Source organism: Nymphaea colorata, chromosome 10 (genome assembly GCF_008831285.2).
Source record: "Nymphaea colorata isolate Beijing-Zhang1983 chromosome 10, ASM883128v2, whole genome shotgun sequence".
Classification (NCBI taxonomy): domain Eukaryota; kingdom Viridiplantae; phylum Streptophyta; class Magnoliopsida; order Nymphaeales; family Nymphaeaceae; genus Nymphaea; species Nymphaea colorata.
The window spans coordinates 116,061-188,149 of record NC_045147.1 but is presented as its reverse complement, the minus strand read 5'-3'; the positions used below and the strand labels follow the sequence as shown (position 1 = coordinate 188,149).

The 72,089-nt window shown below is 37.4% G+C and overlaps 3 protein-coding genes across 7 annotated transcripts in view; all 3 read right to left on the bottom strand.

The window, feature by feature from the left end:
* LOC116263285 (uncharacterized) overlaps positions 1 to 9,773 on the bottom strand; it is an 11,389-nt gene extending 1,616 nt beyond the window's left edge. For 4 of the 5 annotated variants that reach the window (XR_004174623.2, XM_031642969.2, XM_031642968.2 and 1 more), the window contains exons 1-7: positions 9,288 to 9,772; positions 8,671 to 8,776; positions 6,356 to 6,448; positions 6,056 to 6,251; positions 5,113 to 5,291; positions 3,596 to 3,837; positions 3,027 to 3,211 (exon numbers count right to left, since the gene is read on the bottom strand). Coding sequence is in view for 4 of the 5 variants with exons in the window: in XM_031642969.2 (XP_031498829.1) it covers positions 3,027 to 3,211; positions 3,596 to 3,837; positions 5,113 to 5,291; positions 6,056 to 6,251; positions 6,356 to 6,448; positions 8,671 to 8,776; positions 9,288 to 9,669 (1,383 nt within the window). In the remaining variant the exon portion in view is untranslated. Of the gene's footprint in view, positions 1 to 3,026; positions 3,212 to 3,595; positions 3,838 to 5,112; positions 5,292 to 6,055; positions 6,252 to 6,355; positions 6,449 to 8,670; positions 8,777 to 9,287 lie in introns of all 5 variants that reach the window. The other variant, XM_050080056.1, reaches the window with a different exon arrangement.
* Positions 9,774 to 18,524: 8,751 nt separating this feature from the next.
* Positions 18,525 to 21,894, bottom strand: LOC116261855 (uncharacterized). The gene is made up of 4 exons (XM_031640756.2): positions 21,340 to 21,894; positions 21,171 to 21,227; positions 20,003 to 20,178; positions 18,525 to 18,875 (listed from the first exon to the last, which is right to left on the bottom strand). The coding sequence occupies exons 1-4, from the start codon at positions 21,632 to 21,634 to the stop codon at positions 18,681 to 18,683; spliced, it is 723 nt and encodes a 240-aa protein (XP_031496616.1). The 5' UTR covers positions 21,635 to 21,894; the 3' UTR covers positions 18,525 to 18,680.
* Positions 21,895 to 25,499: 3,605 nt separating this feature from the next.
* Positions 25,500 to 55,013, bottom strand: LOC116262577 (E3 ubiquitin-protein ligase BRE1-like 2). Its single transcript, XM_031642056.1, has 19 exons — positions 54,662 to 55,013; positions 49,983 to 50,144; positions 49,781 to 49,868; positions 49,417 to 49,662; positions 49,096 to 49,263; positions 48,791 to 48,981; positions 48,599 to 48,682; positions 48,379 to 48,498; positions 48,097 to 48,283; positions 47,861 to 48,021; positions 46,691 to 46,762; positions 46,421 to 46,497; positions 32,803 to 32,997; positions 31,753 to 31,825; positions 31,582 to 31,668; positions 26,960 to 27,097; positions 26,680 to 26,882; positions 26,306 to 26,468; positions 25,500 to 25,756 (listed from the first exon to the last, which is right to left on the bottom strand). The coding sequence occupies exons 1-19, from the start codon at positions 54,797 to 54,799 to the stop codon at positions 25,625 to 25,627; spliced, it is 2,685 nt and encodes an 894-aa protein (XP_031497916.1). The 5' UTR covers positions 54,800 to 55,013; the 3' UTR covers positions 25,500 to 25,624.
* Positions 55,014 to 72,089: the final 17,076 nt, after the last annotated feature.

Genomic DNA, 72,089 nt, shown 5'->3' with positions numbered 1-72,089 from the left:
TAGTATCAATAATCAAAGTAAAATTATTGTTCCACACCAAGAATTTGCCTTTCTATATGTGCTTCCAAAGATTCAATATACTTAACTTCCTAAACTTATAAGACACTCAACTTTTGCCTGCAATATCGGATACAGTCATATACAAAAGAAAAAACGGAAGGCGTTAGGCTGGAGTTAGAAATCACAGGAGTTGAAGGGGATAAAGAGTTCAATATCTGGGTTTATCTCTTAGCAAAATCTGGACATAGCTTCCCAATTAAGGAAAATGAGAAAAAGAAAAGGTTTTCTGGAAAAGTGAGGAACCTATATCCATTGTTATTAAAAGTGTGCGCTTCACACCTTAAAAGTGTAGGCCTCAGGCATTTTTTGATGAAAACGACTCAAGGCACAAGGAAAAGGCATAGCCTGACTTGAGGCTTGCATTGTGCCTGAAACACATGATTTTGTTTTTTAATTAAAAAAACACTTCTTTACCCATCTGAGAAACATTATCCCATGAAACACCCTCTATTATCACTTGTCAATCCGCATTTTCTCTCTCTCTCTCTCTCTCTCTCTCTCTCTCTCTCTCTCTCTCTCTCAATGTTGTTAAATGGGATGAGGCAAAGAGGCATTAAGCCTACCATGCAGTGAAATGTAGGCCTCAAGGTGTTGAGGAGTATGACAAAAATTGTGAAATATATAATATCCATAAAAATAATGAAAGAATTTAAAAAAACTAAAATATCAATATATGAATAATAAACAATATGAAAAACCATTTTAGATGTATTGCCTTTTTGCATTTTTTTTTTAATTTTACGCTACAATCAATATACCACCCCTATCGTAAATAGGTGGTGTAGCGCATATGTATTGTATGAAACTATGAATTGTAGGGTACATCCTTATATCATACCTATGTGACACGTATATGCCAGTTTTGCCCAGGTACCCGTATCGGTACGTGGGTACGGTACAGCTGGAGTACGGCTGCATTTTAAAACTTTTAAAATTATATTTTCAAACTTAATTTTTTTCTCTAATTTTTTATTTTCCCTTTTATATTTTCCTTTCAATAAGATTCTATATTTTCCTCTCATTTTTCTTTAATTGTGATTTTTTTTTGTAGATTATAAGACTATTAATGTCTTTTTTCATTTTATCATTTTTGAAAATATAAAATTCGCATATCTGCGTACCCACAATTTTTAAAATTGTCATGTTTGAACCCGTACCACCGTAGCCACACCCGTACTGTACCCACACCCATGTGACATAGCATCATCCAATACGAAGAGGCCCCATAGTACAATATGGGTCAAAACCATGAAAACTCTATTTTGTTGCATCTTGCATAGTTGCATGGAATCATCATAGTTTTTTTCTTTTTCTTTTCTGTTTTCTTTTTCATTTAAAGAATATGACCTTGAGCTATTAAATTGATTTCTAAAAACATTTATGAGAAGATAACATGTATCACCTAATCTGCAGGATTGAGCAATGCATAATGGGTCTCATATTTCATGAGTTCTACTAGTCATATGTAATTTAAGAGCGTGTATGGAGTTACTAATAGCTAGTACACAGTTTTCGTGCCAAAACAAATCCAAGCACCTAAGAAATATTGCAACATGCTTTCAACTAGATATAAACATTATTGCCTATGTTGGTTTGAATAAATTCTATAATGAACCTTTACTATGAATTTCTTTTTGCCATTATATGAATGACTATTTGCATCCTTTAAAAGATAGCCAAATGGGTATCAAAATAAATAAATTTTTGTTATGCATGTCTAATACTCCTTGAATCCTCAAATAACTTTACGGTCATAAAACATGTTTTCTTATTTGGAAGACAAACATAGGTTCTTCCACAGAAAAACGGAAGCTCTAATTTTGTTGCATGGAATCATCCACAAATTTTTTCTTGATTTTTCCATATTTTATCTGATGTTCTTCTCTATTTTTGTTTTTTTAATTAAGAAAATAACTTCAGGATACATTTATGATACAATGTATCTATTAGCCTGACTGATACAGGTCACAATACTCTTTTTACAATATTGCTTCATACACACACATATGTAAGCCATAATCTAGTTACATTCACAATGCAAGATAAAACACATCAAATCTACAATCACTAAATCAATTCAAACAAATGTAAGGCCATCCCTAAATCGACCTGTTTTACTAATAACTTCTACTTTTAGTTCATTGCACGATCAAGTTGTATTCATAATGCGAAATAAAACAAATTTTATCCACAATTACAAAATCATATCAAAAACAACTGACATAGATATTGGATCATCCTTGAATTGACCTATTCTAACAATACCTTCCATCTGCAAAAAAAGCTCTTGACAAATCGACCTGTCCTAACAATACCATCTACACATAGTTCCATTGCACAATCAATATAAAGCAATGTCACAAATATCATTACCAGGTTTTTAACGATGAAGTTTTCTCAGGTATTTTACGGCAAAGTTGCTTTTCTCAGAAAATCTCGGTATTTTTTAATAAAATGAAAAATCTAAAATTAAATGAGAATATTGACCAAAAAATAAAAATATGTGTACACAAACAAAATTACAAAACAATCAATTATACATATATTTACTGCAGCCGCACCCAAAATTTTTTGAAAATTGTCACATCCGCACATGCATCTATGGAACTTAGGTTATTACCCAAAAGAGAGTTCAAGAGTACATTTTTCTTAGTGTGTGACAGTGTGAGTTGTCTGAATTCATAGGCTCAAGCAAAAATCATAGTAGATGAAGCTTGAGAAATGACAACAGAAATGGTAAGGATTTTTAAAATGATTGCGCAGTACATACAATGACTTATTTGCAATACCATACAATATACTACAAGTTACTGACATCAAGATTGAAAACTGAGGTGCTTTTCTTACTTTGATATGAAACGACTTTAGAAATTACAAAATCTAACAAATGACGATAGGAATGTATGGGTTCTCCATGTATGAACTCCAGTAAACTAACAACCAACCTAAATGAGCAGAATAGTTACCTGGACATGCATAACAAAGAATGCAACAGCAACCAAGAATGCCAAATGTAGAACAAAAGGAAGTACAAGGATGTGGTGATATCTCGGTGCCTCAGAAATGGGATTACATTCTTGCAGATAAGAACCACTAGTTCTTTCAACAGCATTACCATCCTTGTTGCACTTTCCGCTTCTATGCATTCTTTCTGTAAACAAATGGAAACAGAACATGGATGAGACATCAGATATTGGAAATAACACTTAGTAAAACATAGAAGAGACATTGCAGTTGGTTAAACAGGAGAAAACAAGTGATCAACAAGCTGATCTTAAGGCAAAAGAAATGGCCTTTAATTTTAACCATGCCATTCATGGCTGAGACAGAAAAAAGCAGGCTTGTTTCCTAATTTGCCAACTACAAAAGAAACAGAAATAGAGACAATATCAACTCTTGTGTGAAACAGTATTTAATTTGTTCAAAGAGCAAAACAAAGTGGCATATTAAGCAGAGACTATTAGATGAACTGTTTTGAGGTTCTCAACTGCTTCAGACATTCATTGCAACTATCATGCCATGTAATTCTGCATACCTTTGGGCATGTTGGGAAAGCTTGAGTCCTTAATGATCTCAGCTCTTTTCTCTATGCCAGTGGAGTAGAATACTAGAGCACTACTTTCAATACAGGTAGCGAGAAAGCCCAGAGAGAACGCAAATTTAGGATCTGACTTTGTGTACTCAACAATGGAGCTCACAGCCAGCAACAGAACTGGAGATGCAAGAAAAAAATTTGGGAGCTGTTTTAGTTGGAAGTAGCTCAAGAATCCGACACCCCTGCATCACAAAACCAACAAAGAAATAGATTAAAAAAATAAAGCAGAGAGAGGTCCAGTACCAGAAGGAACAACAAGTGTTGATGGATTTGGCTTGAATAAAACCAAGAAGTTGTCTATTTGTCAAGAATGGGTAAGCATTTTCAAGAGCATATCTTACAAAAGCTGGAAGATAAAATCTAAAAGGTTGATAAATTTGGATTCGGTTCTGTATTCCTTGACCACTTCTTCTTCTGGACACTAGCTTTATCGGTTTATCCTATTAAGCTACATAATTCCACCAAGATACAAGCATAATCGAACTCCTTTACATCCACACCTGGGAACACTGACATAGTCCAAGCATATAACTGGCTCAAGAGACTGACAGATGAGCAGGACATGTCCAAGTTTTCTGAATGGAGAAAGTATACATTACCGAGTCCAGTCAATGGTAGCTGCTTAGTACCAAACAGAGATTCAAAATTACAAAGTGAAATAGCAATACCTGTTTCTCTTGACAGTTAAAAATGTAAAGGTAAAGCCCACATGATGGTTCGTACAACCAAGACAATTGAGCAGAAAAAAACTGCGAACACACGCCACTGGAAGAAAAATATGTTCACTAACTAGAGCCAGTAAAAGAGATACTACATAAAGGCAATAGGAAAGAACAATGCCCTATAAACCATACCCATATAAAAGATTTAGAGAGACACATGCAACGATAAGAACAAAATGTCTGTTATAGAAAATTGTCATCCAAAATCAAAGAATCTGTGAAATAACTTAGCAATTTCCTTTTTCATAAACTAAAGTTAAATTTCCGCCCACAGCATTGTGACAAATATCATTCTGGGGAAATATCAGCGAGATTTTTTCTCGGGTACTTTTTCGGCAAACTTTTTCTCAGTAACCTTTCAGGAAAAATTTTGGCAAATTTAAAAAGCAAAAAATCATAAAAAATAAAGAAAAATAAAATAAATGAGAAACAAATAACTGCAAAAGAAAAAAGCAAAAAGATCACTAAAAGATTGCGAAAAGATCGGGAGACTTATTTTTGTGAGATTTTCAAAATCTCGATGAGATTTTTCCTCTTTTCATTTTACTTGTTTTTGTCATAAATATCACGAGATTTTCGACAATCTTGTGATAAATGTAACAGTAACCAAAAGTACGTGTGAATTATAAATCATTAAAACATCTTTGCAATAAACAAGATAAACAACTTATTGATCACGTGTTTCACGTTTCAAGTGAAAAGTCTATCATATTTTAAGTAAATTTGGAATCTTACCAGTAATGACCTTGAATAAAACCATACAAGTATGGCAATCTGGATTTGCACCAAGGCCTCAACTCATCTGAGGGACCTCTTTGACAAATGTTATAAAACCCATATGCTTGAAATGAAATGAATGGCAAGGAAATGATTACTGTCTGGAGAATTGTGGCAGAAACAATCTGCAATGCCAGCTGCAACAAAAGAACAAAGGTCATTTCCACAGCAAGGTTACTGAACCTAGGATCAGCATTCAACGCAGCATGAGAGCTAGGAGTACAGATTCTGAAATGTCATGGAAATTTTCTTCAAGAATGTGTAATATTTCTTTAGTGCCAAAATCTATGACAGAGAAACAGTTCTCTGGTAAATTTCACTGCCATTCAGATCTTACATATGAACTTCAGATCGTATTATGATCACATGAATTCTAAAAAATAAACAAACTAAATCCTGTTACAAAGCATGCTTTCTCATCAGTTAATAATCTAAATTTCGGCATTCTTTTTAAGCATATGTACTTCAAGGTTGTGCCCAGGCTCTCTAGACACAGTCTAAAACCTAGGACTTCCAAAGTGCCTACAGCACCACATGATGTGTCCCATCCATTTTCAATGTTCAACACAGCAGAACGTTAGAACATGTTGGCTGCTCCAGTTATATTCAATCATGTCGCTTTCTTCAAAAACTTTTTAGTTTTCTAAAGTTAAAGATACATAAACCCAAACACACCTGACTGGCCCTGAATAAACTTAAATTGTAATGAAGTATCATATTCACATGCTGAAGTTGAAGATCACGCACATACACACATGTTCTGCATATAGTATATTTGATTAGGAAAGAGCTTTAACAGCCTATGAGTTAAAACCATGAGTAGAAACAAGAGAAATAGGTCAGATAGTCATAGTAAACAAATGTAAATGATAATAAGACCAGAATAGGATCCAGATCTTACACCAATTTTCTTTTTCTGAAAAATGGCATCACAAGCCTGATGCATTGCTTGAAAGCAGAAATACCCAGCATTAAGTAGTCCATTTGACCTTGCAGAACCAGAAAAAGCAAGCAGAAGCACAGCTTTTGTTTTGCTTCCTTGGAGCAGATGGTATACCCCTCCCAAAGAAAGAAGGGCATACAAACTTTCTGAGTATCTGCTAGATTAGAGAAATAAAAAGTTACCACCTCATGGTAATCATTAAGTGTATTATGTATTACAAAGAAACTACAGAATCATCTGGCGTTGATTTAGCTTTACACTGATGAATAGAATATGGAGGCTGGATTGAAGCAGAAAAATATGGAAGCTTGAAAAGCATGATTTGGATCCTTCAAAATGATAAACGAAAGCCTGCAGGTAGAAGTTTTTCTCAGATCTTTCAGTTTACGGAAAGGAAACAACAAAAGTTACATGTAAAGAACAATAATAAAAAATAACCTACAGCTATTACTGACTTGGATTGAAGAAGATGAAGTTAAATAATCAGGTTGCTTGGACTTCAAGCACAGAAAATGAAATATAGGAGTATTATCAATTTAGATTCCTAAAGATGGATTAGAAGTTAGAAGTAGAACCAATAGCCTTTCTCACTGCCTACATGAAGATAGACTTCAACTATAAAAGCATCTTCAATTGAAGGGTTTCAAATTCCACTCAATAAAAACATGCAAATCAAATTTGAAAACTCCAAAGTTTTTCAACATAAATAAATACTTCATAGGTAAGGGCTAAATGAGTATCTTAAAAGTTAAAACTCACTGAAGCAACTTGTTGACAGCTTGACTTGATCCCTACCAGGTCAACAAACATGGCAAAGTAAACAAAATAACTCAGCTTAACTCGGTTTGACTGTCAAAATTCAGTTCCACTAGGTTGAAGTTCACCTGACTCAATCTGAAAGTCGTTTGACTTGGCACCATCTGGTTATAGGCTTTGCAGTTTGTAATCAACAGTGATTGTACATTAACTACTTAATTACTTAAGTTCTAAGTCACCCGGACTCTTCTATTTTACTGTCGCACCCGAATCGCATTGAGTCGGGTGCGCACCGGACATGGGTGCGGCTCCGAGTCACACCCGAGCCCAGTTAGAATGTCATATTACTAAATTACTTATACAATATATGTTGTTCTGATATTTTCCTATACAATACAATTATTCAAGTATGTTATATACATTAATAACTAAATTGTAATAATAATATATACATGCTTATTCTGTTATATATATAATAAATTAAAAATAATAATAATAATAAAATGCCGCACCTAAAATTTTTGGGATGTGCCGCTCACTCACCCGCACCCACACCCCGCACTCATGTGACAAAGCTTAAGTTTTGACATGAATCTTTTAATTTATTGGAATATAAACATTTAAAATTATTTTTTATTTGTTAAATTTGCAGTTTGTAAAACATAAGTTAAAAGTTGATTAGGCTTAATTTTCAGTCGGGTTATCCATTAATTTCAATTTTTATACTGTTCAGCCATTTACATTGGAATTTTAATTTCAGATAATATATACATACATGTTGAGTTTTATTAACTAGTGGATAGTTATATATACATAGTGAATCCATTGACTTTAATGCTTTGTTTTTTGTTAAGCTGCTTTTCATTAATATGTTGATACTTGATACTTGCTACTCAGTTATGTTGAATTGTGCAACTATAGAGTAGCAGCAGTAGCTGAATTGTCCGGTTTCTTGTTATCACAAGTAAATAACTAAATATAACTTAGTTATTACTTTACTTGATGTTTGGTTGACTTATTTCTGAGTTATACATGAGATCGAGTAATTTTACAATATGTTCAAATGACAAATTATATTATGTTTTTCCTTTCAAAAACAATAGTTAACAAGATCTCACCGAGTTTACCCACTGTCATAAAGTCAAAAATGGACGAGTCAAGTTCCAAGTCACTAGATTTTAAAACATTGGGCTAAAGAGTAAAAAGAAAAAAATACAGAGGTCAAAAATAAGGGTTATATATGTCCCTTGAAATCCCCAATTAAAATGTTAAAAATTAGTTTGCCTTGTAGACCAATATCGGACTAGTTTACCCTAAAGACAAATATTAGACTATTCCTTTTTATGAGCAGAAGCTGCAGTTGGCACAACCAAGATTGTACGGAGAGATGCATCCCTAGTTAACCCATTCTGGCTCCTTAACTTTAAAAACCTTAAACTAACCTAGCTAGGTGTGATGAGCTCTAATCGGCTTGGAATTGTGGTTTTAGTGGAGAATTTTAGAACTCTAGCTCCTATAAGATCCATAAAGGAATTCATTCTACCTTGCTCTAGCATTTCAGCAGATCTACAAGACAGATCTTGTTTTGCTGTATCTTATAAGGGGACGATAATTAGTCTATTTCTAGTATCAGCCAAATGAATACATCTGTTAAATCCCTTGAAAGCCAGGTCATGTACTGACATGTATATCAGAAATTACATGTGGTCATCAATTTTCTAGGTTAGTGACACCATTCAGCATTGTCCGACATGTGCAGGTGTTGAAACGGAATCAGATTCAGATAACATACAAGAAGTGAAAGGTACGTACCTTACCAATAAAAATAAACTGATGCAAGGCAAAAGGCCAGATTATTCAGAAGGTACGCAGACAAGCCCAACACTGCCCTATAGCCCAAGAGTGGAACAAAAGGTGCAAAAACTGCAAAGCCACCATGCAACCACAATCAAGCTCGTATAACAAGTACTCAACAAACATCAATATCTTTCTACTAAAAGTATATAAAAGGAAAGCCCATTTAAGATCCATGATCAAGCAAAGACTGGGCATAGCTATTTGAGCGAACTTACACAGCTAATTAATCAAAGAAGGCTAGCTAAGATGAATGTTAAAACTTAAAAGCAACAATACGGGACAATAGTATAACCAGTTTCTCTCGGAAAGAAGAGATATTTTGGGGATTGTTTCACTAAAACACTTAACAAAGCAGAACTTAGGGTATAGATTCCGAGCAAGTAACCAAGCTGAGCACGTCTGTGAGACCAAACTTTTCGAGGATACATTTAGATTGTCGTCAACAAAATTTCCCAGAATAAGCATTGACCGCTTTCCCTTTTAAATATATGACGAACAATATAAGGCGCATAACTCGACAGAAAAAACCACCGAAGAAAGCGCGACTCGGAACGTCCAAGCTAAGAAATTCACGAACCGGATCGCGCCAGGAACGAAATGCACAACGGAAGGAGCGGCAAGAAGGCGTAGCTCTGCTCGTACTCATATCCACACTCGGCGATCCTGACGAAGTAGACGCCGTCCCAGACGATGCTATCCTCTATCGCCTTGCTGATCACTGGCCACCGGACGGGCCGGGAGGGATGATCAATCGCGCCGGTTACTGGTGAGAGGCATGGTGGGTTCAAGGAGGCGGAGGTGTCGTAGGGAGAAGCGATGAGCCTCCAGAAGACGATAAGGACGACAACAGCTAACCTAGAAGCGGCTGCAATGCGGAGGATCCTTAGGGTATCTGGAGGTTGAGCGGTTTCAGACGCGAGTAACCTCTTCTTCTTCCTCTTCTGCCCGGGGATGAACATCTGTAGATGGGAAGAACCAGACTGAGGTGGAGACGTTCGGAAATGGCGGACGATCGAGGAAGGCAGAAAGAGTGGGTCTTCGTAATTGTTAATAGGATGAGGCACTTAAATGAAAAATTTTTGTAGGGTGTGCAAGAAGATCGGACTCTACTCGAGCTCATTCGGTTGGAGCTCGACCAGTTTGATGAACAGGTCGACTTGAAATTATAAAGTAGACTTAACTAAGTAAATGGGTTGAGTTCGAGCTAGGCAAGCTCAGCTCATGTAAACTCAACCAAAGCTTTTTTTTTTAATGTTTTCGATTCAATGTTGTTATCACAAAAAAAACAAGGTAGCTCTATTTGGTTTCCGCCTTCATTAGCAACTTTCGGGTGAGCTTCAAATATGGACATTCTTCTTTTATATATATGGCAAAGCAGATTTACTCTTTTTTAAAAAATTGATTTTTCTTAATATGGCTCAATTAAGCTCCAGGCAAATCTTAGTTCAAGCTAGCTAAGCTCCACTCAAACTCGACTTGTTTTGGTGAGAGGAGTTGATTCAAAATAAATAGCAAACATGCTTTGTAAGTAGGAGTTAATTTGAAATCAGCAGCAAAACACTTACTAATTGTGAAACGTGCTTTTTTTTCCCCATATTAAAGAAATCGAAAAAAAATAAGTTGGTATGAGAAAACGTTCAATTATTTGAATTTTGTTGCTGGATTTACAAAATAATATAATGAATATTAAATTAATTGTATGTGGAAGACAATAATATCCTTCCCTAAGTCACATGAGCGTAGGTATGGGTGCAAGAACGGCACTATAAGAATGGGCATAGCAATTTAAAAAAAATATGGAAGAAAGATTAGACACACTTATGAACTAAAGCAATTCAGAAGCTCATATACAATAATGCATCAAATTTACAAGTTTAATCTTTCATACGTATAATCCAATCAAATTATAGTTAAAATAATCGGTTCATTAAAAAATAGTCATGATTCTAACTCCTTCATCTCCATCTCCTCTTCATCCTTCTCTTCCCCCTCTTGCACATTGGAAAATATTGATATTATAAAATGATGGAATAGAAAGATCGCGTAAATGTGAGTTTATTTTTCCTTCTAAATTAAATTCTTTAATATTCACATCCTAATATTTTAGTGCTTCCTTTCCTATTATGGAGTGGAGAAAATATAATCAATACCAAATACATAGAAGTATATAAACATATAAATCAATAAATCATGTATTAATTTACCTAAGTTCATCTTTATTCTGTGAAAGAAACTAAAGGTTAGACTGCACATAAACCAAATCCTCTATGCGCTCAATTGTGAGTAGTTTATTTCTTTTAATACTGTGGCCATGTGAGCATATACTTTAGTCCCTCTTGCAATATATATGAAAATGTAGTAGATTAAGCCAATGTATTAAAGAGAAAAATAAACAAGTCCACGATTGAAATAGATAATTGTCTTTACCGGCAGGTTTGATTGTATCTTCCAAATTTCATGTAAAGAAACATACAAAATCATCATAAACTTGGCAATTTTGATCTAAAATTTAAAGATTTTTCAAGACATGTCAACATGTAATTTGATAATAATGGGTCAATATGTTGTGAAGTTATGTCAGTACCTTCTATGGGTCATTTCTTTCATGATACTTAAGGTTAACAAATGAATATGCCATGACAAGGTTGATTTTTTGCCACTGGTAATCGGTTCAAAAATAGTGAAGATAAATTTCTTTTGACATTTGAATTGCCAATAATTAAGGTCATTGAATGCTTTTTCTTTCATTAGATTTGCAATTCAATAAAAGTAATGTAATCATAGGACCTTAAGCAATAAAACATACATGAATGCCTAATAAATACCATAAAAACATGATGCATTTCATACGTCATGAAGATGCACCATACGAGGTAACGTTAGAGGTCGTTTGATTGCATTGGAACAGCGCGGAACAGAATAGACGCGTTCTGTTTTGGTAAAATTGACACGACAAAGAACTCTCAAGACATGCAGGACAAAGAACAAGGGGTATAAAAGGCTCAAGAGGTATAAAAGGGTCAAGAGTTCCACCGCGTTCCGTGCTAAACCACGGAACAGCCTCTCCCGACAGCCTCCCCGACCCCGAGCTTGCCCTCGCCCCATCTCTTCCTCTCCTCCCCGTCCCCCTCCCCCTCCCCAAGCAACTCTTTCTCAATCCATCTCCAACAGCATCCCCGTCTTCTCTCCTTCTCCTCCATCTCTGCTGAAGGGCGACCGCCGCAGCATCGCTTGCTGCCCCTGCCTGCTGCCGACCGGTATTCCAGCCTTCTATTCATCTCCAACGTCTCGGTGACCATTTGCATTCGTCTATTCCCATCTCTCTCTCTCTCTCTCTCTCTCTCTCTCTCTCTCTCTTGTTCGATTCTATTATCAATGGTATCAAAAGCCCCTTTTGGATTGTCTGATTTTGAGCTTTGTTGCAAATGGCAACGATTAGGTTACTGGATTTAGGGCTTTTTCCTTTTTTGCGTCGATTGTTCTTTTTCCTTTTTTGCGTGGATTGTTCGGGGATTAAGCTTTGCCTTGATTTCTTATCATTGTTCCTGGTACATCTGATGTTCATTTGTCTGTCTGCCATGAGATGTAGCTGATACGATGATGCGGCTGGCCAGGGATTTAGTTCCTACAGGCTGGAAAAGGGAACTATAATACTATTTAGTTCGCCCAGCTTTCTCACGTCCTCCAGCCACTTCTCCTCCGAAAATTTTTTCATCAGCAAACTAGGTTGTTCGTGTTTATGGATAGATAAACCGTAAACGTTCTCTTCTTCAGGTCTGTTGATACATTGGCTGACGTCTTCAATTTTTGGCCCTCTTCAGGTCTGTTGATACATTGGCTGACATCTTCAATTTTTGGCCTGATGGTTGATGAAATACTTGGGGTGAGATCGTGAGCCTGAAATGTTAGACAAGGCCAGCCGGTTTAACTTGGAAATCTCTCATCAGTGGAATAACATGGAATCGGCAGGCTTCCCCTTTCGCCTGAATTCAGCTGCTCTTGTTTGTTGACGGATCGGAAATTCTTCTTGTGCCTTATATCAATGACAAATTACCAAAATTAATTCTTCTCATTCCTCTCTCTCTCTCTCTCTCCACTTGTGTTTGTTTTCTCCTTACTTTATCTATATTTCACCTTTTAATATTAAATTGACATGCAAATGCTTAATTTTTATGGTTTGCAGAAGCAAATACATGGCCCAAATCAAGTTTACATGATGAATGAAAATGATGAGCAGACTCTTGATGGTCACATTACTATTATAGAAAGAAAGAGTATAGAAATTGGGAGACCATTATTGAGAGTAGGAAATGGTTGAAAGGTTGTTTGTACTTATACATGTAGTTATGAAGAGTTGATAATTCAAGAACAATGTAATTGTTTTTATATAAACAGCAAAAATTATTTTTTTCATGAATTGATGATCTCTTTGTCTCTATCTTCTCTCTCTCTCTCTCTCTCTCTCTCTCTCTCTCTCTCTCTCTCTCTCTCTATATATATATATATATATATATATATAAGAGAAAACTATTGCTTATCTTCGCTATTCAAATACTTTCTTTTTGAGTATTCTTATAATGAAATAAGAGACTCTAATAAACAAATATTGGACAGGACGAACAAGAGAGACAGTACAGATAAAGGTAAAACAAAGGCTGGACATAAGGAACATGATTTCCGTTCCTAAAACTGTCAAACAATGGACAGAAAACAACATTGATAGGATGGACAGAACAGTAGCGTAATAGACAGGATGTCTTGTCTGTTCTGTCCTACGGTACATCTATCAAACGACCTCTAAAGGGAGGTTGTTGTTCATCCCTCATTCGTGAAATGAAGCAAGATGTGCTTTCTACTCATGGAACCATTGCATCCCCGGATCCCCTTTTCTCCATCATTAGCCTCAAGCGGGTGGCAGCAATCAATCCTTCTCGTCCGTCTATGGGCAGTTCTCTATTGCCTATGCTAAACCAGGAGATTGGTGATGGTCAAGTTGTGCCCTTCACAACTTTTTGAGAAATAGTTCAATGACCAGCTTAGCTTATTCATCGCAGCTCTTTGTTGTTATTCTCTATGTGCTAGGTTAGGAAGACAGGCAAAGTAGTATAAAAGGAGAAAGTTTCATTCAATATAATTGTGAAATGCCTCAACCCTTGGTTGCTATGAGAATTGGTGATCTCTAGATTCTAATTTCCTATCGGCAGCAACCCTTTCTAAATTACATGTTCAAAGGTAGAGAGGACACACATCTGGAAACCGCAACCTTTGCTACTAGCTGGAAAAACCAATGTTCACACGTTATATTTGTTGTGTCACCTACAAAAGTTGTTTCAACATCAAAGGAGAGCCCCCATGATTTAGCACTACAAAAAAGAGTGGATTCCCTGATGCATGGAAAGGAAGACAATGGTGAAAGTGAATTACCAACGTCCAGGAAGCTGTGTCGGGGAAGGTTGTATTTCACAAACGTTCTCCTCCCAATGTTGATGCAAGTCAGCTTTTACCAATGCATCCTGCGAAAATATTGTTGAATCTCAGCTTTTGCCGATGGCTGCCGGCAAAAGCGTCCATAAAAATTTACTTTTCACCAACACATATTGAAGCTTGCGTCGATGTAAGTGTTTTTCGGCCAAGCATTACTAAAGCTCCTTTCATCGATGTGTTGTCTATAAATGTTGATGATAAATTTTTACTGACGTCCATATTGTGTTGATGTAAATTACCACAATACTTTCGCTGACGTTTTTAAGTAGTATCTTTACTGACGTTTATTATGCACTGGTAAAGAATTTCCTAACATTTTTAACTTCACCCAAGCCTTTCATCTCATTTCTTTGTTTTCCATCTTTTCCTTTCTCCTCCTTCTTTCCACCTACGATTACTGCAGAAAAAGTTTTCTGGCAATTTCATGTATTCTTCATCGATTTTTTTGATGTCTAAATGACAAAAGGGTAGGTTTTTTCATCTTAATGTTAAATTTTATTATATTTATCAATGATTTTAAGTTATGATACTGTTTTAGGGTATGTATCCAAGTTATGCTGGTGAAAACTTCACTGTTTTTCGGTAGTGTTTGGCTGTAAAATTTGGTAATAACATTTGTTGAGCTTAGTACTATCGATTTGATATATTAATTGCACAATATATCTGCATAAACACAAAACCCTCAATTATGGACCTCAACGAATTCCGGCACGTGCTGCCGGAATCCGGCTGTTTAATTCTACATGAACTTATTTACAAAATAATACATTGAATGGTTGTCGTTTTAATGTGTTTTGTGATATTTGAATGTTTTCGATCCCTAACCTTTTACTCACCCACTAAGTGTTCGATGAATTGTTTGAACGACTAAGGACTGATCATAATGAACTTGTTTGGGCCAACTTATTGAAAGAGAGACGTAATATTTGACGATTTATATTAGTACACAGACATGCGATCCTGTTACCACACCACTGATATATTATATTCTGAGCTACCATAATCATTCAAAACAGATTTTTGATTACATGTCTGTATGTAATATTTTAATAGAAACTATGCACTTGGAGTATTATGCTAACATTCACATTCTTTTCTATTTGTGAATGATTTTGAGTTATGATATTGTTTTAAAGTATATATCTATGTTTTGCTGGTGAGACTTCACCGTTTTCAGTAGCATTTGGCAATAAAACTTTGAAATAATGTTTGTTGAGCTTAATACTATCGATTTGATATATTAATTGCATGAAATATCTGCATAAACACAAAACAAACCCTCAATTATTATCGCTGAATTTCAGCACGTGCCACTGGATTCTGGTGTCATACTTTGAACATGTCTAATTCTACTACACATGAACTTATTTACCAAATAATATATTGATTGGTTGTCATTTTAATGTGTCTTGTCGTATTTTAATGTTTTTGGTCCCTATTACTCACCCAAAAAGTGTTCGATGAATTGCTTAAATGACTAAGGACTTGTAACAATAACTCGTTGGGCCAACTTATTGAAAGAGAGACACAATATTTTACAATTTGGATGAACACACATGCACAAAATACTGTTACCACACCACTACTATAACATAATTTTTTCGAGCTACCATCGTCATTCAAAACAGATATATGGTTGTGCGTACAAGTAATTGTATTTTAATAGAAATTGTGCACTTGGAGTATTATACTGACAACCACTTTATTATATGAAAACATAAGAAGTATGAATTTCCACTAGAAGAAACAACACCTCTATAGAAGCAGGTTATGCATGAATATGTATGCTTGTATAGCTATTAGAGGCATGAGTGTAGGAAATTATTAAAACTACCTGTAGGTCCTCGTGTTGATGCCAAAGTATCGAATTTCATCAACAAGTACAACATTTCACAAGATTATTGGGAGTCCATTACAAGCTACATTACCAAAGTTAAGTCGAAGGTATATATGTACTTTGTATATTAATAGTTGTGCAATATAAAGACCACATTACAACATTTATAAGTTTTCATATTTCAGGAAGTCTGCAAAAAAACATGCAATAGCATGTGCTAAATAGAAGTATTTGCATACAATAAGTATACAAAGTTTTGCACGTTTCTAGGAGAAAGAGGTAAATATTATATATGTTCATGTATGATATGACTAAACATATTAATTGATAACTTGTGTTGCAATGTACAATTTGAGAAAAGTTCACTGCAGCCATGATGTGCTTAGCTATTCATTACTACTAGTAGGAACCTGAACTACTTAAACCCTGAAACTGATGTTGACATTGTAAGTCTCACTCGAATAGTTATATTCTTCTATCTCACCAGCTACGAATAATTACATTCTTCATGCAATATGATATTATATTTTGTAGGATCAACTAAGAGAGTAACTCCAAACATTGTCTGAAGAGACGCATGATACACCAAAAAGTAACGATGTCTACTTCTGGGTGATTGGACAGGATAGACATAGTAGAATACAGATGATGAGGATTGGTCAATCATTTTCAGTTTGGTTTGTCCTCTAACACGAGCATCATATGTACTCTAAAGGAAGAAAATGCATTACTAAAAGACAAAGTTTCCATGGTTTATCAGTTTCTTCTATCTTAGCAAAAAATTTTAAGAATTACAAGCTCAAGTTACACAGTTTATAGCACAACAACTTAACGATACCAGTTACATAATGTTTATTTCTATTTAATGAGTTCTATTTGTTAAACTTCATTTCTGTTTGTCCTAACGTGTTTTCTTAATGTTCGTTGAAGGCTTGCCAACACTATTACACTTTGCATGATTTCCACCTCAGCAATGACATTACTATGGGAGAAATTTTTGTTCATGTTTTTATAACTTTGAACATTTGTTATGTATGTTTGTTTGGTTTATGAACATATAACTGCTTGGTTTGACATATACAATGTATAAGCAGGTTAATATTTGTATATATATTTCTGATTTTTGGAATTAATTATATTATTTGTGGATTAGAATTTTTTTTTAACAAATTTCAACGGCACATTAAATTGCATTGACAAATATTATTAGTGATGTTTAGGTGAACATCAGTCAAAGTATTACTGACGTCCAACTTTTTACCGACAACTAGTTGTTATGTTGATAAAAATTTTTACCAACGTCCATTATTATGCCAACGAACATTTTTACTGGCGTCCTACACATGTTGGTAAAAGTACACTTTTCACGTTGTTCATTATGTTAGAATCATAATGCTTAATTGTTCAACCGTTAAGATGTAATTTGAACCTTGAATTGTTTACTCTTGGTAAAGGCGCCAGTAACAGCTAATTCTCGTACTAACAAGATGGGTCTCATCTCTACTTTTTTTGAAATGGAGGCTAGTCTAACAATGTTCCCCATCAAGGTTTCTTAAAAAAAAATTGCAAGTAAACAATGCACCATTAATGCAGTCCCTTAGGGGCCGTTTGATGGTCAGAAAAAAATTTCTAGAAAAAAATTTCTGGAATTGAAGAAACGGAAAAATTTTTCCGTTTTTCCAAAACCAGTTTGTGTTTGTTATGGAGGAATTATTTTTCTAGAAAAAAATTTCTTTGTTTGATGGGAATGGTGAGGAAGAAGGAGGAAGAAGAGAAGGAGGGAGGAGGGAGAAAAAATTTCCTCCTCCAACGGTCACAAAAAATTTCTGGAAAAATTTCTCCACCAATCTGGCTGGAGAAATTTTTTCGAAAATATTTTTCCAAAATCATCTCCAACGGTCCAAATTTTTTTTCCATGTTTGATGAAATGGAAAAGTTTTAAAAATTTGAATTTTTTTTCCAGTTGAACAGTGCTTTTCCTGCCAACCAAACGCCCCCTTAGTGTCTTGAACTCCCTATACAACTGTAGGAAATATAGCTCTACCTTTGGCAAACTGATCCCAAGTCGACATGACCAAATATGCGTTTTCTCTCCCCACAAGCTTCTTGTAAATCTCCCCCTTTACCAACAAAGGTAGATAAGGAACAAAGTCGAATCATGAGTTTGTTTTATGAAGCAGCATGGCCACCAACAATTGCATGCATCTCGTGGCAAGGAACCTGATCAACCAACCTAGAGGATTAGGACCATTTGTTCATATTATGGACAACTATTCTTAAAACATAACAGTGGGGTCGTCCCATTCGAGCAATTCGCCTACTGGGGTAGTGATAAAGTCAGTGGCACTCGCTCATGGTTTTATAGCAAACTTTGGAGACCGATCGGTTTACAAATAACCAATTATGGGCCGGAAGGCCCACCCCACATTCAAAAAAGATTTGCATGGCCACTCACTCACTCTCTCTCTCTCAAAAAAAAAAAAAAAAAAAAAAGAAAAGGAAAGAACATACTAAAGAGGGAATTAATACATGGTCTTTTCTTGAAAGAAGATTCAACGGAGGACCTGACAAAAGCGCAAGCAAGCTTATACATTCGAAAGGTTGGAAAGAATGAATTTACAGGATGGGAGCTTCTGAAACTCCAGCTTCCTAAATTGAAGCACCGGAACGGAGCACCTTCTCCAATTTCTCTGCCTTGGCGTAATCCTCGTCAGTTAATGGGCCAGCAGGGAAAGCTGTGATCTCTACTACCAGATGGGGAGTGGGAAGCTCATCAAACAAGGCTCTTACGTTGTTACAGCAAACAGTTTCACCATGAGCACTCTCCCTCCTGATCCGACACCCCTGTAAATCATAGAAGCAAAAAAAAATTCAAAAAAAAAAGATTTGATTGGTTATAGTTGTTTCAGCAGGTGTTCCAGTTTCATCTGGTACTAGTTGGGTATAAAGCCTCTGAATGTAAATCTGTTTCTCGCAGTTGTGAGAGAACGACTCCCCTAAACCAATTTATGCAATATTCGACCACACACACATTAATTTGGCAGTCTAAATGAACCAAATTCATTCTATGTAGACACATTTTAAGTGATTTATCTACAGAGGACCAACTGATTAAATTGGAATTACATCCTCGAATGATTTATTTAATCGAAGAAAGGTATCTAATTGTTTCAATGGCAGGCAGGGACTTGATGGCCTCTCAGCTCAATTTTAATGCCATCTGAAGGCCACCAATAGGTCGGATTGAGACGGCCATTTTTTGCAAAAAATTTCAAGTTAATTGGAGCAGGACACCCCATGTAAGCTGTTTCATTCTGTGTCACGCCAGCCCATAATACCACTCTGAGCAGATATATCATTCAAAAGATCCTTGATTCTTAATTTTACTAGAGAAAAAGTTCCGTATCTGTAGATACCACTAATCAATCATTAAAAGACATTGTCAAACATAAACCTATAACTTTCATGAGCCAATGAACCATTTATCATATATATATATATATATATATGAAAGCTGGTAGCTAGCGAACTCTTGTATGCCAGATTGATGGGAATCACATGAACTGACAATTTTAAGATAAGAAAGGTGGAGATTAAGTTGAAATATATATATATATATATATATATATATATATATATATATATATATATATATATATATATATATGTCCAACATTATTTTCAAAGATAAAAAGATCCCTCATAACAGGAAACAGATCAGTTTTCCTAAGCTCGTGTTGTGGCCAGGGTCAAACTCGATGCCCCCTCGAGCATCGGCACCGCGCTGCCTAATCTTTCCTCTATTTGGTTTACGCTAGAAGCTCCAAAAGCTGATATGATCAGCTCATATTGAGCTCCCGAGGGAACGAGCAACTTCCTCCTTTATGTATACACCAGATGTGCGTGACATTTAACTTATCACAAACAAAATGACGAACATTAAGTTCATCGCTGAATGTCATGTGTCTTACCTTGTGGGAACTAGCATCTACGAAATTATCATCTTCTGAGAGCAAGGAGGCAATAGATTGAAGCAGGCGTCGACCTACTGATTTTGAGGGAACCCTGTAGCTCCTCTTTAATGTGCCCTTTGTTGTAGGATGCCATTTACTGACCAGTTTCCTTCTGCTGTTCGCTTCGTCATCCTCTAATTACCATATATAGAGAGGAGATGTTCAATTAAACAGACCGAGCAAGAAAAGATGAACTGAGGAATCTACAGATAGAGAAAAGTAGCTGCGTTGCCGAATTGGAGTAAAGAGTAAAATATTACAATCAAGCAATGCACCTTCAATGGTGCATAGCAACAGCATAAACGAAGATGCTGAAGGAAAAATGGAAAAGAGATGGCAGAGTTCTTTGAGTGAAATTTTTTCAGCAAATGGAAGGATTCCATTTAACATTCTTGTGTACATCCCTTGGTTCCTACTAGTGAAAATTATAACAACTTAATCTAAAGAAAAAAAAAAAACAAGAACATGGTTTGGCATGTCTCAATCTCTGAGTAGATTACTTCTACACCCAAGAACAGGCATCAACCAGAACGGAAACAGCAGTGCCGTTCTGCGACTCGATTTTCAAGTCCCTTTCCCACCCTAAAAGATGTCGTGAAAATGAAAAAATGAAAAAGAAGAAATTGGGTGAGGGGGAGAATAGGTGAGAAGGTGAAAGAAAAAAGAAGGGTTGTAAAAACTGGTTGGATATTCAAGATTTCTTTCCATTCTTGCACATATGACGCTCGAGTTTATACAATCCATTCTCCAGTACTTGCTCCGGAGCTTATCTTACCGATTAAGCAAGACAAATAGGATAAGCCGGAGCAATCTCCTATGACGCGATCCTCTCTTTCCCATAGGTTCTATTCCTTTGTCAAAATAACCTAATGTTGTAGCACTATGGTTTCTACATCTGCAAACTTCCCAAGCAACTTATAGTTGCAATTTGCCATTCAGCCAGGCTGACTTTTTTTCTACTCTTTCGATAGAAAGAAGGGACGGGAAACATTGATAACTAAGCGCCGCATTTCCACTTCTCAACATCAATTCATGAAATGAAAAACGAAATTCGGCTAAAATGTCTCTTCCATCTGCCATTAAATGAAGAAGCAACAACATTTTGAGTTGGAAAGAAATCATATACCTGACTTTCCCATCAAGTTGTCAAGCCACGTAGAGAGGGGAACATCATTCCCAGTTTCTGCACATGAAGACATAACCAGGCCTTAGAAAAGTATATGCCACAAAATAGAGAACCCAGAAAGAACCCTGCAGATACAAATTTTTTCAATAATAAGCCGACATCGCATTACCAGAAATTAATGGATTGCTCTGGGAACCAGCCAGTCCTGCCTTCAGGAGAGCATAGTAGATGCATACTCGTCCAGCCCACAAAACGGGGCTTTCTAACAAGGACGCCTGGAAGGCACCCGTCCTTCTATTACAACCGGAACAAGGTCGACGCTGAGGACCAGTACGGAGACTGGTAGTCCCCACTCCCAGAGAAGGGAAGAGGGACTTGGACAAGAGATTGGCAGATGCATCCTTTCTTTGGAAATGGGTATCAGTGAAAATAGAAGAGAAGGGGATCTGGAGGGAAGATACCATTGATGGGTTACGTTACTCAGAACCACGGAACAAGATTCAAGAAGGAATCTCCTTTTCAAGGTCGAGTTGGTTGGAGAGGTCGGCTGAAATGTGCGTAGGGGAAAGTAGTGTTCACTGACCAGAGTGAAGAACAAATGAAAAGGGGGAGAAGGGAGAAGGAGGGCGAGAAAAAAATCAGGGGATCCTCGAGATCGAGAGAGAGAGGGAGGGAGAGAAAGAGAGAGGTGGTAGATAGGGACCACGTTGGAGGATCAGGATTGGGGGTATTGCAAATGACCCTGGTTTTGTAGTTATGATCAGAAGGGGCATCAGAGGAAAGAGGGAGACATCTACGGCTGTTCAACTAATCGAGGTAACTCAGGCTCAGTCGAACTTACTTGTTCCTTAAAACTCGACCAGAACTTGATTCTTTAATAGGAGTCAAGTTCCAGTAAAAAAAAAATTGAACTCGTTTAATTTAATGAGGGGAGCTTGAGCTAGGCAAGCTCGACTGAGATAAACTCGATTAAGTTCTTGAGCTAGGCAAGCTCGACTGAGATAAACTCGATTAAGTTCGTGGAGATAGAATACGTAAAGATACTTCACTTTTTAATCATAAGTGAAAATGTATTTCAATGCTCTTCTTTGAAGCTCGCAATCCACATGTTCAGGGTTAAAACCTGAATGTAATTACTTATACATGGCTCCAATAAGCTCCAGCTGAACCTTGACTCGGGTGTAGCCAACCAGAGTTCGTGCTCCTTGAGCTCCAGCCAACCAACTCAAGCTCGGCTCCATGAGTTGTGGCTTTTAGCCACTCGACCCCAGTTTGAGCTGGCTCAGCTCGACTTAAACTATGCTGGCAAACAGCACTAGAGAAATCTGTGGTGTAAATGGGTCGAACCTCAACAGGATCTGATAAGAGGCAACTCTGTCTACAATTCGATCCAGTTTTTGTTCCTTGATTCACCCCATCGTCCACCAAAACCAAATTTGATTACTCGGGTTTGCTTAACGAAAATAATATCCTATCATAATCACATGTGTTTCGTGTACTTTATCATGATTGAAGTTCTTGTTCCGAACTCAATTACTAGAAAAGATCGCAAATAGAACTTCCCAAGGAATAAAAACTAAGCGAATAGAGACTTTCTAAAACTTGAAAGGTCATAAAAGCATATCAGGTCCCTCAGTGATTGATCCAAGATTCATTTTACTTTCCAAGGTTTTATTCAACAAGTTTACTTCTCTGAAAAACAGTCAGAATTGTTTAAAAAACTTAATACTTTCCACAATTCAAGCTTTAATTTTGTCTTTTGTAAAAAGTAGATGGGTAGCACTCACACTTTCCATCCAAATTTCAATGCAGCTTCCACCCAAAGAGCGGAAGTAAAAGATGCGGTTTCCCTAAGAATAGCAACTTTGGCTTTGTCTCGGGACAAGAAATTCAAAAACAAAGGATAAGGTGGATTAAAATTTAAAAGGAGAAGGGTTTTTTGGTCCAGTTGCATGGACACTGACAGATCCTTATCCAGATCGCTCTAGTGAAATTAAAATTCCGTGCGGTTCTGACTAGTAGGGCGCACTTTGTCCAAGGGCAGGAGGAAGATATTTATGCGCCGTTACCAATGGAACGCCCAGGCCATTGAAACTAAAAAAAAAAAAATATGCGTTGGATTACGGCCAATACAGAGATGAAATCTACAGTTTTTAAATTGGACCATCCTTTATCATATTTCAAATTCATATTTTTTTTATATTAAAGCGTGGATTTGAAAATTCATATATTTTTTATATTAAACTGTGGATTTGAAATCTACGTAGAAGCTAAAATCCATATAATTGTGGATTTCAGCTATCACATATTTGAGGTTCTTTCAGATCTAGATCCATGGAAAATCAAACTGCACTCAAGGGGTTAATATCTGAGAAATTTTCAGAAAATCATGGAGGGTGTGGCCGCACACACACCACATGTTTGACTCGACTGCGTGAAGAATATCTGTCCTTTTTTGTTTTGAACTGAAAATCGATAAACTTCTCGGATATTGCTGAAGAAGCACTCAGTTGTTAAATGATACTGAAAAAAGGACCTCCCATGAATTGAACTTTAGGACATCTTCTCCTCAAATTACGTTAATTTATTAATTATTAAATATTCTTAATATAAACAAGTTTTATGCTGATTAGTTTGTAACAGCCTATTTAGTTGCACTAAATAGTACTCATCTATGTTTAACTATGGAGGAATAAATTTTTAGCAACACCAAAATTTTCTAGGCAAATGTTTTTCGTAAACGCTATAAACCGGAATAGTTCAATTTGAATTAGATGACATATGGAAACATAAACCCGAATTGATTTTTCGTTCCCTTAACAATTGAAAGCTGGGTTTGTACAAGCCTCTATCAGTTTGTGACGAGGGAGATGAAACCAAATCTCGAGGCTTTTGCTTGGATTCAGTTTGAGGTCTTAAGCCTAACAGCCAGTAAAAAAAATGGAACCTCCATTCGTGAAATTTCTGAAAACATAATCAAAACTTCGATGACATCAAGACAACAAACTTTTCAATACTGTTGAAAATGAACAAAATTTCAACAACAATAAAAAGCATATGCAACTATCGATATTGTTATGAAGGCTAAATATTATTTTCACCAATTGAACCTTAGGTCATCACTTGCTTAACTTTCAGTTCATGAGACAACAAATACCTATGCCACACTAAATACATGTCGACTTAGCCTTGAGCTCTTTTAATGATGCTCATCAACGATCGTACACGTCAACCATAGTTGAATCAGTGAACTTCCTTTTTCTTGACGTCAAAATTGATTAGGTGAAACCTTTGTTATTAACGCTAAAAAATTAACCAAAATCAGCCCAAAATTGTTCAAAGTATATTTTTATGTTATTTTGCTTGCAGCAAAATGGTAATACTTTACTGATTTAATAGTAGGATCAACAGAAATAAACTTTTGAGTTTTATGAATTAGCCATAAAGAGCTTAGATGCATTGTTAATAATATCCAAAATTTAAGAATTATCTTTCATTATTGCTAAATGTTGAAGGAAGTTTGACATATCCTGAAAACAAATCTCATAAACCACATTGCTAATGCAGAATTATTCATCGCCGAAGAAGATGATGCCAAAAGCATCAAGCAAGTTTGGACCTTCCTGGTTAGACACAGAACGAACAAATCTTTCTATGTTTTTTGTCCTTTAGAGGCTGTGCATCCAATAAAACTGCCGTAAAAGTTCAAGCAAATTCATAAAATGCTGCAACATAATGCTCCATAAATCTACCCTAATTTTAAGGTAGAAGAACTGAAAAGTAACGATCTGTTATAGGTGTCTGTAACACCCTTTAAGTATTTGATAATAGAACTAACATCTATAAAGTAAAATTTATAAAGCAAGTAACTAAAACGTAATTTCTCAAAATACAGTTACCGAGAAATTAAAGAGTCGCCATCATAAAAAATTTAAATAATCGCATACACCGAAGTGAGGAACACAAGTCCCTGCAACTCCAGCATCACTTAGTCCCACCGAAGTCCCAGTCTCCTCATCCCACATAACAAACGGCACAAGTGACAGGAGAGCTAGCTAAGCAAAAGAAGCCCCAGCACCATCGGTCCTTTTGAGATCCTTTTCGGTTATTTTACCCTCAGTTTTTGTCAACGGTTTTCGTCAAACCTCCTAAATGCTCATCCAAGTCCTACCCTAACGCTCAAGTGTGATAATAACTTAATGGATCAGATCGTACAAAATGCAATACCCAATCTGTTGGAACTTCTAATCACATGCCATCGTAGAACCCTCACTTTCCAATCGATCCCGCCACAGAAAACAAAATAATGCAAGATGCAGCAGCAAGATATTAATGTAAAAGAGAATATGAAGGAAAGAAATCAACCCGAGATAAGACAGACAGATGAGGGTATATATACATATATGCATCAGAAAAAGATGGGCGGGGAGGAGAAAGAATATATATGGTGACCGTTAAATATGGATTGTTCGTACATCATTCTGGCCAAAAGCCGTGCCACAGCCTGGACACTTTCGATGGCGTATCTCCAAATTCCTTTGGATGCATAGACTACAGAACAGGTGGTTGCACTTTGTAATTACAACCTGCAGGAACAGACAGTATCAGTTCTTTAAGTTCTCGGGCATGAACATTCTCTAGACAAGCTAATTATGCGAAGCTGCATCACAGGCATGAACACCGTCCACAAGTTTCTCTTGGGAGTTTCCCTCAAGATGTGATTTTCTAGGAAACACATTGTCAACATATCAGACACTTTCAAATTTTCAAAAAGATAAAATGAAACAGTAGATTTTCTAGTTTTTCTACAGAAAACGTAAAGAAACAACTAGATTCCCTTTTATAGACAAAGAAAGGATAAGAAAGAAATCATATACTTAAAGGAATTGAAAAACTTTTTGAAATCCTTAGGAAAATATTAGGATAATATCACAATATTTCGGTTTTAGACAACATTTTAAAATTATTGCCTTGCTTTGCCGACATTATCAGCTGGCTTCGAAATGATGGTATTTGGTGTTTTGAAATTTCAAGATATTGGCAAATATTTGCATCTGTGAGGTACACATGGTAACTGGTTAAGCATAAATTAGACTACCTAAAATTTTCAAAGTAAAAGAACTATGTCCAAGTACCTCCTTCGGTCTCTCATAGCAAACACTGCACTTCAATACAGCTTTGTAATCCTTTATTTTTTCTTGAAGTTTCTCGATTGCCGCTTCACTGCTTTCAGAAGCCATCTGTTCAACTTTGTCTCTAAGCTTCTGAACCTCTTCCTCTAGCCTTTCGTTCTCCAATCTGATTATATTGACCAAGAGAAGAAAATGGGAATGAGAAAGGCTTGACGAATAAATACCAGTTCACCGCATTACGATTCAAAAATAAATAATTACAGCATGACAAGATGGAGAGGAATGCTTGAGCTTTAAAGGGTACTGTCATTAAGAATCTGAGTAGCTAAGCAAATGCAAATAGAACTATTTCCAGAATAATACCAAGCGTAGCCTACCTTTCCTTTTCTAGTTCTGCTTGAAGCTCATCAAACTTCTTCTGATTATGCTCAATATCTTTCTCTGAGGACTCAACAGCTGTCTTCAGCCATTTTAGCTCCTTTTCAGCATCTATTTGTTCCACTTTTGCAGTCTCCACGCTCATTGCTAGATGTCTATTTTCCTGTGAAGCCTTGGCAGCTTGGGCAAGATAAGCTTTAATCTGCAGAGAATCAAGCGGTATAACCATAATGAAATTTATTGCTTAACAAAATAATACCACTGAAGATAGAAAAGTACCTGCTCCTCGCCACGCGCAATTCTCATCTTCAAAAAATCCAATGATGCATTGACTTGCTGCAGTTGCTTTGCTAAAGCCTGCTTTTCAGCAACAAGGCTGCTTTGAGCATGCTTTACTTTCATGCTCTCCGAGACAAGCTGTCATAGGAAAATGCTTACAACTTTATGGCGATGTACAGAATCACAAAGATGGAATGTGCATTATAACCCACGACCTTTAATAGTGCATATCTCATTTTTCTTGCATTTGGCATGATTTGTTTAAATTTGAACCACAATCACAAATATAATCCTTTCGTTTTTATTGGCGAGGTTAACCTCAAGTATAAATTGGAAAATTTGTTTTCCTTGGAAAGATCATACGAATTGAAAACATTTAATATATATACAAAATAAATAGGAAAATTATGAAATCACATTTTTTCTACCAATTTTCCAAGAGAAACATCCATAAGAATTTAAAATAGTTATTAAAATGTCAAAAGACAAATGCAAGAAATATTAAAAATATTAAAGAATGATTTTTTAGGAAATCTCGAAAAAAGATATTCACAAAATTTCACAATATTTTCATTCTGGCAACGCTTTCAATGTATTGTGATACCTATGTCACATAGGTACGGGTGCTGGTACGAACCATTTTCAAAAAATTTAGGTGCGAGGGTACGACCATATACACACACACACATATGTATATATATATAAACAAGTGGAAATACTTAGAAAATATATCTCAATATAAACAAATAAACAACATATAAAATACATATTAATGGCTCTTTCAGCAATGTATTTAAGAAACCAATGAAAAATTTTAAACATATGGACGATCGAGCAGCCCCTTAGACAGTCAAACATGAATATTAGGTGAATTTTCACATCCAGAACAGCTCAACATTGTGGAACTAGAATCTAAGCGCTAAATGCTAAACTGGAATGGCTCAGATGCAGAAAATGCAGGATTTAGGCACTGAAAACAAAAAATATTGGAACGGCTCGGCATTGTGGAGCATGGTTGCATATAAATGTAAAAAAGAAAGGGCAGACGATATGATTTTCGAAGAACAAAAAGAAGATTAAAAATGACGAACAAGTAAAAGAAGAAAAACAAAAATACTACTAAGAACAACAATAAAAGGAAAAATAGTTGATGCAAGAAGGTCGCTGGAGGTCGACGAAAGAAATATCGCCCAAATCAGCCAACACTAGCCCAAATCGTTTCCTCCAGAGGTCGCTCGAGTTCTTCCTCAACAAATAGTAGTGGAGAAGAGCAAAATGGAGCCCTTGTTAGAGTTCTATCGAGGCTATATGTTTTTTAAAGGAAATACGGAAAAAAAAACCCTAACTTTTGGACGAAAATGGACTCGGTCAACATTGACCGAGTCTGTTTTTGGATGGATACGGACCTAGGTACGTTCACCGTAGCCGTGTCTGACAATGTAAACGTACCCGGGTATCTTGACCTTGTGTCCCTGCATAAGCAAGGGCCTAGCTGAGCAAACATTCGGGTATGGATCGTCCACTCAGACGGCCCTAAAAAATTGTAAAAAAAAAAAGAAGAGACGTCCAGCGTTGGGCAGGGAAAGACGATGGCCATGCCCTTCTGCTCTTTTTTTTTTAAAAAAAAGCAAAAGAAACTCAGTGTTAGGCATGCTAAATGGATCAGGTTACTACAAGAATATATTTCCAATTAGACATCAGTATAGTACTTTTAATAAGGTTGTTGATGCCATGATTAGAAAATAGTCTCCTGGCCACTTTGTCTAGGTAACTAGTTTTGATAGTTATAAATAAGGAGCTCATCCTATTGACCCAAATTCCGAAAGATCTAAGAGGAATGTATAGCAAAATCTATTGTTCCAAATTCTCTTTTCACAGTTCTAATGGTTATTTATTTAAAGGCAACAAATTATGTATTCCAAATCAAGTTGCACTCAATATTTGGATTGCATGAGGGTGCTATGTTTGATAATTTTGGCCATGATAAAACTTTAGCCTTGGCGGATGAAAAATGTTATTAGCCTATCCATATTGCGTTTGTCAAATGGCCAAAGGTCACCATAAAAATAATAATTTGCACACCCCTTTACCTACCACCGACCATCCTTGGGACCATGTTTCTATAGATTGTATCATGGGTCTTCCCAAGTCCAATACAAGCTTTGATTCCATTATGATAGTCAAGGATCAGTTTTCCAAAATAGTTGTGTGCTTGTAAAGCAAGCAAACCATGGATGCTTCACTGGTTGCGTCTTTTATTTTTGGGATATTGCTCCATTTATAGTCTTCTCCAGAGCATCACCTCAGAATATCTAGTTTTTGAGTCATTTTTTTAAATCTTCATAGGTACTGTTGAAAGCCAAGTTACAAGTTACTAGTGCATGTCCCTCTCAAACCGACAGTCAAATCAAGGTTCTCAATTGCACTTTAGGAAACCCTTGACATACCGTGGTCAGAAATATGGGACTTAGTGTTGCCGTAAGCTAGGTTCACTTAGTGCGGTCAATCATTCTACCAAAATCCCAATTTCAAATTGTCTATGAACACTCTCCGATGTATGTGGTTGATGTATCACTTGTTCCTGCTCCCTATATATTGACCCTATGGCTCAAGATGTAGTGTGGTGCGTATGCAAACAATTCCCTATTGGAACCTACAACAAGTTCAATCCTCGTAACATGGTCCTTTTCAGATCCTCCAGCATTTGCAAAAAAAAAGAAAAAAAGAGAGAGACCCTTACTTGAGCTCCCCAAAGATTGGAACATTTCTGCAATCTTCATCGTGGCCGACCTATGCCCTTATTGTGATCCAACAGAATCATTAGGACAAATTCAGCAAGCCCAGACCAGTCATATGTCAGGCTATGCCTTGTCAGCACTGGGCTCACAGCAAGATGCATGCACAGGTAATACATGTTCAGTGGCAGATTTTGTTCCAGCCTAATCACCAAAAGCTAAAGTACCCCTGCATACATACTCGAGGTGAACTAAGGACCAGAAACATCCAGTGCAACCCACTAGCATGATTGCAGAACATGTTCATTCGTCAGGAGTCGAGTTCTTCAACTAAGGGAATTGACACAAGCATGATCCATTTAGAGTGGATCTTGGAGTCTATCCATTTTATGAATGTTGGACCCTTTTATTTCTCGAGTTTCTATTATGGATCAAACATCCAAAGTAATTAAAGGGCACTATTTAAACGTATGAGTCTGTCACATGGGTATGGTTGTGGGTGCAGACATGGGGGTAAAGCAATTTTAAAAAACGTGAGTGCAAGGACAAGAGTGTGCATATATATAACAAAAACAAATACATACATCAATAACGAACAAAAATAAATAACTACAAAAAAATTAATGTGAATAAGCATGGAAAGTCCCCTTCATAACCTGTGCCAATGCAACATGGGTGCATGTACAAATGTGAATGCAGCATCTTTGTGGCTCAAGATGCAGTCGATGCTGGACTAATGTATTCCAAAATAGGGGCACAAGCAACTTGCATCAACGGTGAGTCGATGTAGTCAACCCTTACAAGGTCTAAAATATCCTCATTTTAAGTGAAAGGTAAAAATAAATAAATAAATAAAAGGCTTGATCAAGGTTCCACGTGAACCCCCTTTTTATTCCCTTCAACCCATTGCCTCCTATAAACGGCAACTAGTTATCAGCAATTGGCATGGAGCCAAGTATCTCTCTCTAATGCTTAGGATGCAGCTTTCCACCGTCCGGTGCTCTTCAATGCTTTCTCTCCCTAACCACTCCCCCCTCTCTCTTCATGACCATCCTTCTCTCCATGGACGTGAACCACAATCGCCTTCATTTTTCTCCTACAGTCTCCTAGATCGGCTTGGCATATTCCTTTTTTGCAATGGACTGGTCTTATCTCTGAAAGCATCAGGCATTAGCCATCATCGCATTCGCCATCGGAAAGTGGAGCTGGAAGTCATTGAGCTCTCCCCCTCTGCTGTCCACCTTATATATATTTGTTTATAATATGTTTATATATATGTGTCCGCTATGTTTACAATATCTTTACTGTTTGATATATAATATATGCAAGTTCATAATGTGTATAACTGTTTTTTGTTAATCTGTCATATAACCTACGGCTTGGCAGGTTTCATTTTTCCCTTTGTCTGCTGTGCTTCTCTTGGCCTTGTAATATGCATATATTATTTATCCATTTGCCTTGTGATATGCATACATAATCTCTTTTATTGTGTATCATTTTTAATAATTTAATATCTCTCTCTCATATAAGCTCATAAATTATACGGTTATACTTGCCTTTTCGGGCCCTTTTATATTCTGTTTGGATCCAAGATCCAAGGTGCTTAGATAGGCCTATTTAAGGGAACATTTATTCTTTGATGGATTAATTGAACTGATTAATAAATTTTTAGCCCTAATTTTCCTTCTTTAATTTCCCCTTTCTCTTTATTTTCTTTTACTTCTTTCTATTTTCCTTTTATTTGTCTTTCTGCATGGAATAGAGTGAGGAACTCTAATCACCGCACCCATATATATCCTCCACCAAAGGTTTTAGAAAACCGCCACATCCACACCACACCTGAACCCATACCTGTGTGACATAGATGAAAGACGAAAATCTGAATACCTTGATATTGTAATCATCTCTTTCAGCCACCTGTTGCTGAAGTCGACGGTTTTGCATCTGCATATCTTCATAAGCTTGACCGATAGTCTACATAAAAAGGAGACAGAAATTTAGCATAAGCAATCCAAAACTTCAACATAAAAGAACACCACAGAATAGAGTTCTTAAAACCTCAATTTCAGAAATATATGCTTCTGCCTCTTCATCCTTCACTTTTATAGCTTCTCTAACCTCCAAAATATGTCTGCATTAAAGAATGCTTCTAGGTAAGATGATAGATAAGTTGGTTCCTTGCAAATAAGAGAAACAAATGCAACAGTTGGATACAAGAACAGGAGAAAAAAATCATTCATGTTTTCAAGAAATTGCAGGTACAGTCCTTAAATATAGACAATTTGTAACTTTACTAATATTATTGACTTTAGGTAAATAATACTCTGCAAATCAACCATTTCAATGTCTGCTGAACAATCTCCATCCATCCCCCTCCCTCTCACAAGTGCCTCATTAAAAGCCAGCAGTTTGCACTTGTAAGTTGCGTAAAGCTTAGTTCCTTGATGTTTCCGTCCTGAAGAAAAAACTTTCAGATGCATATTCATTCTTGTTTCTCTCATGTGCCACACCTTCTGTACAGGCATAGTAGGGAGGGTTATCAAAAGAGAATTTCAATTAGGTCTGCAGCTCGCTGGTGAGAGGGCTGGGCTTGAGATCAACTATTGTTGGGATTTTTATAAAAATCTTTTGTTTTAAACATCTCTTTTGTTATCATTTACAAAAAAAAGCTCATTTTACAAAGTTTCTCTTCAACTTTTTACTTCTTTTAAAATTCTCTTTTATTACAATAAGAGGCTTTCTCTTTACTTTTAACCCTCTCTCTCTCTCTCTCTCCCTCTCTCTCTCTCTCTCACACACACACCCACACCCACACTTATATATCATGAGTTCCAGACCCAAGTTTTTTCCGAAAAGTTCTGTGCTGCACCTGTGTCACATAGAATATTCAGGATGCTCATCCTTTGCATGCAAATGGCAACACAAAAAAGGCATCCCTATGAGGATTTCAGTTCATTCCAGATGCCATAGGAAGGTCGCTAACAAGTGCATGATCTACAGCAGAAAATAAGCAGGAGACCACAAATTTAACAATGATAACAACCTTCAGATACGGTATCTAGGAACTACAAATACATTGTCCAAGCATAAAGTAACAAGGAATATAACCTCTGTGAAGTATCCAATTTGTCCATCAGATCAGATATTTCAGCTTCAGCAGCAGTCAGCCTTTGCTGACATGTACTTTCAGCCTCATTAGCTGCTCTAACTCGCAACTCCAGACTGTGCTCATCTAAATCAGATTTTAACATCTCAGCTTGCATGTAAGCCCTATGCTCTGATTCTTTGATCTCCATTATATCCCTGTAGAAAAAACCATAAGTCTGATGAGCAGAAGTCGGATATCTGTTTCTTTGTGTCAAGATGGAACCACTGTATGCACTTTTTAACTTTAGATATAACTATGTTGTTATAAGTGTTAGGTGGAGACTAAGAGACAAGTAAACCCTAGAACACCAGACACACTTAAAGTGCACCAGGTGCTTCAAGTGGTATGAAAAAAATTGTAAAAACTAATGACTGGAAACACTAATTATTACATATAATGACATCTATAAACAAATACACAATTACATATTGTCACATAAAGATTGTTAAAATAATTCAAATAAATACAGAGTCGTGTGCGTATGTGCATGTATACAATCACATCAGCTGCAGCCTAGGCAGTTAAATGAGTCTAAACTCTAAAGGCTGGGTAGCATTAGGCACATTAAAAGGGCCACAACCCAAAAAAGGAAACTAATAAAATGCAACATTAGTTGTTAAAATTAATAACAAAACTGAGCATTTCTGAATGAAAAACCCCTTTATCAACTTATAACAATAAAAAAAATACATTAAACATTTTGTAACATACTAATAAACATGGTCAAAAGTTTGAAAGATCAAATTTAATGAAGTCGAACAGCTAACAAGTAATATAGAACAAAAAAACTTATAAGTAAATACCACTGCTTGTCAATGTTATAAAACATGCAAAATCATGATAACTGCTAGAATCTCTGATTCTAATTTTGAAAACTAAAATCCTAAGACAAAAGCTAAAATTATTACTTTAATTTGAAAGAAAGAAAGAGGGGCATAAATCCTTAATGACCATAGTTCATATTAATATTGACTGTTTTAAATTGTCTTCTACTACAATTCAAAATAGTATTAAGAACAAAAAAGTATAGTAGTTTATAAAATGTAATCATAACTATAAATGTGCATTCAAACACATATTCATATTGTTTCAATGCAAAATCACATGCAACAACAACAACAGTTAAAAAACTAAACAAAAACAGAGAAAAAAAATTGTCCTAAAAGGAAGGAAAAGAAAACAAAAGTTAAGGCTGTCAATGAAAAAGGTTAGGCTATTGAGTGCCTAGGCATTTTCAAATAGCAGGCCACCTAAAACCAGCTATCTTCACGATCACCTAAGCCTGAGAGCCTGGGTGAGACTTTAACAACAATGGATATGATGTCAACCCCCATGGCTTGCAAAAACTAAAAAGTGAAACGAAATCAAGGATTTTTTTCATATGTGATCACTGAACCTTCCTATGGATGGAGAAGTATTAAGTATTAACCATGAGCTTGAGACCAGTCCTCACTGAAGGGATGTTGTGGAAGGAAAAAGAGGAAACTTAAAATAGAAATACTCACATGCCAGTCAAATCCTAGATCAAGTTCATATAAACTATAACTTATGAAGTACCCAATGCATGCAATGTCTTGGAGTTTGGAGTTTGCCATTTGTGATTTGACAAACTGTTTGCGCTATTTCAAGTGTTGCAAAAATAAATACAGCAAGGCCAAGTTAAGCAAGCAGTAAAACCATTGTACGGTTTCATGAATATTTTTAGAATGACGGTGCCATTCAAGTCTTTTAGAAGTTAATCACTATAAGCTATTAAAATTTAAGGATTAGCTCTAATGTAAGTATGCATATATGTTTTTATACGAACAGTCCATAGTCACAAATAACGTTTCAGGTTTTAAACGGCGACGTTTTTCTCGGGGATAATACGGTGAGCTTGAAAAAAAACGGAAAAAATACGAGCAAAATACGGTAAATTTTTTAAAATTTACAAAAACTAAAAATGGGAGAAAAATAAAATAGGTGAGAAACTAATAACACAAACATCAAAAAATAAGTAGATTTGCAACAAATAAAAAATAGAAAATGAAAAAAAAAAAATGTTTGGCATTAAAAATAAAAAAAGTAAAAAAACACATTAAAAACGCAAAAACGTATTTTTTCGTTTTTAATGTTTTTTTTTTAAAAAACGTTTTTTTAAGTTTTAAACAGTAGTTTAATTTATCACGTTTTTTTTAAAAAAAAAACACGTTTTTTGTGACACTGGCTGCAGTCATATATCTTAAACATTTAGTAGTTTGATGTATGCTTTGTATATATAAATATATGTATGTATGCAAAGGCCTTTATGTATTTATTTTCCTTTTATTTTTCTGTGCGTCTTTTTTATATATATATTTTTTATCAACGGAACTAGCTGTTGGCTGCTCCCAACGGCTAGAAATCTAGACATTGGAGCTGCCCAACAGCTAGCTCCTTTTCCCTTTCTTCTTTACTTATATAAACAAGGGACTTGAGTCCCATGCTTTGTATGGGTTAACCTTTAAGGCATAGTTATGTACTTTATTTGAGATTAAGTAGAAGTGTTACTCCTCTAGTTTGAGGTTTCTCCTTGTGTGATTTCTTGAAGTAGCTGGTATCTTCAAGAGTATGACTGTTGAAGTGTTCGTATTGTCAAATTGAAGCCTGGTTTACATGGTATTAGAGCCATGGTTTGGCTCTTCGTTTGCTGATTTTCAAAGTCTTGAAAAATCAGTCCTTGCTGCTTATTTGTAGCTGTGAAGCACAACAACTATTTGACGAAAGTATAGGCTGCTGTTTTGTACAAAAAGGAGTTGTTTTTTTGCTGATCTTTGGTGGCTGTTCTCTTGGATATCTCGCCGATTTTTGTGGCTATATTTGGTACGGTCACAAGCTTCTATCTTGTTAAATTTTGTGGGTGATTTCGTGGGCTGTTTTGGTGCTGCCTCAAGTTCTCTTATTCTTGACTTTGTGGCTGATTTCATCTTAGTGCTGCCTCAACAACTCAATTACATCTATATAAGGTACACATCATGGATGAGAGAACTACTTCCATTGTTCTCCCTAAACTTTTTTCATCAAATTATATTCAATGTGCAAGAACAATGGAACACTTCATAAGAAGTAAAAGATTGTGGGGACTTGTTGATGGGTCTAAAAGCGAGCCACAATTAGTCTTGATGAAAACCATAGATGAAAAAGTCGATGAAATAAATAGAATCGAAAAAGATAAAGTAGTGAATGAATATGAGAAAAAATGGAAAGAATGGAAGATAGGACACCACAAAATCATTATATGGATTCTTGTTTGTGTTGATACTACAACTATGAGTCAAATAGCCAAACATAACTTTGCTCATGAAGCTTGGAATTCCTTAAGAATGACATATTAAACCTAGATGTCCTAAATTGAAGAAATTGAACAAAAAGAACAAGTTGGATTGGAGAAACATGAAAAAAGTAAAGAAAGCAACCACTTTGACCTAGACAAACTTGTAAGTGCTCTTCAACCAAAGCTAATTTATGCTCTTTAGCCACTTTTCAAAGGAGGGGCGTCTCCAATTTCCGGAGCAACGGTGACATCTGTTACAGCCGGCAGCCTTAGAGAGAGAATCGTTAATTAATTTACTAACCCTAATCTCCATTATAAAGAGATTAGGGTTGAAGAGAGGCTTACAAAGTACATCAACCAAAAATAAAGGAATGTTTAAAGAGACCTCCTAACTATTAAATATTGCAAAGAACCACCTAGAAACATAAACTTTTCTAATTCAACACTCTCCCTCAAGCCGGAGCATACATATTAATCATGCTCAGCTTATCACAACATCTAGAAAAATCACCAATAGGAAGAGCTTTAGTGAAGACATCTGCAGCTTGATCATCTGATGATACATGAATAGTGGTTATGGTCCCTCCTTGAGCGAGATCCCGAATGTAATGGCAGTCTACTTCAATATGTTTAGTTCTCTTATGAAAAACTAGATTGTTTGCAATGTATGTGGCTGCTCGATTGTCACAATACATGTTCATGGGAAGTGGAATCGACACTTAGGCTAGATAGCATGGATTTAGCTCAAGTCATTTCAGTAGCAGTTTGAGCCATAGCTCTGTATTTAGATTCTGCACTAGATCTTGACACCACACCTTGCTTTTTGCTTCTCCAGGATATAAGGTTGTCTGTCTCTCACAAATACAGAGAATCCTGTGGTAAATTTCCTTTCTTCGACTGAGCCAGCATAGTCAGCAACACCATAAGCTTCTACTTCCAGGGTCTTGCCTTTTGTGAACAAAAGTCCTTTGCCAGGAAACGATTTCAGATATTTGACCATCATTAAAGCAACATCCCAATGAACTTTCCTGAGTCTTTCTATAAATTGACTTAGTTTCCCCACTGCAAAGCTAATGTCTGGTCTGGTCACAATAACATAGAGGAGCTTTCCAATAAGAGATCTGTATGATCGAGAATCCACTAATTCTGATTGGTCATCATGAAGATACATGCGTGGATTCATAGGTAGATTAGCCGGTTTAGCTCCTAACATTCTGGTGTCCTGCAATAAATCAACAACATACTTCCGTTGAGAGAGAACTACACCTTCCCTATTGCGAGCAACCTCTATTCCCAAGAAATATCGTAGTTGACCAAGATCTTTCGTCACAAAGTGTTTTTCAAGAAACAACTTTGTATCAGAAATTTCTTGATCGGAGTCACCTGTCAGGATAATATCATCAACATAAACCACTAGAACGGTCATACCCCTGGAATTCTTCTTGATAAATAGAGAATGATCAAGAGGGGATCTCGCAAAGCCACACTTTGAGACTACCTCAAAGAACTTATGAAACCACGCACGAGAACTCTGCTTGAGTCCATAAATAGCTTTCTTCAGTTTGTACACTTTTCCACACTCCCCCTGTCGTTCAAACCCTGGTGGTTGTTGCATATAGACGGTCTCATCGAGATCACCGTACAGAAATGCATTTTTGACATCAAGCTGATACATGTACCAGTCATGGTGTACAACCATTGAGATGATAAGACGAATGGTCCCCAACCAAGCAACAGGAGAAAAAGTCTCGAAGAAATCAACCCCGTAAGTTTGCGTGTAGCCCTTAGCAACCAACCGAGCTTTGTATCTTTCCATAAAACCATCAGAATTATATTTCACTGTGAATACCCACTTGAAGCCAACAATGTCACAATCAAAAGGAGGATCAACAAGTTCCCAAGTGCCTCGCTGAACTAATGCATTCATCTCATCTTGCATAGTCTGTCTCCATTGGGTATCTAGTAAGGCCTATTGGTGACAAGTAGGAACTGCATGGGCAGCCAGAGCTTGAATAAACTATTGCATATTTTTACCAACACTGTCAGTAGAAACAAAATAAGATATAGGATGCAGAGTACATTGTCACTTGCCTTTGCGAAGAGCAATAGGTAAGTCTTGACAGGGATCAAATGGACTAGGTATACTCACTTTAGATGTACTTACCTCCTGAGAAGCGGTTGGGGAAGGATCATGAGAAGGGTCCTGTCGACGTGTGTAGACCAGCGAAGGATCACGAAACTTGAACACTACAGTGGGAAAATCCTCAGAAGGAGACTCATAAGGGAATGACTCCAAAGGAATAGGAGGAATACGTAGTGGGTCATATGATAGTGGCATCTCAGTAAAGGTAGGTGAGGAACTATAATAAGGCTGAAACTCAAATAATATCACATCCGCACTGATATACTCCTTTTGAGTCAAGGGGTCAAAGCATTTGTAACCTTTATGATTCCTGGAGTAGCCAATAAAGATACACTTAAGGGTTTAGGCACCCAATTTATCACGTGTGGGTCCAAGTATGTGAACGAAGCATGTGCAACCAAATACTTTGGGAGATACTGGAAATAAGGGTCATTGTGTGTGCACAAGTTTAATGGGAACATTGTTGTCAATGGAGGATGAGGGTAAACGGTTGGTCAAGTAACAGGTAGTGAGAATGACATCTCCCAAAAAATATGCAGGTAGATTAGTATGAAGCATTAGAGAGTGTGCCACATTTAAAAGTTGGCGATGTTTCCACTCAGCTACTCTATTTTGCTGGGAGGTATGGGGACAAGTAAACTGAGGAAAAATGCCATTATCAGAGTAAAATTTCATTAAGGTAGATGTCTTGAACTCAAGAGCGTTATCAGTGCGAATGCTTTTAACAAAAATACCAAACTGGATCTTTATTTCAATAATAAGGTTCTTAAGAGTACATATGACTTCAGACCTTTCTTTCAATAATGACAAGGAAATAACGAAATCTAGACCTACTAGCAACTCTGCTAGGACCCCACACATCAACATGAAGAAGATCAAATAGTCCACAAACTGGACGGACTAAGACTCGATGAATAAATGCTACGGGTGTGTTTGCCAAGTTAACAGGCCTCACACTGGAACTACTTTGGTATTGATAGATGAGGAAGTAGGTGACGGAGCTTGGAGACAGATGGATGACCAAGTCTGAGATGCCACTGGAAGGAGGAGGACAATGAAAAAGTCGAGACGACTGCAATAACCACAGAATCAGACAGGAAGTAGATGCCCCCTTTCTCATAGCCTCCACCAATCGTCTTCCCAGTTTGCAAGTCCTCAAATGAACATACACCAGAGTCAAATGTAACACGACAATGTAAATCATTAATCAATTGTCCAACTGATAAAAGATTAGTGGGAAACTTAGGAACATATAACACATTAGGAATTGTCATAGACTGAGAAATCTTAATATCTCCATAACCCATACCATCTACCATCTACAAGTCTCACATGACGTGTTTGAGGTAATGATTGTAGCACGATAAACATAGAAGGTCTACTACAAAAGTGCATCGATGCTCATGAATCAATAATCCAAGTAGTACATGTATCATGTGGAGCAGTATCAACGGACATAGCATTGTCTATCATAACTGTAGAGGCCGACGGTTGAGTAGATCTGTGTGCTAAGAACTCCTCATACTCTGACTTGTTGATATTCACAGTCACAGTTTCAGGATTGGAAGAAGATAAAGACCCCTCTACTACTGATGAAGCTGCTTGGATAGATCCAATAGAAGACTGTAATGAATTTTTGCCCTGCTTGGATGCAACACCTCTTCCTAGGGGTATAGCGGAAGGACGACCATGTTTATCCCAACATCTGTCTTCCAAATGCCCTATTTTCCCACAAAAGGTGCACTGAAATCTCCCACGACCTCCTCCTGACCCTCGGCCTATGCCCCTTCCCCCAAAGAAATTACGTCCACGGCCTCCTGAAGCTACCAAAGCAGAGGGAGTAGCATCGGTGGAAGGCAAAGAAAGAGTCACAGCAAGACGGCTGAGTCTGTTATAAGCCTCAGCTGGGTTAGGAATTTCTGCTCCAATCAACATCTGTGCCTTTGCTACTGCATGCTCGGGAGAGAGACCTTGTAAAAACTTTGTTACCATAAACTGTTCACCATGAGTCTTGTGGCATGTGGGACATGGAGGACGCAAAGCTTTAAGTCTTTCATAGATTGACTTGATGGAAGCAAAGTACTGAGCAAGACTTTGGTCACCCTGTCGCAAATTAAGTAATTCTTCCTCCACCTGCAAAATCTTGCTAACATTCTTTTCATTTGAGTACGTTTGCTTCAAAAAATCCCACATTTGTTTGGCAGAAGTATAATATGCAATAATAGAGGTAATTTGTCGTGGCACACTATTCATGATCCATGACATGACAATATTATTATCTTCCTTCCATGAACTATGTCTTCCACTATTCATCACAGGCTCAACTTCTTCTATAACATGTTCCTTCCGATGTCCAATCACAGACATCATAAATACACAGGACCAAATCTCATAGCTAGATCCATCTAACTTTACAGTAGAGCCAGAAGAAAAGAGATTGTCTGTGTTCTTATGCTCATACTGCATCTCTGTCTTGCCTTCAGCGGCCATAGTGCACGACTTGACAATGTGATCTTAATATGGTTGCATTATGATACAATCAAGAGTATAGCGTGCGGCAATCAACTTGAGAAAACTTAGGCAGCAGATATATATATATATATATATATATATATATATATATATATATATATATATATATATATTTCGCACCAAAAGCAATACTTAAACAAATTTCTATGAACTTGCTACTCAGTAAATCAGTCCACCAATCGCAGCAATCAATAAATGAAAAAGAATATATGAACTTGTTGTTCGAAACAGTCCACCAGGCTTCTACGTATCCACGTATGCATATAAAAAAATTTTGCTGATCAAATCAGTCCACCAGATTATAACACAAGTCATTCAATCTGAAAAAAAATATACCCGACGTGCAGCTACTCCACTTGCAGCCACTTTTGACAGTCAGCAAAAAAAATATGTTAAGAATATCGTCCACGTGCAGTTAATCTTCCACGAGCACAGATCTGAACAAGAATCCACATGCAACTACTTTTCCACGAGCCTAGATCTGAATAATAATGGAGTCCATGTGCTGTTATTCATCCACGAAGCTATATCTGACTTACAACAACTTTCCACTGCAACTCCCACGCAGTTGCTTACGCTCCACTACATCCACGTTGGGGACCTAATCACACATACCTCTCACATGTGATTAGGTTCCCCTTCCACGCTGCTTCACTATCTTTCGATCAGCAGAGAGAAGAGAGAAAGGAATGATAGAGGAAAAGAAGTGGGAAGAGATGGGAGAGGAAGAGGAGAAGGGGTCGCCGAAAAATCACGACAGCCGACGGAGGAGAAGAGTGGAGATCGCCGGCTCTGTACCATGTTACAGCCGGCAGCCTTAGAGAGAGAATCGTTAATTCATTTACTAACCCTAATCTCCATTATAAAGAGATTAGGGTTGAAGAGAGGTTTACAAAGTACATCAACCGAAAATAGAGGAATGTTTAAAAAGACCTCCTAACTATTAAATATTGCAAAGAACCACCTAGAAACATAAACTCTTCTAATTCAACAACATCTACATCAACAAATACTCTTGGATACTTGATTTTGGAGTCTCATTTCATACAACCATTTTACCGAATGCACTAAAGAAGAGTATGCCCCTTTATTAAAACCGTTGATGGAACTCCTCTTGAAATCAAATGTATTGAAAAACTTGATCAAAATTTTAATTCAAAAGTTTTCAAAATACCAAAAGTTAAATTTATTCTCAAACTTAACTTGAACCTTTTGTCAGTTTCTCAAATAATCGTTCATGGATGTGATACTATCTTCTCACAAAATAAATTTTTCATGCAGAACCATCTTTTCAAGAAAACTGTTGGGGAAGGTTCTAGAAAAAAAAGATCTATATTGTGTTGATAATTTGGACCTCTCCAACCTTACTTGCAATATTGTCAAGAAAAGTGACATTCAAATTTGGCATCAAAGACTTGGACATTCAAGTTAAAATGTCTTGTATCCTATTTTTGGAGGAAAAATGTAAAGAAATGATTTCATGTGATGATTGTATCAAAGCCAAAATTAAGACTTTACCTTTTGGCAATAGTAACTGTGTTGCAAAAGCACACTTTAAATTTAAATTAGTGCATGTGGATGTATGGGACCGGCTCATATTATGTCTAAAGGAGGTTTACTATATTATGTTTGTTACATAAGAAATGATACAGGTACGGACCATTTTCAAAAAACTTGGGTGTGGAGGTACAGCCGAACAAATTACAAACACACACGCACGCATGCACACACACACACACACACACACACACACAAACACACACACACACACACACATATATATATATATATATATATATATATATATATATATAAATATATGGAATCCAAACTAATAGAATAACATATTCATAAATCATGATCCAAAATGAATTTATAGAAACTACACATAAGTGCATAGATGCAGCTCCAACGATGTTGACTGAAAAACGCACAAATCAGGTTATCTCCAGCGGACCAGGAAAACGCACAAATCAAGCGACAATGGCTTATTTTCAGTGTGTGAACCGCAAACAGAACAGTTCAAATTGAAGGAAGGGAAAGTGGCAGAAAATAAAGAAGTCGACAGTCGACGGAGGATGAAAATACTTGTGTTGGTTAATGGACAAAGGGTGAGGCTCTTAGAGATGGAAGAAGCTTAAACGTTGGACAGAGAAAAAAACGTCCAAATCAGGCGATGGAAAAGCAAATGACGTCAGAATACCACAACAAGGGCATCACAGTTCGCTAGAGAAGTTGTTGTTCACCAGAATACTCGATCACATGCTGGAAATGATGGATGGAGGTTGTCGAAGTTGCCCTTACTGTCCGCATGAGCAGTGAGCACCGCTTAGATGCAGCATTTTCTTTAAAGTAAAAAAAAAAAAAAAACATAAACTCTAACATGTGGACAATTTTGGACTCAGTCAACTTTGACCGAGTTCGAAACTTGATGGATACATAATCGGGTACGTTGGCCATACCTAGTACAGTTAACCCCATACCTAGGACGTACCAGTACGGGTATTGCTCCATGTTACATAGATATTATGTTGTTTTTGTGGATAATTATTCTCGATATGCTTGGGTTTATTTTTTATGAATTTCAAAAACTTTTACAATATGATTAAAACAGAATTTGATGCCAATCTAAAAATTTTTAGAAGTGATTCTAGGGAAGAATTCATTTCCAATGAATTTGAAGAATTTCTAAAGGAAAAAAAAAATTATACATCAAAAGTCTTGTCCCAAAACCCTCCAGAAAAATATAGTTGCCGAAAGAAAACATAGACATATTTTTGAAACACCAAGAGCTCTTATATCAAAAAACATTCCTAAAAATTTTTGGGTGGAAGCCATTTTGACATTCCTTTATTTGATTAATAGAATGCCTTCTAAGATTTTAGAAAACATTTCACCTTTCCAAAAAACTTTTGATGTACAACCAATTTACAAGTGACTTAAAGTCTTTGGTTACAAATATTACATTCTAAATGACAAAAATGACAAAAGGCTATTAGATGTGTCTTTATTGGTTATTCAGAAACTCAAAAAGGTTATAGATGCTATAACATTGAAAAGATAAAATATGTGTTTCAAGAAATGTGATATTTTAGAAGAAGAAAATGACTTTAATGCAAATGAACCCAAGCATGAAGATGACTATTATTTCTTATGGATAAAAGATGATGATGATGATGTTTTGCATTCTTCATGTGATGATACTTTGAATGAGATTGATAAAACTCCTTTTGATAATAGACCTTCAAGATAAGTTATAATTTATAGGAGGACTCAAAAAAACACCCAAGAGTTTCAACCTATTCTTAGGAGATCTCAAAGAAGTCATAATCCACCTCAAAAGTTTGTCTCCTACGAGTCTGTTTCCCTAAAACATACGGCTTGTTTGTTAGCTATTCACTCCTTTGATGAACCCTCATCCTATTTTGAAGTCATTGGATTGAGGCTATGAACAATGAATTTAAATCCCTTGAAAACAATAAAACTTGGGACATTGTTTATCTTCCTATAGAAAAAAAGACAATAGGATGTAGATGGGTATATAAAGTTAAGACTAAAAGTGATGGGTCACTTAAAAGGTATAAAGCTCGATTAGTTGGCAAGGGGTATGCCCAAGAATATGACATAACTATGAGGAGACCTTTGCTCCTGTTGCTAGAATGACATCTGTCAGAACTCTAATGGCGGTTGCTGCCATCAAGCAATGGTCCATATATCAAATGGATGTCAAGAATGCTTTTTTAAATTACCACTCACATGGACTCACCCTCTGGGCTTGATTTACCTGAAGATAAAGTTCTTCATCTTAGAAAGACATTATATGGTTTGAAACAAACTCCAAAAGCTTGGTTTGATAGGTTTAGTGATGTTATGTTCAAATAAGGTTTTGAATCATGCTATTCTGATACTGCTATATTTGCAGAAATACTGCTATAGGTATAATTGTGTTGCTTTTATATGTAGATGATATGATTATCACAGGTAATGATGCCAAAAGAATTATGCAGGTAAAGGATTTCCTAACAATGAATTTGAAATTACTGATTTGGGTAATTTAACTTATTTCCTTGGTATTGAAGTAGCCTATAGTAGAAGAGGATACTTACTCTCACAAATGAAGTCTGTCAATAATATCATAAGCAAATTTGGAATCACTGATGACAAGGTGGTTGACAACTTTGAAGCTTTAGGCATAAAGAATGAAGATTGATGATGGAGAAATTGTAGAACATCTCACACTCTTTCGTCAATTGGTTGGAGCTCTCACATATCTATCCATCATAAGGCCAGACGTATCTCATGTTGTACATGTCATAAGTCAATTTCAATAAAGGACTAATTTTGTACAAATGGGAGCTGCGTTGAGGATTGTTCGATATGCCAAACACACTATAACTATCATCCTCATCAAATTTGAATATGATTGCCTATACTGATGCTGATTGGGGTAGAGATCCTAATAATAGGCATTCCACTACCAATTTTTGTGTTTTTCTAAGTGATTTTCTCATCTCTTAGAGGTGCAAAAAGCAAAATAAAATCTCTCTATCTTCAACCGAAGCATAGTATCGTGCTATGGCTACCACCGCCACAGAGATTGTATGGTTAAAGAGCTTATTGAAGGACAATGGAATTGACTTGACTGAAGCCACTAAGCTCTACTGTGACAACAAAAGTGACATCTACATTGCTAGCAATCATACTTTATGTGAAAGAACAAACCATGTTGAAATGGATTGTCATTATGTGTGAGAACAATATCTTAGACGAACAATTAGCATGTCTTTCGTTCCTTCATAATATCAACTTGGAGATTTCTTCACTAAGGCACTTGTTTCAACAAAATTTCAATTTCTTCTTGGCAAACTTTTGATGATCACATTGTAAGTTTGAGAGGGGATGCTAGAATTTAAGGATTAGCTCTAATGTAAGTATGCATACATGTTTTTATATGTATTGTCATATATCTTAAACTCCCAATAGTTTGATGTATGGTTTGTATATATGAATACAAGTATGTATGCATAGGCCTTTATGTGTTCCTTTTATTTTTATGTATAACTTTTTTATATTTCTTTTTCTTATCAAGGAAACTAGCTGTTGGCTGCTCCCAACGGCTAGAAATCTAGACGTTGGAGCTGCCCAACAGCTAGCTCCTTTTCTCTTTCTTCTTTACTTTCTTCTATAAATAAGGGACTTGGGTCCCTTGATTTGTATGGGCTTTAAGGCCTGGTTTTGTTCTTTATTTGAGATTAATTAGAAGTGTTACACTTCCAGTTTGACGTTTCTCCTTGCGTGATTTCTTGGAGTGGCTGGTATCTTCAAGAGTGTGACTCTTGAAGTGTTTGTATTCTCAAATTGAGGCCTGGTTTACATAAGCTTGATCAGGAAAACATATATTCACAGGGAAAATCTTATAATGTCACTTCTGAAAACTTGAAGATCCCTGTAAGTCTACCTGTACACGAAGGTCAACCCACAACATGATTCTAACATCACATAAGAAGGTATAAATTATCAAAGCAGAAATAAGCTGCATCCTGCATCAACATGTATAGATTCAGAACAAAAATAATAACCAGAGAAAAAAAATAGCAATATTCAGCAGTACCTTTTTTCAAAGCATTCTTGACCATACATGTCCAGAAAGATTTGTAATTCTTGTTTTTCCTTCTCTAACCTCTCGATCTACAGAACATTTTATCAGTTGGAAATGATGAAAAATAGCCATCATCCAAAAACAAAAATGACAATCAGCAGCGGTAGAAAAAGGAAAAGTTCAACCACAACATGGACTACACATAATTAGATGTGATCAACCATTCAAAGCTCATATACTAGAACAAGAGAACAATAAATGATCAAAGGCCATCAGAATTACCAACGTCTTGAGGGACTTGATCTTTATCACATTTGCTGCACATTTGTCGGACAATGTCTTGCATTCACCCGTCTGCATGATGCAAATAATGCTAAGAAGAATGAGAAATATGTATCAAACTGGAGCAACATCTATCAAAAAAGCCTACTAAATATATGCAAGTCGGTCAAGCATTTTCAAGCTGCTATTGGACACCACACAACAGACAGGCTTTTCACTTTTGAATTAGAAAATGTAGAAGCAAAATGCGAAGAAAAGAGTTTTTTTTCTTCTCAACCAAAATTTAAAAGAAAAAGTTCAACTGCAGAAAAACTAAAAGTCAAAATTTTATGGTAAGCACAAGTTGCATACAAGGAAAAGGCCATATGTCCATGCATCTTCCGAGTTCAGACACAAATGTACAGATAAGCATGTGGTTAAGCATATCAAGGATTCCCAATTAAAGAGTAATTCCTAAATGTGTTTTGAAAAGTTGACATTCATTGACACTAATTCCTTTACAATAAGAAGCCTTAACAATAAATATTGTTAAAATTGAAGAGGCACTAACCAATGATCAATTGAAGAGGCACTAACCAATGATAAAATGCAATTGTCTGTCTCTGTCAACAGAAGGGCTCCTTCCATGCACATCTTATTGTGCAATTTTGACACAAATACACATTAAATGAAGCATATATGCAACGTAGTTGTAGCTTATCCTATACGAGCAACTTGGAAGTTTGCTTAGAAAACCAAAGAATCACTAGCTATGCTCTAGAGGAATATGTAATAAGCAAAAGAAATGTTAACATTAGATTCCTTTATTGCCCCTGCATATAAGTGGATGGCATCCAAAAACAGTATGACAAAACATTAGAAAAGCAATGTTCCTTCAAAGTTACAGCTTACAAGAAAGTTAAGACTTCAAAGGCAAGTACTAATCAATCTGATATTATCCTCATTGCACCTCTTCTGGTAAGAGACCCAAATTTTCGTTTGAGTTGCATTACATTTGAATAAATTGAACGTCTTAAAGCCTACCTTAGGTATCCAAACCCAATAGCAACAAAATCTATTCAGTCAATTGTTTCTTTGATGGCACTTTAGGGAAATATGCATAGATAGAGCAATGGCAAGCAAACAGTTCAATAAACTTCACAAATACAACAGAAATATTATGGTACATACTCTTTCATCAATTTTTTCTCTAAGAGAACGAACTTCTTCACGTAAAGAGAGGGCTTCACATGCTATGTCCTTAAAACGATTCAGCTGCACTTCCATTATCCCTAACTCTTTAGCCAAGGCTTCAGCCATGACACTGAACTCTGATTTTATATCCTTCCTTCCTGTGATAGCAGATAAATGAAAGTACAATAATAACTAGCTTAATAACTTATCTGTGAAACACGTTTGACCCTTACCTGAATCCTCGCCAGCTTCTTCTAATTTCAATTCAAGATCATTTTTATCAGTCATACACCTCTGCAGCTGAATCTCTAGCTCCTGTATCCTGGACTCAGCATTGCTGAGAGCTTCTCGTGAAGCATCAGCTGTTTCTGCCTTGGCATTCAGCTCCTTCTCCTTCCAACTTAGATTATTCCTTTCAGCCTGAAGTTAAAAAGCCTCATTAATTAATGGAATATAGACCACGAGGAAGATTCAAAAAACATGGAGCTGGAATGAAAAAATAAAACAAAGTCCACCTGCAAGGAATCAATTAATCCTCTATACTTCTCCAATTCAGACTTCAAATGCTGAACCCGCTCATTTAATGTAGTATAAGGTCGGGAAGACATGACATATTTCTCATCTTTCATTTCATTCTAACAACAAAAAGTTAAATGACGCATGAGCCACTAGTAATAATTGAGCTCCAAAAACAGACCCAAACCTAAATGAAAGAAAAAACCACAAAGATCAAACCTGAAGAGTTTTTAATTGTTTTGACAGGATTGCATTTTCTTCACATATCTCTTGAAGCTCTGAAAGGCGTCTTGCTGCTAAAATCTGTGCAGAATCACATCAAAAAAGTTCACCTGTGCACTTGGTGTCCAAAAGCAAATTGCAGATGCATGCCTTAGAAGCACAAAAAGTCAATTCATAAGACATTAGTACCTTAGCCTCATCAAGTGAATCTTTTAACTCACGCATTCCCCTTGTCCTGTCAGTAGGCTTTTCAAAGGAATGAACCCCATTTATTGGGCTCAAAATGGGAATGTGTGTTCCACATGCCACATTCTGTACCTTCAAATTCACTAACTTCCGCCTACTTTCTTCAAGTTCTGCCATGCTTTCTTCCAGTTCATCTTATACCATAAAATAGTTTAAAAATGACAAGAAAACATATATTTAGCATCCATGAGAAATTCATAATGAAGTGTGTGCTTTAGATATTTCTTCACAGTGACATCAAAGATTACCTGCCAAATGTTTAATTTCAGACTGATCTGCTGCATGACTTTCAAGATAAGTCTTTATTTCTTCTTGAAAACCTTTATGCTTCATATTAAGGTTATCAATAACTTCCTGTAGATTCTTTATCTCTAGTGTCAGTGCACTTTCAATCTTCTGCAGCTCAATGACAGCATCTGCAAGTCAGAGGAGAAGGAGGTGGTGGGAACTTCAAACATGAACAACAACAAAATATTCATGAATCACTCGCACTTTAGGTAACAAAAAGGAGACTAATAGCTTAGCAGCAGACAAGACTTAAAGAATGCCAAAGTGTAGCAATTTCCTGCCTTCAGCAGAAAGGCCTCCATGCAACTTTGATGCTAGTCTTTCTGTTTTCACCCGCTGGATATCAATAGTCTGTGTCAGGCCCTTCATCAAGCTCAAAGTTAATGCTCGCCTGGAGGCAAGAGCTTCTTCAATGCTGCTCATTTGAATATTGCTTGTTGTCCCATTCTCCATGTGTCTTTCTGCTCTATTTGCTTCTAGGAGTCTGAAGAGGAATGTCTCCTCCAAGGGGCATGACAGGGGTATACCTAGGAAAGGAACCAAAACATGTTACCTCCTAAGTAGGATAAATAGTTACTATTATAAAAAAAAAAAACTCTTCAAGCATGAAGTCAGCCTTCCTCTTTTTTCTTTTTCTTCCCAAACCTGTTGGACTGTCTAGCCGCTCCAATTTTTGAATACCATTTTCATAGTCTCCAGCTCGCAAGCCCAGCAGGATCAGGTCATCAACCAACTAAAGCAAGACAAGAAACAAACCACAGATAAGCAAGGAAAACTTGATCCCTGAAAAGGAAAAAAAAAAAAAATTGAAACATCAAAAGAAGATTGGGACTATTCATTGACCAACCAGATTCCAATTTTTATTGACACCGATCAATGCCTCATCATATGCAATTTGTTTGGCTTTCAGCTCATTAAGCTTTGCCTCCAAAACATGCACCTCATTTTTTTGTGCTTCTAACTGCTGGACAAGCCTTTGATTCTGATATTGAAGTACGATTGCATCAGCCTGTACGTCCAAACATGCATCTTGTGATCAACAGACAAAATCAAGCCTAATCGGTCCATGGTGCCAAAAACAAGCAATTGAAGGTCTAAGTTACATGAATATTATGTGTCAGTGAATGGCTGGTCAATGGATGGGGAAAAACACAGAAACAGAACTATAACAAAATACAAGCAAAAGGATTAGACAAGTACACATAAGCAAAACAGTAATAGAGGATTCGTGTACTTTACAGTTGGCACAAAATTGCTAATTTTTTATTAGCAACTTATGGCCCAAACCTACATACTACGTCACATGGATACATGGGATTGCTGCATGTAACCCCCTCCGGTACGCTAATATGCTAAAACGGGTATGGTGAGGCAAATGGGTACAGTTTGGATCGGGTCTGGGTCAGACCCGATCTAAACTGTAAAAAAAAAAAGGACTCTTAGAAAGCTCGTTGAGTTCTTCGACCCGGTCGATCTTTCGCTCTTCCCTCTTCAGCCTTCCTCCTCCCTACAATGACCCGCAGCAACGATATCCAGCGATGCACAGCCACATCTAGTGAGCATGTCACATAGGTACGGGGAAGTGGGTACGGGTACGGCGTTTTCGCCAATCTTGGTACAGCATTAGTTATTTATTTTAAATTAATTATATATATGAAATCAACAAAAAAAGTAACATAAATATAAGAAACAGATGCCATTTTTGCCGTAAACCACTTGTATGAAGATAAGGAAGAAGGAAGAGACGTCAGGCCATTTAATCATGAAGGTATGGAAGAAGGAGGAAGAACTGTACCATTGCTGAACCGCCGTAACGATACTGCCATACTGGTATGGGTACACGTGGGCTTTGCAGACGTACCAGTGTCACACAGATGGCAGCAGCTGGCAGCGGCCAAGTAAGTGTTTTCTTTTTTTTTTTCTCTTGGCTATTACAATTTTAGGGTTTCATTTCCTTGATCTGTTGAAGATTGAACTGTAAATCTGTAATACTTTTGGTGTTTTGATCTTTTGCTTGAGTGCTTATCTATTGGTTGCCACTTTTGTTTGGTTTAATTTCATTATGGTCAGTTTGACCTATCGGCAGCCAGTTTTTTTTTAAATTTCTTTCAATTTTTCAAGTTGACGTTGCAATATTAGAAGGAAGTCAAGCAAGATATGATTTGGAAGGAAAAAATCTTTTTTAATTGCTTGATTGATGGGGCACTTCCGCCATATCTTTTCTCTTCATCGACATTTAGTTATGAGAATTGACAGACTGTGAGTCAGTGACCAGTTTAGTGGAACAGCTGATGCTGCCGATTAGTGACTGAAGCATAGGTGCAAGCCTAATTGTGTTTTTGATGTTTAGCAATTGTTAATATTAATCTTGCGATTCTGAACTTAATTTAACAGTTCTTTGAGGAGTGAGCAGTTTTCTGTAACAGCTCACTTTCATTCTTTTTATTCTTGAACTTTCTGTTTATTTTTTTTTTTTCTTTTGCACCTTTTTATTATTTTTAATGTAGTATATTGCACAAAGGAAAAGGAATCTCTCAAACTACTGCAAGTTCAAGTTGCAGATCAGCTACATCTACTACACACAAAGACCAACCATTATGGTCACATGTAGAAAAGAAAGGGGAGGTGGTGGAAATGCTATCTTTGTGTTCCTTTTTTTTTTTTTTTTTTGTGTGTGAAAGAGTTCAATGGATCATATACAAGAATGAAAGCGCATTGTTAAAAATCAAAGGGCAGGGAATTCAAGTATGTAAAGATATCACGAGTACAAGTTTGGATCAATTGAAGAAAAAATAAGAACTCTATGAGAAGAAGAAAAGCATGGCATCATCTGGTCTTATTGACATTCCTCCAATTTTATGTCATGGTGTTAAGGATGATTGAAAAAAGAAAGGCTGATACGACTCAGAAATCAATTAAGGAGTCATTTGGTTTACAAGGGCAGCTAGAATTGGCTCTAGAAGTGGTGAAATTTTTCTATCCAAACCGCATACCATTTAATGTAGCTAGGAATCCCTATTGGAGGGATTAGTTACATCTCTTGCAAATTATAACTTGTTTGGGCATGTTCCCCCTAGTCTTGAAAGGCTTCACACTATACTAGTAGAACAACAAAAGACCGAACAAATTGTTAGAGTATCAAAAGTTTGCTTGGGAGCAACATGGAGTTCCTATTGTCTCAGATGGCTAGACAAATATACAAAGGCGCCCTCTTATTAATTTTATTGCAACTTCAGCAAACAGACCAATCTTCTTAACAGTCTTCTTAAAGTGATATATGTATCTCACGAATACAAAAGTGTTGAGCATTTGAAAGGATTGTTCATGGAATTAATGGAAGAACTGAGGAAAGATAAGGTTCAGATAATTATAGACAATGCATGCAGAGCAACTGGTCTTGGTGGAGAACAGGATTACGCTCATATCTTATGGATTCTTTGTATAGTCCATAGTCTAAATTTGGCTCTAAAGAGTATATATAATCCACCAAGTAAAGAGCAAGAAATCTTCATGCTTATGATTTATGCTCATGGATTGAAGACCTAGAAAGGGATGTGAGGAGCATTAGAAATTCCATAGTAAATCATCAATATACACTTTCATTTATAACAAGCATTCTGATCTCAAGTTGTTAAGAGTTGCAGAGACACATTTTGCATCTTTAATGGTTGTGGTCAAAAGGATGAAAAAGGTTAAAAGTGCACTGATCAGTATGGTGACTAATGATGAGTGGAATTTCTATCACGTTGATGATGATGACAAAGCTCAAGCAATCAAAAGATTGATTATTGATGACAAGTGATGGGACATCATCTCTTATTTTCTTGCTTTCACAAAGCCTATTTGGGAAATGTTGAGAATTCTAGATTGTGATATTTCAATACTGCATTGTGTTTATAAGATGTGGGAAACTATGATTAAAAAGATCCAAGGAGACATTTTTAAGCATGAGAAAAAGAATATTGCACTTGAAAATTCTGCTTGTTCTGATCATGTGCATAAAATATTGATTGCACGATGGGATAAAGGTAGCACTTTTCTCCAATGCATGGCACACTCATTGATTCCTAAATATTATGAGAAAAAATGGTTCTCATAAGGTGTTGGAAGAACCACACCACATAAAGATCCAGAATTATAAAAAAATATATTGATATGTCTTAGTAGGATTTTTAAAGATCCATATCAAAATCGGCAAGCTCACAATGAGTTTGTAAGGTTTTCTACAAGAATTGGAGAAGATCCATGTGCAATTGTAGATAAAGATGTTTATCTAACTATTTCTTGGTAGATTATGGACAGGCTTATCCTATTCTTCAATATCTTCCTTTCGGGTGGCTAGTTCAACCTTTTACATTTTCATGTGGTGAAAGAAATTGGAGTGCATATTCACATATCCACAACATAAAACGAAATAATCTCACAAACAAGCGTACAATAGATCGGATTTGTGTGCATTCTAACCTTCGGCTTCTTTCACGAAACAAAGAAGAATATAGGTAAATATGAAATAAGCATATGATTTATGGATTTGGATGCTTCTTTTTTTTCGGTAATAATTATAGACTTATAGTTTTTTTTTTGTCTTATAGGGAAGGAGAAAGTAAAAATTAGAATGTGAATGTTGAGGACTTTAACTTAGAAGGAAACAATGATCTTGAATCTGTTAATTTAGGATTCCTTGAACCTTCTATTCCATCATCATCTTCTAATGTGCTTGAGGAAGTGGAAGAAAAGCAGGAGGAGATGGGTATTGACTTGGAATAGCTAGAATGATAATAATCATAGTGTTCTTATGATAAACAAATGTCTTGTTTGTAGATTTTTTTCTTATGGGATTACATGTATCATGTATGAACTATTAATGTTTTGCTTTTTTCATTTTATCATTTTTGAGAATTGAGAAATTTGTTGTACACCCATACCCACGAATTTTAAAAATGTCATATCCGAACCCGTACCACCATACCCAAACCTGTACCGTACCCGCACCCATGTGACATAGCCAACTTATCATAGAAAGCACTATTTACAAGATAGAGAAAAGGAAAAAGAAAAATCATCGACGAAATTATGCTAATTCATTTCATTCTTATTCAGTTATCGTCCCACTAGCTCAGACTTCTTTACGAGACCAATTTCTCAGTTCATTCCAAGGACAAAAGTGAAAAGGATAGCAAATTCAACGAGGTATCAAACGTTTAATGGACCAATTGTTGAACGTACAATATAAATAAAGAACAAAACCACAAGAGAAAGGCAAGCTAATATCTAAATTATGACAATTTCTCTAAGTAAACAAAAGGGAGGAAACAGCTAAAAAGCAACCCTTATGCATATATATTGCAACTAGTCAACGACGAAAATGAACTTCACCAAATTCAAATTAAACAACATAAAAGTGAACCACAACATTGAAAACCCACATTCAAATGATTTCGACAAAATATAAAAATTCCAAGGGAATAAAACAAGCATCATCAATCAAAAATAACTACGAAAACTAGCGAATCCTAACAGACGTACGGCTTTATTCTCGGGGGAAGGCGGGGAAGGCTCCTTCTTGGCCATGTCAGACACCGAATTCAGTCCACGCCGCTTCTTCTCCGGCTCCTCTTCACCGTACCCCGTCATTTCCCCGCCTTTAGCGGAACCATTAAACATAAAATTTCGTTACCTCGGAACAGCGAAACCCTATTTAGGGGATCCTAGTACTTCGACTGATCAATATTGTATACAGAAGAGAACTCCAGATAACGGCACTGATCAGAAATGCCGACTGATCGCCACAGGAAAATTAGAAAAGGGAACATCAACCAACGGAGCACTCTCCTCCGACTAGCTTCGCTCCCTCCCTCAGCGTGCCACCCTTCCGAAGAGGCCCACCCCCTCCGACTCCCGCCTCGGATATATATACGCCCTCGGCAAGTGGTGGGTCGGGTAAGAGTCCGGTATAACCGGATCGGCGTCCAGCTTTTGGACCCGAACGGTCCTAATTTTGTTGAGTCGGATATAGACCCGGAACACAGGTTTCGAAAATTACATAAATGCGCTTATTAGTTTAAACGATTCTCTTGTCGACAAAAATAGGTCCTAAAAATTTTCCCCTAAATTCACGCAAAGGTCAAACATACAAGCGGCTCCAAACTACATCTTGTACGAGATGGGGAAAATAACTGAACATAGTGAGCCTTCACAAGTTGTTCCAGTAAAGTAGTTCCGGATGTTATGTTATAAGTACCATTTAATTGCAAGGATTTGTTTTTTCTATTATTTATATTTTGGTTTTCCCTTTACTTTTTCTAAAAGCCCAACATTTTTTGCGAAAAGAATAAAAAATAATAAAATAAATAAGAATTTAAAAAAGATCTGGTCCAGCCACATTGTGGCCAGATTTGTTGGGCTAAACACGACAAGGCCGTGCCCTACCAGGCCAGGCCGGCCTAAGACACCCATTAGCCATGCTCAGTCATTCCTTCGTCGTGCGTCAACCCTGCAAAAACTAGCATGGCTCATGCTGGCCCCGTCCAATCCAGCCCCACGTGGATCATGCACGATCGTTCTAGTGGCCGGGCCGTGCTTGGCTCGACCATAGTGGCCATTTTGTTCGTGTTGCCCCCACCACAAACGAGCAAGCCGTGTCAAATGGGTTAGAAATGGCCGAACAATTTTTTACATTACCAAATTACCAAAATGCACCTAATATTGCAATCGTACATTTTACGGTTATTATGGCAAATTTATTTATTTATTTATTTATTTATTTTAGCTGAAGCATCCACCACGATAAAACCCCTCACTTCTCTCGTTCGAGCATCAGGCCCTCTCTTCTCTCATTTTCACCCTCTTCGGCTCTCTCTCCTAACTCTTTGAGTCACTTTCTCTTCCCTATAGGGAGATCTCTCTTAAGTATCCTCCATCTCTTCTCATCCCTATTTTTATTTTGTTTTGTTTTATTCTAAGTTTTGTTTTCATGTTGATTGTTTAGTACATCTTTTTTTTTCACCATTATTAAACTAGATTAAAATTTATTTTCATTGTTAATTAGGTATCAAAGGGCCTAGGTATGTCCCTTTCTCTCTCATAAAACTAGTTTTTTATTTTATATTTTTTTGGTCTTTAGTTTTCAAAATTAGACATGTGTGCCCACATATCATGCTTACTTGAGCTTTGAGGACTGTTATCCCTTAACTCTCTCATAAATCTAGTTTTTTATTTTGTATTTTTTTGGTCTTTAGTTTTCTTAAGTTAGACATGTTTGCCTACATATCATGCTTACTTGAGCTTTGAGGACTGTTATCCCTTAACCATGGTATTAATCTTAGTTGAAGAGAAGAAACAATTAATCTTAAAACCTCAAATTGACTCACTTAGATTTAATTTCCTGACAAAATAGGCATTAAACGGATTAGGCATGCCACCCTATTTCTTTTTAATCTAGTTTTTATTTCATTTGTTTATTTAGTCTTTACTTATATTTAGTATATTTGTATATGCCATGCTTAGTTGAGATTTAAGGATGATTATCCCTTAACTATGGTGCTAATCTTGGTTTAAGAGATCAGACAATCATCTCTTAAAGTCTTCAAGTAACCCACTTAGATTTAGTCAAATAGAAACAAATCATATGTTAGACAATCAACATATAGAGCTAGTATGAAAATAGTTTCATGACTATGTTGAGACTTTTCCATGTTTGACTAGGGTTACTCTTATCTGTTTAATTTTCTAAATGTCATCTAAAATTTAGAGTCATAGGTGTCCCATCTAGTTTTTAGCATTGTTTGTTTTTGTGTTTTGATCTATACATGCTCACATAGATTTAGGAAAAATACAACTCCCTTCAATTTAGTTGTAGGAAAACAATGTTTGCTCTCTTTTGATTTTAACGTACGTATTAGGCCTCATTACAATAGAGTCAATAATTTGTACATGTTCACATTCGGAAAAACACCCTATACCTTACTTGCTCTTATCATCATATCACTGGGCTTAGCCTGTGAGTAGTAGAACTGAGGAAAGTTTGATGACTAAGTTTTATGTCTCTTTGGTTAATACTTCGACACTAGACATATATATAAGCAATGGGCCAAGGAGAAGGAAAAAGGCATATCTTAGAACCTAACGGAGGGATCTACGCCATGTAATATGAGCTCCACTCAAGGATATAAACATATATGGATTTGGAAGTGTTGTTGATCTTGAACCCCAATTTAATTTAGGAAGTCCAACCTTGTCTAAAAAAAAATTGCATAATGGCTTTCATAGGGAGTGTTGTCCGTATATAAATGTTTTGTATGTGTGTGTGTGTGTGTGTATATATATATATATGTATATATATATACTAATACTACTACTACTAATAATAATAATAATAATAATAATAATAATAATAAATAAGTATATGTATTTTACATTCAGATCATGCCTAGCAGAGGGATGATTGCAACCTGATGACCGCCATGATCAAGTCCATTCAGGTGTAAAGTCCATTCGGGTATAAGCTAAATTAGATCTGTCATTTGATTAAACATACAGTCTCTATTGAGTTGGCTTAGGAATGATTATCACCTTCTTAATCTGGCCACTGATCTTTTTTTTTTAATTTTAGTCACCATGATCTGGACCCATCCCCAAGGTCACATTGTCCATAGTATACTTCTTGGAGACCTTGAGACCCGTTTGATTCCATCTAAAACTGTAGCTCCTCAATTATACATTGATCAACTACCTCAGCTCACCTGTATATGCATTTTCAGGCCATCTTGATAGTTGTGGGATCAAAGCAGCAGCATTGTCAACACATAAATTGTGAATGACAACCTCATATATGCCTTACTAAAAGGTGGAACCAAGCAAGCACCAACTTTTGGTTTCATTGGAGATAAATGACGATAAACTTGGATGAGTTTTCAAACATCTTGGGCCTTTCTGAGCCAGCATACCGTCCTAAAGACACCATAGATAAATAGTTTGTAGTCAATGACAAGGAATACAATACGAAGAAGCTTCTATTCAGGCTGGTTGGAGCTAAAACTTGACCATCACAAAAGAATCAAACAATTAGTTCAACAACTTTGTGGATTTTACAATGTACTTGGAAAAATCAAGGGAGGAAATGAAAACTCTATCCAAAAGGGCCTAAGATAGAACCAAACAAGTCATGGGAATTTGTATAATTGGCTTAGTTACTTTGGAGATTGACAAGGCACTATTAAGATCCATACCTTACAGTTTTTCATAATGTGAGGACACTACTGTAATCACCTCAAATTTTTTCAAAAGACTACGCACTTTTATCAAAACACAAAACACCATTTTTGGATCCAAATTAGATCCAAACCCCAAGTTTAAATCCAAATCAAGCATTTCAGACTCATTTGCCCTTCCTTCTGACAAAAAAACCTCCTTTTAGAAGACGATTTTAGTCTTTTTGGTGGGCAAGACTCATTTGCCCATCCTTTTGACAAAAAACCTCCTTTTAGAAGGCAATTTTGGTCTTTGGTGGGCAAGACCCATTTGCCCCTCTTTTTTACAAAGAACCTCCTTTTAGAGGGCGATTTTGGTCTTTTTGGTGGGTAAGATCCATTTGCCCATCCTTTTGACAAAAAACCCCCTTTTAGAGGGCGATTTTAGTCTTTTTGGGTGGACAAAAGCCCAACTCATTTTTTTTTTTTAAATATATTTTATAAGCCTAATGGCCAATCATACTCATTTTCAAACCATTTCTTTTTCAAAATAATTCAAAATTATGTGAAACTCGGATGAAAATAAGGTGAAATTAAAAAAAAAAATTAAAATTTGGGTTTTGGCTCCAAAATCCTTTATAAATACCCCTCACTTCCCTCCCTCTTGGGCAAGAGTGGCTCTTGGGAGAAACCATAAAGTATTCTCACTTGAAGACTTAGGATTTCTGTTGAGCTCTCTCTCTCTCCCTCTTCCTCTTTTCATTTCTCTCCAACTTGAAGCTAGCTACAACTCTCCAAGGGAGCACCAAAGATCCCTTAGAGGACTCATCTTCATCATCTTGGAGCTTCATTCAAGGTGAGTTCAAGTTTATTTCAAATATGATTGTTCATTTTCCCTAATTCATTTTCTCATTTAGAGGTATGTAATAATCATCCCTCTCATTTTTCTCCTATTTTCTTTCATTTCTTCTTCCTCTCCCCATGGCCAAAAGAGATAACTCTCAACTCTATTTTAAAGCCAAGAGACTATGCTCAAGTGTACCGGGAGCATGAGAAGACGAGATGATCTTTCATTTCCATGCTTGAGTCATGTTATCTCATTTCTTGAATATATTCTTGTTGTTCTTTTACTTCATTCTATTTTTCTCACTTTTTCATTTTCCCATGGCCATAAGAGATAACTCTCAACTCTATTTTAGAGCCAAGAGGCTATACTCAAGTGCACCGAAAACATGAGAAGATGAGATAATATTTCATTTCATTGTTGAATCATGTTCTATTTCTTTCCTTGAATATTGCTTATATATTATCCATGCGTAGTTGCTTGATTTTCCATTTATATTTTGCTTATCTCGTTTTCTCTCTTCGTCACTTCTCCATGGCCATAAGAGATAGCTCTCACTCTCTAGAGGTAAGAGGCTATGCTCGAGTGCATCGGGAACATGAGAAGATGAGATTTCATGTCATAGTTGAATCATGCTCTTTTTCTTTTCTTAAATATTGTTTTTTTTATACTACCTATGCATAGTTATTTGATTTTTCATTTATATGTGAATGCACGGTGAGAATGAGAGTATGGTTTGGGATTCTTTTGTTTTATTCATGTAATTTTGAGGTTGGGGCTTGACCAACTCGGGAAGAACATTCACGAATTTGTACATGTTAAAGTGCATTTTCATATTATTTCGCGTTAGTTTCTTTTTAATCATCCAATTAGGAACCCTAATGAGCACCTTATCGTGTGGTTTGATCTTCTTCTATACTTAACGGTGGAAGAAACATATTCTCTTTTAACCAATGGAATGACAATATTATATGTTTATATAAATCATATTTTCCAAAACATTTTTGAATGAAATCTTCTAATATGGTTTTGGAGACTTAGTTTAGACTCTTGCATGAGTTCAAGCTCCCCTCCGACCTACATCAAACTTGAAGTCGGATGTTTTATTTTATCTTTAATCTCATAAAGACATACATATATATACATGTTATATACATGTGTGTGCACATGATGATTTTTATCATTCTCTCTTTATGTTTACATATTTCATTTTACAAATTTTCGTACCAATATGAATGCATATATATATATATATATATGAATCTCCTACTTTTTCTCTCTAGAATTCTTGTCTCTTTTTAAGTCAAATGCCTTCATCTACAAATTTCTTATATATATATATATATATATATATATATATATATATATATATATATATATATCATTCTCCATTTCTTTTCCTCTAAAATCTCTCTCTTTATTCAAATCAATGAAGTTTTTACAATTTTTCATATATGATAGTATATATATATATCCTTCTCCATTTCTTTTCCTCTAAAATCCATCTTTTTATTCAAATAAATGAAGTTTTTACAATTTTCCATATATGTGTATATGTGATAGTATATATACATTAATGTGCATCTTTTCTATCGCCCTCTCTTTCTCTCTTTCTTTTAAAAGCTTCATTTTCCTTCTCTACTCAAATTCAAACCTCATTTTCATAAACTTACATATATGTATCTATACGTAAATAGATATACATATATATGTGCATATGTGTATGAATGCATATCTTTTTTTCTTTTAAATCTTCAATTTTGTAATTTTCAAGATCTCTTTCTCTTTCTTCTTCTCTAATTTTTCTTACAATCAAGTATCTCATCATTTGCATTCTTTTGGACATTTTTCTTCTCTAATATCATTTTTATTTATCGACTTCATTAAGACCACAACTCAAGTAATGACCCAATATTGAATTCATGCTTGATGGTCTACAATCCCAATCCGTTTTCAAAAACTTTTCTTTCTTATATATGATAACTATAAAAACAAAAATTTTATATGTATGTTATGGTATGAATGCCTTAGATGAATGTTTTGGTAGGAATGAGTCATTTTTCTCTCATTCATCTTAGGATCAATGCATCCATGCATTCACCTCTACTTAATAGCACAAATGAGCACAATCACATATCTAAAAGAACTTAAGCAAGATGAGATGAAACTCTAACTAGGTGGTAACCGAATTAGAGCAAAACTTCAAAACTACTTAAAGTCTTAAGAGAACACCAAAGTAATTCCCAAAATGATTCTCCAAGATTTCCAAAGGATATGTACAAAGATTTCCCAACTCTAGTTTTCCTCAAAATATTTTACATTTTCAAGCAACTCTTCAAGATTTTTTTTCAAAAGTTTGAAACATCAAACTTTCATACACCGCATATAGAATCAAAAAGATGTTTAAGTTAAAACGAAATGCATCAATAATAAACATAGCCCTTGGGTTGATCACCCCCGGTAAAGGCGCCAGGAACGGTCGGTCCTCGTACCGATGGGCGAGTCCCTTTCTCTCTCATTTTCAAAACAAAAATCATTTTTCTGGAGCACTCCAAATACGAAAATTTTAGGGATGCGAACAACTACCAAACAAAGAGGTTGTCAATAGGACTAGCTTCTCTTGCCTTCTATGCAAAAGATTGACTCATCTTGTAATGCATGACACCTCTATTGTGGATTGTTATATTTTAGTATTAGAGCAATGGTTTTACAGACATGTTATCCATGATGGCAACACTTTTAGAACTGCAAGTGACAATTCTCATCAGTTATGTGCTATAAGCATTGATGATATTAAAAAAAAAAGAATACATAGTATGAGGCTATCATGATAGGGATGTAAAGAAGGCTCAATATACCTATTCAAGATGAATTGGTTTGATCTCATTGTGATCCTTCCACTTTGTTGCTTATCATCTAGAGATGTGCATTCGACAATTCTTGAAAGACAAGGAGTTTTCACGATATGGGGCCATAGCATAACACAATCTCAACCCAATGGAATGGTTCAAGATTCATAACCTAGTCCAACTTATTTGAAATGCATTAGAAAACCATTGTACTTTTATAATAATATTGCTATTGGCTATAAAAATGTCCTATGGTGCAGATTTATTTGTCCACCTCTTTATTGTTTTTAGACCTTTATGATGATTACTGTTTATGTAAATCAGTGTAAACAGAGAATATTAATCCAAGTGAACTTAGATAATTTGACAAAGTGGTCAATTTGTTCATTGATAAATTCGATGTCAAAGTGGCTGCATTAACACAGTCACTTGAGTACCCTGCACCAAGAACCATACAAAAGGCTAGGGACTTTATTCAAAGATGGAAAGCCACTAATAACAAGATGAAGTTCCTGATCTCTAAAGCACATGCTCTCTCAATGATTATGGACACTTTCAATCAACCATTGAAGAAACGTGCCTTTCAAATTCCATGCAAGGTATTTGTCGAGTTAGCAAAGAATGCAAAATGACTGAGGTAGTAATTAGCGACAGCTACTATGATGACCTGCCTAGGTCCAAAGCAAGTAAAAACTCAGGCCAATATACTGTTTGTAGAAAAGCCAATGCAAAACAGGATAATGACAATTAGAGTATGCAGAACAATAACATGGGCAACAATAACAAGCAAAAGAAATTGTTGTCAAACAAAGAAGCTGCAAAGGAAAGGCATCCCTACTAGGCCAAAGATGGGAAATTTACTCCGCTACAACAGTCTTTCAATGAGCTTGGGGGCTTATGCTTTCTAAGAATCACATGAAACTTCTTAAAGTATCTAATATACCAGAAATGAAGGAGAAAAGGATGACTAGTTTTGCAAATTCGATTGAACCCTAAACCATGATACAAAATATTGCATTGTCTTAAAACACAAAGTACAAGACTGCATTGATAAGGAGTTACTGGTAGAAGAAGATCAACTAGGAACTCTACAAAATTCATTCCCCAACTATAGATAACACACTACAACTATGTTCTTGACCTTGCCTTTCTATCTGTAGAAACACATAAGACCCTGCAATGATCCAAAGGTACATGTGATGATGGTAAGAGGCACTCAGAGTTGATACCAACTAACATCATCTTGGCCGTAGCTAGATCGGCAACAGCTTTCAAAATCAAGCCAAATGAGGAGAAACCCATCTTGAGACTGGTTTTCAGGCCCAAAGTAGCACCTGGTGTTTCCAAGTCATCCATAAAGGTCTCCAAATTGAAGAAAAGGGAGAAGAAGGCAAACTTAACTTCTAAGGCAGCTGAAGAAAATGGACTTGTTAGGCCACCGGTTGTCATATTCAATGTCTCTATTTTGGATTTGGTCAGAGCTTTCTCCCCATAACAAAGTATTGAAAAGTATGCTCAGCAAGGTGAAAGTAAAACTCAATACTTTCCTAGAGATTATGGTAGAGATAGTCAACTCTATGATAGGCAATGAGCTGATCATATTTTCAGATGATGAATTGCCCAAGCCACGCCGGTTCCATAACAATGCCCTATATATCGTGGTGCATGTAGAGGGGATGCTAGTTTCCCATGTTCTAATTGTTAGAGGCGGAAGCCTATAGATATGCCATGAAGACAACCAAATCATTATGAACCCATATAGAAGTGTGCATACAAAAAATCTAAACATCTACAAATTTGATAGTCACAGTTAGACTATGAAAGGGAGGATTTACTTAAACCTATCCATAATCTCTTTTTCATAGTTAGTGTATCACCATCATATAACCAGTTGCTTGGTAGCTCATGCATTCATGAAGCAAATGTCATTCCTTCTACGTTACAACATAAATGGAACAGAGGAAGAATGCTCATTATTGTTTTAATCGAAAATTCGAAAGGTCAGCTACCCTTGACAATATTAAAGAGATGTTGGAGAGTGGGATAATTAGGTCAAGCAACAGCCCTTTCTCTGCCCCGGTCCTCCTTGTCAAAAAAAAGGATGGGACATGGCATTTTTGCATCGATTATAGGGAGTTGAATGAAGCGACCATCAAAGATAGACATCCCATCCTGGTTATAGATGAGTTTTTAGATGAGTTAACCAGGTCATCTATATTCTCCAAGCTTGATTTGTGTGCCAGGTATCATCAAATAAGGATGGAGGAAAGGGATATACCCAAGACGATGTTTAGGACTCATGATAGACATTATGAGTTCCTAGTGATGCCATTTGGCTTCACCAATGCACCGGCCACCTTCCAACGGTGCATGAATGACCAGCCTGCATAGTGCAAGTTCTCAGTATCTATTAGCAAGATGAAGTAGACCCAGGTGAGAGCTTGAAATGGCTAAAACTTCTCAAACTTGGGGTTAGGATCAATGAACAAGGCATCAAGAATCACCCCATGAATGAGGAATCTTCAAAAATAAAGAAGAGATTCCACTTTCTCAAAAAGCATGAGGATATGCCATATAAGTACTTGGGACAAAATAAAGACAAAAACATGAAGCCCCTGATCCTGTTAGGCCAAATAGAGAGTACAAGATTGGGATACAAAGGAAGACATCAAATCAGACAGTCATTGTCAAGCCAACCATATAGCATAGTGTTACAAGGACGAATTTTTATTTCATTCTTCACCTAAACGACATAAGTCTTGCACTCTTAGACTTACCAGCCTATCACCACCCGTATAGAAACTCAAGGAAAAGGGAACGACCAGGCTTTGCCTCAACTCGGGGACTTAGTCTTTTTCTTGATAGCAGAACTTTACAAGACTCAAAGCATTTACAACTCATCCTACTATACAATGCTCAGCTTGGCTTAAGTACTTGGCCAAAGCCCTTACAGAGTTTCAAATTCAAAACTAAGGCGGTGATACATGCCTAATTTGGACTCCGCCGAGGAATGCCAAGGGCGCTGCTGAGAGCAGCCAAAGCCGAAGTGAGGCTAACATTTGGGAGGTGCTCGCATGCGCTAGCGTTAAGATTTTAAGTGAGGCTATCGGGCAGCGAGGCGTAGTGACTGCAATATGTGGTAAAACTCTTAGTGAGGTCATCGTTCATGAGCAAAGCACCGCAGGCCAAGGCAGACTAGCTAGCAAAGATATGTTAAAGTTAAGTGAGGCTAAGGCCGAACTTGACAACTTGATTACGGGCAACCCTAATGCCCAAAATCATATTAGTCAGCCAAGGAGAAGTTAGAACGGAGGAGGATCTTGCGAGATTGAGTGAGGCTACATTATGGGTATGGTCAAACCATGGACAAGGCAAGACAACTAATGCCAAGCCTAAGGACTTGCCTATGGGCCACCCTAACACCCTAGTTTGACGAGTTGAAGAGGGTGTATTACAGCCGAGCTAGGCCACGGTTAACCTCAAGGTTGAAGATGGGTCCAGACACCACATGCACACGGTTGAAGACTTCATATGGGACCAGGAGGACCGCGCCTAACCGGCTCAAGACCAACATTGAACCCGGTCAAGAGCAGCTCTCTCAGTCATCAATAGCCTAGGGCCAACCTAGGCGAGGTGGGTGCAAGCCCAATTACTTCTTAGCACTTTGAAAAGCAACGTGGATCAAGATGAGCTCAAGCAAACCTAAGCAAGTGTGGGCCTAGTGCCCAAGTTATTGCTTTTGTTTAGAGTCATTTGCTTATGTATCGGTTTTGATTTGCTTTTGTAACGTCTCAAAACGAGACAAGTAGAAACTGGTTCAGCCAAGCTACAAAAGCTAGAACCGAGACAATGTAGGAAAGCTTTTTGAAAATGAATTGAGAATTTTCTCTCTCCCTCTGGGTGAGGAGTTTCTTGGCCCCTAGAGCGTGGCCGTGAGGCACTACAACCAGAAATCTCTCTATCGTGTGGGATCCGTTGCAGGAAAATCCAGAGAAGTAGCGGCCGGGTGCTACCATTGAAGAATTCGACATCGATTTCCCCAACCTACGGTGCATTCTCTTCGACAACGGGAGAGTTTAGAGGCCAAGGAGCAGCGGGAGGTGCATAGGAGAGAAACAACGGCCATGGTTTTGCCGGTGGATCTCAACTTGCACATCGACCACCGGCGGCAATATATGAGATAAGTATTGAATCTCCTACGTACTTACGACAGTTTACTAGTTATGATCCGATCTTGTTGATCTAACGTGAGGACAACCTTTGTATTCAAGAGAGATCTCATCTAACTTAGGTTTGTTCTAATGCATTTGAACATAGGTCGAAGATCAAATCTAATCAAGTTATTAGGAAAAGTTTTGGCGCATTCAGATATTTATCCGATGGTAGTCTAACACCGGTCTTAATGAACGGTCTCGGACTTGATACAGTCATCATTGTCCATGGAATTGATTATCCATTGTCTTATTTTTCAGCAAGGAATTGAGGACAACCAAAGACAAAAGGAGTTGATCAATTTGGTTGTCTTTCAGCGGGTATAGGTTGTTTGAAACCGTCACAGTCTAGCCTGTTCAAATGCCGAAATCCGGCAATTTACTAGTGATTTAGGGAAGGGACCTGCCTCATCACGTTCATAATTATCTCAGGCATATTCTGTCCAAGTTTGGTGAAAGTTGGAGTTGGTTTGAGGCAGCAACGACTAGATTCATGCAACTACAACATGCTGCTAGAAGAGCCGTAACTGATAGGTCTCATCAGTCGACGGAATCTGGGGATCCACCAGAGTTCAGATCAGAATATCATCACCAATAGGTTCGCCCAAGAGTTAGGAGCATTCTGGCCAAGTTTGGCCCGGATTGGAGGAGTATTTCCGGTGCTACAACCTTTGTCTGGTGCTACAACCTTTGTCTGGGAATCTGGATGTGCACCGGTGGCTGGCCGGAAACCTAGAGCTGCAGGAGGCAGCCTCGCCATTGTCTTTCCCGAATTGCCCCTACATTGGAATTCTTAACTTAGTGATGATGTTGTTCTACGTGGGTAAGTAATAAAGGGAATTCACATATGAGAAGGAATACTTAGTGCTAAGGGAAAGGTGATTCCCAAATTGGCGAGAGGACACTTGGCAACAATCCAAGGAAGAAGGTGCACCCTAATAGGAAAGAGATTCATACACCACCTTGGGGAAGATCTTGCACCCATTACAGAAGGATTTCAAATTCTAGATGGGGTGAGGATCAGCCACGTGGAGATTGAGCTGGCGTGATCTTTTGGGCAAGAGATTGCAATGGTAGCTACTTAATTAGAAGGTATCTCCCTTGCGCCAAAATAGGCAGGGGTCTCATCCAGAAGGAGGAGATCTCGCCCAAGAGGAAAGGATTCAAAATCAGTCTTCTTGAGAGGGCAGGTGGCCACGTGGGGTTTTCCATACCTCACCTTGCACGCTCTTTGGAAGTAATTCAAATTAGGGACGAAGGAAGAAACAACCACGTGTAGATTGGGCTGGTGCAACCTAAGCGGAAGGATCTTGAATCGGCTGGAGGAAATTTCGTTCAAAAGGGAAGGAGGTAGAAACACCTCCAACAATTAGGAAGGTGACTCAGCTAGCCTCATTAAGGAAGGTTGGTGATGCAACGAGGAGATTGAGGCAACTTTGCTTGCGACATCTTTGGGAGGAGCCCAAGCTGGGAGGAGAAATATTTGGAAGGTGAATTCGTCCATCCACTTTGGGAAGGTGTCACTTGTTGATTGGAAGAATCTTGGCCCATGCCAAGATTGGAAGGAAGGTCAACCTCCTATCTTGAGCATGTTACAAAGGAAGCTTGAACGAGGACCTCTGCCAAGCCTTGACCAAGAAGGAGTGGACCCACCTACATGTAAGGTGGACTCAGATGTGGTTGTAGTCCACTTGAGGAGAACGTTGAATGCCAAGGTGTAGCTAAGGCTGGGGTTTTCATCCTTGGTGGTAGCTAGAGGAGACCTTGGGTGTGGCCCTGAGAGGTGAGATTTTAACCACCCTATAGAATTGTGGTGGGTGTTAATTGTTTCCAGGTGGTGACAAGCCTACCAATCGACTGTGGGTTCCTCCGAGGCACTAAAGGACACAATCCTAGGCTTTATTAACTTACCTAAGGGTTTGGGGCATAGTTTGTATGCATAGGCATGTTTTGACAAGATGGTTTGGTATGTGCTTGAATGTGTATGGCTGAATGAGCTTGAGTGCAATATGTATCACTCTCAATTGTAATAAGTCACCCATCTTGTAGTTGTGTAGTAGGTTAAGACTTGGGCGGGTTTAACCTCACTTGTACTACCGTCCTAGGGTTAATATTTGAGCTGGGGCTACTATCCAGCCGGGGAAAAATTTTAAAACCCTACTTCATTTGATCTCTAGTGCGCCATACCCCATAGATCTTGGGAGTAGGTTCAGTCTTCGGTAGCATTTTCAGTCCGCTGCTAGGTCCGACCCTAACAGGCAGCAATACAATCCCGCCGAAGTTCAAAGGTAGCAGTGGGCTTCAACCGCCCGCCGGCCATCTGTCCAACAACCGCTGCTGCGCACACCAGCAGTTGGTCACAGGCAGTGGTGCCCGCAAGCTATCTGGCTGTAGAACCGTTATCTGACATGTCTTGATACAGACCTACCTAGAGGCCTGCCGTGCATGGCCGAAGACACGACCGTAGGATGAGCAGCACAGCGGGCCGAAGGCACTAGCCAAGGCCAAGAGTAGGGAACCCCGTCGACAGTGCATGGGAGGTTATGAGAGACATTGGCCATGGGCCAGCGCAGGGCCAAGGACATCGCCGAGAACAACAAGGAACATTCGGCTGAGGGGCAATGACAACATCGAGCAGTGGCCGCAAGCGTGGCTGATGGCGTGCACCAAGGGCTGAAGGCGCCGCGCGCTTTCGCACCATAGCAGCAGCGGACAGCGCTGCCAAGCATATTGGTTGTGAGGTTATCTAGGACGCGAAGGCGAAAAGCGATGAGCTTCAAAGTGAAGCTAATGCATGTAGCCTCACTAGCCAGATGCAGGAAGGATCTATAGCAGAGACAGACCTGGGCCTCCAAAAGATAAGTGAGGCTATGCGGCATGAAGAGATTGAGAATAGGTCCGAACCCAGCGCTCATGCAAACCAGGGACAGTGAGAGTGGGTGGTCAGCGCCCAAGTAGAACATTTGGCTAAGTCAGCTGGGTTCGAGCCCACATAGGGTCGAGTGAGGCACATGGGGAAAGAGCGGTAAATGCCCAGTCAAAGAGTCAGCGGTTGCAGAGTTGACCGGGTTCAAAGGGGATGAGGTCTGTTCAGACGCAGCGACCAAGCCCAGAGCCAGCGACAATGGTCAGATCCGAGCCTAGGCTCAGTAAGGAGAAGGCGAGACGGCAAATCGAGACGAGCAAAGCGGTACGAGCGCACACTTAGGCACAGTTTTGTTTTAGCAGGCGAGATGGCTTGACCGACTCGGTTTCTACTCGTTTTTAGTTCTTTTCTGTTCCAGCTTTTGTACTGTCTCGAGCCGAGAAGGAGAGCTGGCCCGAGATGATGAACAATATAAAGAATTGCATTAGCGAGTGTAACCATATGTGAAAAAGGATAATGAAGTTTTGAAATGTTTTCTCTCTCTGTCTGTTCTCCCTCTTCTCCCGCGAGTTTCTCTTCTCCCCTAGCGACTTCCTTGGTGCCATTACCTCCTACTAGTTCCTCTTCACTAAGGATTTCCAAAGAAGCATTGCCAGAATCCACTACATGGAATGACAAACAATGAGATCCCATTGGGCAACCAAAGGTTGAGCATTGGTGCATTCCTTCTGATCAAGAGAAGGAATAGAGGGCGAGCTAAGCTGGGATTGCAGACGAGGGGAACGACGATCGATCATCGACCGACGATCCTTGCATTTGTGCAATGACTTTCGACAGAACCTCTAGCCAGATAAGTATCATTTGCCTTTGCTACTTATCTTTGGAGTTTCTATGTGAATGATCAAAGTAGCCTCACACTGCTGACGTCAGCAACTCCGATCATTGGGTTAACGTTGGATAGATCGGGCGATCCTATTTTCGATCAAGGATGGGTCCGATCGATGACTCCCATGGAGATTCAGTGCATTCGGTCACTGTTTCAGTGATCGTATAACACTGACCCCTGTGGGATTGATCTCATGACTTATCCCCAACTCCTGATCGTGATCTGAGGTCTAAACACCATTTCTGATCATTGGTACCGAGGATCAACGAAGGAGGAGGTAAATTGAACGAAGGACGATCGACATTCAACGTTGAGGCTCTTTCTATGATACCTGATTTAGGTATTCTCTAATCAGTGACAAAATCATGATGATCGGAAGATTTTTAGTAGGATCAACCTATTACAGAAGGATCGCCCAGAGGAGAAGAGCAATTTGACCAAATTTGGGGGCAATCCGACCACGAACGGCATCAGAATCTTCATCGGTCAGAATTGGGTGGGAAATGGCAGCGGTATTAGCCGGAATCCGCCGTTAGGCAGCAACTTCCCCAAATTCATTAGAATCTTGGGTTTCTCTGTGATTCCAGTGATTGCACTACTTTCTTTTGTTGCTACTTTGCTGATTGGACTGTTTTTTATCATGGCTGCCATCAATTTTGGGGATTTTGGGCGAATTGGAGCGATTATGCCAAGATGGGCGCATTCTGTTCTTTAGGAAGCACCGTTAGGCGATAGCCCTCCAGAACCTTCATGCGATTCTTCTGGGTAGCTTGTTTGGAGATGAGCTGTTGGGCGTCCACTCCTGGAGGTGTCAGCAACCTTCTGCCCGAGTTTGAGGATTTTTGGAGCTTCCTGTGATTTTCTAAAAATTGGCGAGCGTTGCATCCACCTACATGTCGCTAGGAACAAACCTGCAAGGAGGATCCTTGCTTGCGCCCCAATCTGTCACATAGTTTGGGTAATCCCGATATCACGGTGACGATCCTAGCTTTGTGGATTAATTCCTATCAATTTTCTAGGATTTGATGTTGTTTGTTTGTGTGAGCTGAACCAAGTCGAGAGGAGCTGCAAATGGAGGATAACTGGAGCTGTATCGTAGCTGCTTAGGAGTATATGCATTCGCCAGTGCAACCGGCAATTGTCACACCCTACTTACATCTACTCATGGGGTTCATTTGCTCATCTCGTGACATGACCATGACCCTCTAACTCTCATTACTTTTGGTCTTCATTGAAGCTTGATCTACGAATTGTCGGAATGCATTTAGAGATGGGAGGAATTTTGTTCGAGAGACTATTAGAGGGGCGGTGATCACCTATAGCAGTAGCAACAGACTGAAGAGGCATTCGCTGGTGCCGATCTGGTGATAGCTCCCCCTAAATAATAGAGATTACTTAACATTCCGATGAAGCAACTTAACTTTTGGATGATCTTATCTTGCTGTTCTAATAGAACGTAACTACTGCCTACCGCTGTGAGTATAAGGTGCTACCGAGGTATAGAAACCAGCTGCAGAGCCTGTTGCAGCAGCTGGTCATGGAGCGAGAAGCTGTTGAGGATTTTACTGAAAACTGAGGGTCATTACTGGCTTTCTCCCTTTGTGGTGTCGCTGGACATAGCTCTGGTAGGTTTGTCTTGAACTCCCTATAGTTGCATCAGAGGGTGCAGTTTGTTTCCAGCCCACCATTCTGGTTTGTAGTTGATAGGGGATCCTCCAAAGCATGATTTGTTGATGACACATTCCCAAGCTACCAGACTTACCAGGGCAAGGATGTGGATTGTTCGGCCTAGGAACTGTGATACAAGCCCAGCTAGAGCTCGGTCATCCCGCGCTGAGACCTCTGTCGAGGACAACCTAAATCTAAGTGAGGTTACCTTTTCTTGCGAGAGCGTGCCTGCTATACACGAGGAGAATCACAGGGAGGCTAAGGATTCAACTGCGGGAGTGGCTATGGGAGATGTCGAGGAGCACAGGGAGGCTGATTCTTTCGGGTCGACTATGGCAATGGTGGGCAGAGATGAGGATATTCTAAGGGAAGTTATCATATGGGATGGAAGTCCAAGATGCGTTGTAAACCTCAGGGAGGTTAAGAGCAAGAGATAGGAGAA

What these genes read in the sequence shown, in the direction of transcription:
- LOC116261855 (XM_031640756.2), bottom strand. Translation starts at nt 21,634, where the DNA reads ATGGTATCTTCCCTCCAGATCCCCTTCTCTTCTATTTTCACTGATACC. An exon ending in GAGCAATCCATTAATTTCTG is followed by an intron (nt 21,228 to 21,339) that starts GTAATGCGATGT and finishes CTTCATGTGCAG; the next exon opens with AAACTGGGAATGATGTTCCC. An exon ending in TAGATGCTAGTTCCCACAAG is followed by an intron (nt 18,876 to 20,002) that starts GTAAGACACATG and finishes TATGATTTACAG; the next exon opens with GGGTGTCGGATCAGGAGGGA.
- LOC116262577 (XM_031642056.1), bottom strand. Translation starts at nt 54,799, where the DNA reads ATGTTTAATGGTTCCGCTAAAGGCGGGGAAATGACGGGGTACGGTGAA. An exon ending in GAGAAAAAATTGATGAAAGA is followed by an intron (nt 46,763 to 47,860) that starts GTATGTACCATA and finishes TGCATCATGCAG; the next exon opens with ACGGGTGAATGCAAGACATT. An exon ending in CAAGAATGCTTTGAAAAAAG is followed by an intron (nt 32,998 to 46,420) that starts GTACTGCTGAAT and finishes TTTTTTCTACAG; the next exon opens with GGATATAATGGAGATCAAAG.